Here is a 72,089-nt window from a genome sequence, read left to right as displayed (position 1 = left end):
GGGGGCAGAAAGAGTAATAGAAGACATATTCACTGAAAATTTCCCAACTCTTATAAAAGACAGAAAATTAGAGATTCAAGAAGTACAACATACCCCAAATAGAATAGATCCCAATAGACCTACTCCAAGACACTTACTGGTCAGATTGTCCAATGTCAAAGACAAAGAGAGGATTCTGAAAGCAGCAAGAGAAAAGCAATCCATCACATACAAGGGAAAGTCAATAAGACTATGTACAGATTTCTCTGCAGAAACCATGGAGGCAAGAAGACAGTGGCATGATATATTTAAGATACTGAAAGAGAAAAAACTGCCAACCAAGAATTCTATATCCAGCAAAACTTTCCTTCAAAAATGAGGGAGAGATTAAAACATTTTCAGACAAACAGACACTGAGAGAGTTTGTGAATAAGAGACCGGCACTACAAGAAATACTAAAGGGAGTGCTACAGGCTGATAGGAAAAGACAGGAGAGAGAGAGTTGGAGAAGAGTGCAGAAATGAAGATTATGAGGAAAGGTAAAAGGAGAGGAAAAAATAAGATATGACATATAAATTCCAAAAAACAAAATGGTAGTAGAAAGTACTGCCCTTACAGTAATAACACTAAATGTAAATGGATTAAACTCCCCAATAAAAAGACACAGACTGACAGACTGGCAGAATGGATTAAAAAACAGGACCCATCTATATGCTGTCTACAAGAAACTCACTTGAGACACAAGGACAAACATAGACTGAAAGTGAAAGGTTGGAAAAAGATATTTCATGCAAACAACAACCAGAAAAAAGCAGGAGTGGCTATATTAATGTCAGACAAGTTAGACTTCAAAAGCGAAACAATTAAAACAGACAAAGAAGGACACTATATATTAATAAAAGGGTCAATTCATCAAGAAAACATAACAGTCATAAATATTTATGCACCAAACCAGAATGCCTCAAAATTCATGAGGCAAACACTGCGATCACTGAAAGGAGAAATAGATACCTCTACAATAATAGTTGGAGACTTCAATACACCACTCTCATCAATGGATAGAACATCTAGACAGAGGATCACTAAAGAAACAGAGATGTTGAATTGTATGATAAATGAACTAGACTTGACAGACATTTATAGAACACTACATCCAACAACAGCAGGATACACTTTTTTCTCAAGTGCTCATGGAACATTCTCTAGGATAGACCACATGTTGGGTCACAAAGCAAGTCTCAACAAATTTAAAAATACTGATATTATACAAAACACTTTCTCAGACCACAATGGAATGAAGTTGGAAATAAATAAAAGGCAGAAGGTCATAAAATTCACAAACCTATGCAGGCTAAACAACACCCTCTTAGAAAACCAGTGGGTAAAGGATGAAATTGCAAGAGAAATTAGTAAATACCTCGAGGCAAATGACAATGAAAACACAACTTATCAAAACTTATGGGATGCAGCAAAGGCGGTGCTGAGAGGGAAATTTATTGCCCTAAATGCCTATATTAAAAGAGAAGAGAGAGCAAAAATTGAAGAGTTAACTGCTCACCTGGAGGAATTAGAGAAAGAACAGCAAACTAACCCCAAAGCAAGCAGAAGGGAAGAAATTACAAAGATTAGAGCAGAAATAAATGCAATTGAGAACAGGAAAACAATAGAGAGAATCAACAAAACCAGAAGTTGGTTCTTTGAGAAAATCAATAAAATCGATGGACCACTGGCTAGGCTAACAAAAAAAAAGACAGAGCAGATGCAAATAAATGCAATCAGAAATGGGAAAGGAAATATAACTACCGACCCTGCAGAAATTAAGGAGATAATGAGAAGATACTATGAGCAACTATATGCTAATAAACTAGACAACTTAGATGAAATGGACAACTTCCTAGAAAAGCATAAACAACCAACATTAACTCAAGAAGAAATAGATGACCTCAACAGACCAATCACAAGTAAAGAGATTGAGTCAGTCATCAAAAAGCTCCCAAAAAGGAAAAGCCCAGGACCAGATGGTTTCACATGTGAATTCTACCAAGCATTCAAGAATGAATTAGTACCAATCCTGCTCAATCTCTTCAAAAAAATTGAAGAAGAGGGAAAGCTACCTAACTCTTTCTATGAAGCCATCATCACCCTAATACCAAAACCAGGCAAAGATACTACAAAAAAAGAAAATTATAGACCAATTTCTTTAATGAATATACACGCAAAAATCCTCAACAAAATACTCGCAAATCAAATCCAGGAGCACATTAAAAGAATTATACACCACGACCAGGTGGGATTTATTCCTGGTATGCAAGGCTGGTTCAACACAAGAAAATCAATTAATGTAATATACCACATCAATAAATCAAAGCAGAAGAACCACATGATCATCTCAATTGATGCAGAAAAGGCATTTGACAAAATTCAACATCCTTTCCTGATGAAAACACTTCAAAGGATAGGAATAGAAGGGAACTTTTTCAATATGATAAAGGCAATATATGAAAAACCCACAGCTAACATCACACTCAATGGGGAGAGACTGAAAGCTTTTCCTCTAAGATCAGGAACAAGACAGGGATGCCCACTATCACCATTGCTATTCAACATTGTGCTGGAAGTTCTAGCTAGAGCAATTAGGCAAGAAAAAGAAATAAAAGGCATCCAAATTGGAGAGGAAGAAGTAAAACTTTCACTATTTGCAGATGACATGATTCTATATGTAGGAAATCCAGAAAAATCTACAGCAAAGCTACTAGAACTAGTCAATGAATACAGCAAAGTAGCAGGCTACAAGATCAACATGCAAAAATCTATAGTGTTCCTATACACAAGTAATGTGCAACAAGAGGAGGAAATCAAGAAAAAAATCCCATTTACAATAGCAACCAAAAGAATCAAGTATTTAGGAATAAACTTAACCAAGGACACAAAAGACCTTTACATAGAAAACTATAAGAAACTGCTAAAAGAAATTGAACAAGACCTGAAAAAATGCAAGAACATACCATGTTCATGGATTGGAAGACTAAATATAGTTAAGATGGAAATTTTACCTAAACTGATTTACAGATTCAATGCAATACCAATTCAAATACCAACAACTTACTTTACAGAAATAGAAAAACCAATAACTAAATTTATTTGGAAGGGTAAGGTGCCCCGAATAGCGAAAAATGTCTTGAGAAATGGAAGTGAAGTCGGAGGTCTCACACTACCTGACTTTGAAGCATATTATAAAGCTACGGTGCTCAAAACAGCATGGTACTGGCATAAGGACAGATATACTGATCAATGGAATCGAATTGAGTGTTCAGAAGTAGACCCTCACATCTATGGACAACTGATCTTTGATAAGGCAGTGAAGCCGAAGCAACTGGGAAAGAGCAGCCTGTTCAATAAATGGTGTTTGGAGAACTGGATATCCATTTCCAAAAGAATGAAAGAGGATGTCCATCTCACACCTTATACCAAAATTAAGTCAAAGTGGATCAAAGACCTAAACATTAGCACCAAGACCATAAAACTCTTAGAAGAAAATGTATGGCAATATCTTAAAGATCTTGTGATAGGAGGTGGTTTCTTAGACCTCACACCCAAGGCATGAGCAACCAAAGAACAAATAGACAAATGGGATCTCCTCAAAATTAAACACTTTTGTACATCAAAGGACTTTGTCAGAAAAGTCAAAAGGCAACCTACACAATGGGAGATGATATTTGGAAACCACATATCAGATAAGGGTTTAATATCCCAAATATATAAACGAATCCTGCTGTAAAATGTCATACAGAGAAGATGGCGGACTGGTGAGCTGTATGTTTTAGTTACTCCTCCAGGAAAGTAGGTAGAAAGCCAGGAACTGCATGGACTGGACACCACAGAGCAACCTGACTTTGGGAATACGTCATACAACACTCATGAAAATGTGGAACTGCTGAGATCAGCGAAATCTGTAAGTTTTTGTGGCCAGGGGACCCACACCCCTCCCTGCCAGGCTCAGTCCCATGGGAGGAGGGGCTGTCAGCTCCGGGAAGGAGAAGGGAGAACTGCAGTGGCAGCCCTTATCAGAAACTCATTCTACTGATCCAAACTCCAACCATAGAGACTGAGACCAGACACCAGAGACTGTGAGAGCAGCAAGCCCAGCAGAGAGGAGACGGGCATAGAGAAAAACTGCAAAATAAAAGCGGAGGATTTTTGGAGTTCTGGTGAACATAGAAAGGGGAAGAGCAGAGCTGAGGCCCTGAGGCTCATATGCAAATCCTGAAGAAAAGCTGATCTCTCTGCCCTGTGGACCTTTCCTTAATGGCCCTAATTGCTTTGTCTCTTAGCATTTCAATAGCCCACTAGATCTGTGAGGAGGGCCCTTTTTTTTAATACTTTTTTCTTTTTCTAAAACAATTACTCTAAGAAGCCCAATACAGAAAGCCGCAAAGACTTGCAATTTGGGCAGGGCAAGATAAAAGCTGAACTAAGAGAGCTCTGAGACAAAAGGCAATAATCCAGTGGCTGAGAAAATTCACTAAACACCACAACTTCCCAAGAAAAGGGGGTGTCCACTCACAGCCATCATCCTGCTGGACAGGAAACACTCCTGCCTGTTGCCAGCCCCATAGCCCAGAGCTGCCCCAGACAACCCAGAGGGACAGAAGTGCTTCAAATAACAGGCACACACCACAAAACTGGGCATGGACATTAGCCTTCCCTGCAACCTCAGCCGATTGTCCCAGAGTTGGGAAGGTGGAGCAATGTGAATTAACAAAGCCCCATTCAGTCATCATTTCAGCAGACTGGGAGCCTCCCTACACAGCCCAGCAGCCCAGAACTGCCCTGGGGGGACGGCACTCACCTGTGACATAGCACAGTCATCCTTCAACAGAGGACCCGGGGTGCACAGCCTGGAAGAGGGGCCCACTTGCAAGTCTCAGGAGCCATACGCCAATACCAAGGACTTGTGGGTCGGTGGCAGAGACAAACTGTGGCAGGACTGAACTGAAGGATTAGACTATTGCAGCAGCTTTAAAACTCTAGGATCACCAGGGAGATTTGATTGTTAGAGCCACCCCCTCTCCGTGACTGCCCAGAAACACGCCCCATATACAGGGCAGGCAACACCAACTACACACGCAAGCTTGGTACACCAATTGGACCCCACAAGACTCACTCCCCCACTCACCAAAAAGGCCAAGCAGGGGAGAACTGGCTTGTGGAGAACAGGTGGCTCGTGGATAACACCTGCTGGTTAGTTAGAGAAAGTGTACTCCACGAAGCTGTAGATCTCATAAATTAGAGATAAGGACTTCAATTGGTCTACAAATCCTAAAAGAACCCTATCAAGTTCAGCAAATGCCAAGAGGCCAAAAACAACAGAAAATTATAAAGCATATGAAAAAAACAGATGATATGGATAACCCAAGCCCAAGCACCCAAATCAAAAGTTCAGAAGAGACACAGCACATAGAGCAGCTACTCAAAGAACTAAAGATGAACAATGAGACCATAGTACGGGATACAAAGTCTATCAAGAAGACCCTAGAAGAGCATAAAGAAGACATTGCAAGACTAAATAAAAAAATGGATGATCTTATGGAAATTAAAGAAACTGTTGACCAAATTAAAAAGATTCTGGACACTCATAGTACAAGACTAGAGGAAGTTGAACAACGAATCAGTGACCTGGAAGATGACAGAATGGAAAATGAACGCATAAAAGAAAGAATGGGGAAAAAAATTGAAAAAATCGAAATGGACCTCAGGGATATGATAGATAATATGAAACGTCCGAATATAAGACTCATTGGTGTTCCAGAAGGGGAAGAAAAGGGTAAAGGTCTAGGAAGAGTATTCCAAGAAATTGTTGGGGAAAACTTCCCAAATCTTCTAAACAACATAAATACACAAATCATAAATGCTCAGCGAACTCCAAATAGAATAAATCCAAATAAACCCACTCCAAGACATATTCTGATCACACTGTCAAACACAGAAGAGAAGGAGCAAGTTCTGAAAGCAGCAAGAGAAAAGCAATTCACCACATACAAAGGAAACAGCATAAGACTATGTAGTGACTACTCAGCAGCCACCATGGAGGCAAGAAGGCAGTGGCACGATATATTTAAAATTCTGAGTGAGAAAAATTTCCAGCCAAGAATACTTTATCCAGCAAAGCTCTCCTTCAAATTTGAGGGAGAGCTTAAATTTTTCACAGACAAACAAATGCTGAGAGAATTTGCTAACAAGAGACCTGCCCTACTGCAGATACTAAAGGGAGTCCTACAGACAGAGAAACAAAGAAAGGACAGAGAGACTTGGAGAAAGGTTCAGTACTAAAGAGATTCGGTATGGGTACAATAAAGGATATTAATAGAGAGAGGGGAAAAATATGACAAACATAAACCAAAGGATAAGATGGCTGATTCAACAAATGCCTCCATGGTTATAACGTTGAATGTAAATGGATTAAACTCCCCAATTAAAAGATAAAGATTCGCAGAATGGATCAAAAGAAATGAACCATCAATATGTTGCATACAAGAGACTCATCTTAGACACAGGGACACAAAGAAACTGAAAGTGAAAGGATGGAAGAAAATATTTCATGCAAGCTACAGCCAAAAGAAAGCAGGTGTAGCAATATTAATCTCAGATAAAATAGACTTCAAATGCAGGGATGTTTTGAGAGACAAAGAAGGCCACTACATACTAATAAAAGGGGCAATTCAACAAGAAGAAACAACAATCGTAAATGTCTATGCACCCAATCAACGTGCCACAAGATACATGAGAGAAACACTGCCAAAACTAAAGGAAGCCATTGACGTTTCCACAATAATTGTGGGAGACTTCAACACATCACTCTCTCCTATAGATAGATCAACCAGACAGAAGACCAAACAGGAAATTGAAAACCTAAACAATCTGATAAACGAATTAGATTTAACAGACATATACAGGACATTACATCCCAAATCACCAGGATACACATACTTTTCTAGTGCTCACGGAACTTTCTCCAGAATAGATCATATGCTGGGACATAAAATAGGCCTCAATAAATTTAAAAAGATTGAAATTGTTCAAAGCACATTCTCTTACCACAATGGAATACAATTAGAAGTCAATAACCATCAGAGACTTAGAAAATTCACAAATACCTGGAGGTTAAACAACACACTCCTAAACAATCAGTGGGTTAACGAAGAAATAGCAAGAGAAATTTCTAAATATATAGAGACGAATGAAAATGAGAACACAACATACCAAAACCTATGGGATGAAGCAAAAGCAGTGCTAAGGGGGACATTTATAGCACTAAACGCATATATTAAAAAGGAAGAAAGAGCCAAAATCAAAGAACTAATGGATCACCTGAAGAAGCTAGAAAATGAACAGCAAACCAATCCTAAACCAAGTAGAAGAAAAGAAATAACAAGGATTAAAGCAGAAATAAATGACACAGAGAACAAAAAAACAATAGAGAGGATAAATATCACCAAAAGTTGGTTCTTTGAGAAGATCAACAAGATTGACAAGCCCCTAGCTAGACTGACAAAATCAAAAAGAGAGAAGACCCATATAAACAAAATAATGAATGAAAAAGGTGACATAACTGCAGATCCTGAAGAAATTAAAAAAATTATAAGAGGATACTATGAACAACTCTATGCCAACAAACTGGATAATGTAGAGGAAATGGACAATTTCCTGGAGACATATGAACAACCTAGACTGACCAGAGAAGAAATAGAGGACCTCAACCAACCCATCACAAGCAAAGAGATCCAATCAGTCATCAAAAATCTTCCCACAAATAAATGCCCAGGGCCAGATGGCTTCACAGGGGAATTCTACCAAACTTTCCAGAAAGAACTGACACCAATCTTACTCAAACTCTTTCAAAACATTGAAGAAAATGGAACACTACCTAACTTATTTTATGAAGCTAACATCAATCTAATACCAAAACCAGGCAAAGATGCTACAAAAAAGGAAAACTACCGGCCAATCTCCCTAATGAATATAGATGCAAAAATCCTCAACAAAATACTTGCAAATCAACTCCAAAGACACATTAAAAAAATCATAGACCATGACCAAGTGGGGTTCATTCCAGGCATACAAGGATGGTTCAACATAAGAAAATCAATCAATGTATTACAACACATTAACAAGTCAAAAGGGAAAAATCAATTGATCATCTCAATGGATGCTGAAAAAGCATTTGACAAAATCCAACATCCGTTTTTGATAAAAACACTTCAAAATGTAGGAATTGAAGGCAACTTCCTCAATATGATAAAGAGCATATATGAAAAACCCACAGCCAGCATAGTACTCAATGGTGAGAGACTGAAAGCCTTCCCTCTAAGATCAGGAACAAGACAAGGATGCCCGCTGTCACCACTGTTATTCAACATTGTGCTGGAAGTGCTAGCCAGGGCAATCCGGCAAGACAAAGAAATAAAAGGCATCCAAATTGGAAAAGAAGAAGTAAAACTGTCATTGTTTGCAGATGATATGATCTTATATCTAGAAAACCCTGAGAAATCGACGATACAGCTACTAGAGCTAATAAACAAATTTAGCAAAGTAGCGGGGATACAAGATTAATGCACATAAGTCAGTAATGTTTCTATATGCTAGAAATGAACAAACTGAAGAGACACTCAAGAAAAAGATACCATTTTCAATAGCAACTAAAAAAAATCAAGTACCTAGGAATAAACTTAACCAAAGATTGTAAAGACCTATACAAAGAAAACTACATAACTGTATTAAAAGAAATAGAAGGGGACCTTAAAAGATGGAAAAATATTCCATGTTCATGGATAGGAAGGCTAAATGTCATTAAGATGTCAATTCTACCCAAACTCATCTACAGATTCAATGCAATCCCAATCAAAATTCCAACAACCTACTTTCCAGACTTGGAAAATCTAGTTATCAAATTTATTTGAAAAGGGAAGATGCCTGAATTGCTAAAGACACTCTAAAAAAGAAAAACCAGCGGGAGGACTTACACTCCCTGACTTTGAAGCTTATTATAAAGCCACAGTTGTCAAAACAGCATGGTACTGGCACAAAGATAGACATATAGATCAATGGAATCGAATTGAGAATTCAGAGATAGACCCTCAGATCTATGGCCGACTGATCTTTGATAAGGCCCCAAAGTCACTGAACTGAGTCATAATGGTGTTTTAAACAAATGGGGATGGGAGAGTTGGATATCCAAATCCAAAACAATGAAAGAGGACCCCTACCTCACCCCCTACACAAAAATTAACTCAAAATGGATGAAAGATCTCAATATAAAAGAAAGTACCATAAAACTCCTAGAAGATAATGTAGGAAAACATCTTCAAGACCTTGTATTAGGCGGCCATTTCCTAGACTTTACACCCAAAGCACAAGCAACAAAAGAGAAAATAGATAAATGGGAACTCCTCAAGCTTAGAAGTTTCTGCACCTCAAAGGAATTTCTCAAAAAGGTAAAGAGGCAGCCAACTCAATGGGAAAAAATTTTTGGAAACCATGTATCTGACAAAAGACTGATATCTTGCATATATAAAGAAATCCTACAACTCAATGACAATAGTACAGACAGCCCAATTATAAAATGGTCAAAAGATATGAAAAGACAGTTCTCTGAAGAGGAAATACAAATGGCCAAGAAACACATGAAAAAATGTTCAGCTTCACTAGCTATTAGAGAGATGCAAATTAAGACCACAATGAGATACCATCTAATACCGGTTAGAATGGCTGCAATTAAACAAACAGGAAACTACAAATGCTGGAGGGGATGTAGAGAAATTGGAACTCTTATTCATTGTTGGTGGGACTGTATAATGGTTTAGCCACTCTCAAGTCAGTCTGGCAGTTCCTTAGAAAACTAGATATAGAGTTACCATTCGATCCAGCGATTGCACTTCTCGGTATATACCCGGAAGATCGGAAAGCAGTGACACAAACAGCTATCTGCACACCAATGTTCATTGCGGCATTATTCACAATTGCCAAGAGATGGAAACAACCCAAATGTCCTTCAGCAGATGAGTGGATAAATAAAATGTGGTATATACACACGATGGAATACTACGCGGCAGTAAGAAGGAACGATCTTGTGAAACATAATGACAACATGGATGAAACTTGAAGACATAATGCTGAGCGAAATAAGCCAGGCACAAAAAGAGAAATATTATATGCTACCACTAATGTGAACTTTGAAAAATGTAAAACAAATCGTTTATAATGCAGAATGTAGGGGAACTAGCAATAGAGAGCAATTAAAGAAGGGGAACAATAATCCAAGAAGAACAGATAAGCTATTTAACGTTCTGGGGATGCCCAGGAATGACTATGGTCTGTTAATTTCTGATGGATATAGTAGGAACAAGTTCACAGAAATGTTGCTATATTAGGTAACTTTCTTGGGGGTAAAGTAGGAACATGTTGGAAGTTAAGCAGTTATCTTAGGTTAGTTGTCTTTTTCTTACTCCCTTGTTATGGTCTCTTTGAAATGTTCTTTTATTGTATGTTTGTTTTCTTTTTAACTTTTTTTTCATACAGTTGATTTAAAAAAGAAGGGAAAGTTAAAAAAAAAAAAAAAAGAAAAACAAGGAAAAAAAAGATGTAGTGCCCCCTTGAGGAGCCTGTGGAGAATGCAGGGGTATTCGCCCACCCCACCTCAGTGGTTGCTAACATGACCACAGACATAGGGGAAAGGAGGTTTGATGGGTTGAGCCCTCTACCACAGGTTTTACCCTTGGGAAGACGGTTGCTGCAAAGGAGAGGCTAGGCCTCCCTATGGTTGTGCCTAAGAGCCTCCTCCCGAATGCCTCTTTGTTGCTCAGATGTGGCCCTCTCTCTCTGGCTAAGCCAACTTGAAAGGTGAAATCACTGCCCTCCCCCCTACGTGGGATCAGACACCCAGGGGAGTGAATCTCCCTGGCAACGTGGAATATGACTCCCGGGGAGGAATGTAGACCCGGCATCGTGGGACGGAGAACATCTTCTTGACCAAAAGGGGGATGTGAAAGGAAATGAAATAAGCTTCAGTAGCAGAGAGATTCCAAAAGGAGCCTAGAGGTCACTCTGGTGGGCACTCTTACACACACTTTAGACAACCCTTTTTAGGTTCTAAAGAATTGGGGTAGCTGGTGGTGGATACCTGCAAGTATCAAACTACAACCCAGAACCCATGAATCTCGAAGACAGTTGTATAAAAATGTAGCTTATGAGGGGTGACAATGGGATTGGGAAAGCCGTAAGGACCACACTCCCCTTTGTCTAGTTTCTGGATGGATGAGTAGAAAAATAGGGGAAGGAAACAAACAGACAAAGGTACCCAGTGTTCTTTTTTACTTCAATTGCTCTTTTTCACTCTAATTATTATTCTTGTTATTTTTGTGTGTGTGCTAATGAAGGTGTCAGGGATTGATTTAGGTGATGAATGTACAACTATGTAATGGTACTGTGAACAATCGAAAGTACGATTTGTTTTGTATGACTGCGTGGTATGTGAATATATCTCAATAAAATGAAGATTAAAAAAAAAAAAAAAGGAATCCTGCATCTCAATAACAGAAAGACAAACAATCCAATTAAAAAATGGGCAAAAGACATGAACAGACATTTTTCTGAAGAGGAAATACAAATGGCTCAAAAGCATATGAAAAAATACTCAACTTCACTGGCTATTAAGGAAATGCAAATCAAAACCACAATGAGATATCATCTCACACCTACCAGAATGGCCATTATCCAAAAAACAGAAAATGACAAGTGCTGGAGAGGATGTGGAGAAAGAAGCACACTTATTCACTGTTGGTGGGAATGTAGAATGGTGCAACCACTCTGGGAGACAGTATGGAGGTTCCTCAGGAAGCTAAATATAGATTTGCCATATGACCCAGCTATTCCATTGCTGGGTATATACTCAGAGGAACTGAAACTTAAGACACAAACAGACATTTGCAAACCAATGTTTATTGCAGCATTATTCACAATTGCCAAGAGATGGAAACAGCCCAAATGTCCATCAAAGGACGAGTGGATAAACAAACTGTGGTACATACACATGATGGAATATTATGCAACTGTAAGACAGAACAAAGACATGGATCATGTAATAATGTGGATGAACCTTGAGGACATTATGTTGAGTGAAGTTAGCCAGAAACAAAAGGACAGATTCTGTATGGTCTCACTAATATGAACAGACATTAATGAACAAACTTTGGGAGTTAAAAGCTGACAACACAGGCGACCAGGAGATAGAAAGAGGGCAGAGATCAGCCATTTGATGCTGAAGGACTACAGAATGTTTAGGATTGATTGCATAGATCCAGAAATAGATAGCATAATACTGTGTGATGGTAGCACGGTATTGTAAGTATACTGAACAAAGATGTCTGTGAGTAAAGCTGAAAGAGATGGGATAGGAGAATGTATGACACCAGAGGTAAAGATAGATGATAAAGACTGGGACTGTATAACGTGGCAAAAACTGGAGTGGCCAATGACTGTTACTAAATATACAAATATAAAAATGTTTTTGCATGTGGGAAAGCAAATGAATGTCAACCATGTAGAAATTTGAAAAAGGGATGGTATTCAGGAAAAAACATAATCAAAGCAAACTGGAGTCTATGGTCAACAGTAATATTGTAATATACCTCCATTAAATGTAACAAAGGCAATACGCCAATGCTAAATGTATATGAGAAGGGGATTTAGGGGAGTAATATGGGATTCTTGGTAGTGGTGTTATTTGCTGTCCTTAGTAGTATATTGTATTGTATGACATGTTATTTTTCTTTTTATCATTTTTTCTTATTGCTAAAAAAAAAAGAAACAATTTTTCTTGTAGTAATCAGTATGATCAAATGCTGATTGTGGTGATAAATGTACAACTTTATGATGATACCATGAACAACTGATTGTACACTGTGGATAAATGTATGGTATGTGAATATAACTCTATAAAATTGTAGGAAAATATATATATAGGGGTAAAAGTGTTGGAGAAAACATGGTGAGAGGAATGATGCCTCACCAATATGGACTAACTACAATATGTAAACTCAGAATTGAATCTTAGAACATAGCCTAACGTGGACACAATAATTGTAATAGTCCCTAGATTGTAAGCTCTTATAGCAGTTAACTCTATCCCTGAATTGTAAGGCCTATCTCTAAACTTTGAGATGCTGATCCCCTAGCGTATGTTGTCACAAACATTGGGACTGGCGGTTTGATGTGCTGAGCCCTCGAGCATGGGACATGCCCTTATGAAGCTCATTACCACAAAGGAGAGTCTAAACTTGTATGTAATGGTGCCTAAGAGTCTCCCCCTGAGTACCTCTTTGTTGCTTAGATGTGGCCCTCTCTCTCTCTAACTGAGCCATCTCGACAGGTGAACTCGCTGCCCTCCCCCCTACATGGGACCCGACTCCCAGGGGTGTAAATCTCCCTGGCAATGCAGAGTATGACTCCGGGGGATGAATGTGGACCCGGCATCGTGGGACTCAGAGTATCTTCTTGACCAAAAGGGGGATGCAAAGTGAGACGAAATAGTTTCAGTGGCTGAGAGATTCCAAATGGAGTCGAGAGGTCACTCTGGTGGACATTCTTATGCACTATATAGATAACACCTCTTAGGCTTTAATGTATTGGAATAGCTAGAAGTAAATACCTGAAGTTACCAAACTCCAACCCAGCAGTCTGGACTCCTGAAGACAATTATATAATAATGTAGATTACAAGGGATGACAGTGTGATTGTGAAGACCTTGTGGATCACACCCCCTTTATCTAGTGTATGGATGAGTTGAGGAATGGGGATAAAAACTAAAGGACAAATGGGGTGGGATGGGGGGATGATTTGGGTGTTCTTTTTTCACTTTTATTTTTTGTTCTTGTTCTGGTTCTTTCTGATGTAAGGAAAATGTTCAGAGATAGTTTGTGGTGATGAACGCATAACTATGTTATCATACTGTGGACAGTGGATTGTATATCATGGATGATTGTATGGTGTGTGAATGTATTTCAATAAAACTGAATTTAATAAAAAAAAAAAGGTGATTATTCCGTTATCCCATGTACAAATTTTTGAGTCATATCTTTTCATGAATTTCAGTTTAAGAGTTAAAATATGTCCATCTTTGGTGTATTTTTTTTGGCTTAATTCCAAACTCTAGTTAATCTGTTATCAGGACACTATCCCTGCTGTCTACATTTATATCTCTGTCATAACTTTATCCATCCCTTTTTATTTATCCCATTCTGAATCACTAAAAAGGTTTCTCTCAGGAAGAGCATGTGCTTAGGCCTTGTATATTGTGTCACATTGGATATCTTTGTTTTGAATAATATGAGTTAAAGTTATTCACATTTATTGATGACTGGCATGTTTAGTTTCAAACTGTCTTATGTTTTATAATAATGCATATTTCTTATATTTGCTAGGTTTCTCCCTCTAGAAGATTTGTACTGTTTAATTTTTTAAAAATTACTGTTTAGGTGGTTTTGCATTTCTGTACTATAGATTACCTTTTTTCTTATACCTTTTAATTTTTCCTAGACTCATGTTCTCTTATTTAGCCATTTGCACCCTGGTTTATAATTTACTAGTAACCTTTATTCAATTTACATAGTGGTCAAAGAGTTAATTCGTGTTTTTTTTTCTCTTATTTTCTCTTCCTTCTCTTCCCTTCAATAGTTTTATTATTTCTACTTTGTAAACCTTATTATGTTTTTACATTAGTCCTCCACTTTCATCTCCACTATTGTTTTAATTGGGGAAGTAACTTTATCTATCTTATGTGCTTTTTGGTCCAAAGGAGAACACTGGTTCTTTTTTTTAGCCCCTGACTCCCCCACTGAGCTCACCAGTGGGTCAGGTTAGAGATTTAACAGACTGGTTTGAATAAAGCTGGGAGAACAGTTTCCTAGCCCTGTTTAAGATTTCTCTGACATCGAGACTGGAGATCTTTCAGCAACACAAGGGCTTATGAAATGAATTAAGTTGTATGAACATTTTGGGATTCGTAGAGGATTCACTGAGACAATGGCATGAACAAAAATATCTCTGAAAGTCTGTTAGTCATAAAACCACAAAATCTTCCTTTAACTCTTTCAGGATATAAATACAAATGCCTAGAAGAAGGGTAAACATTGAGTCTAAGTTAGTATCAGTGTCTGTCATTATATAAAAATGCCTTTATTGTGATTCATATTCTATACATTGGAGGCTCATTAATGTCATTGCTAGCCTCTGAATATCTGCATTTATAACAAGTTCCAGAACCAAAGCCAGCCATAATGATATCACTTCTTTACAGTCATGTAAGTTTGCTTCCTTAATTTGAACAGAATCGGAGACTCTTCCACCTTTTCTGACATTCTCTATTTTAGTCAGATAGTTTCTAGGCCTGAGAAGAGCAGGGCTAGGTCTACACATTGTACTTAGCCTGTAAATATACCTCTACCACTACTAAGATATGGAATAATTGTTCCCCAGAAGATATCTTGCATGAATGATAAATGGGAAGACATATGAATAAGAGAATGTGAATTGTTCACAGGTCCTTGGCTATCTTTGGGGTGGACTGTGGAGTTTATTAATCCCTTATTTTATATAGTGCCTCATAATTTACAAAACACTTTGTATTATATATTATCTCATTTTATGATTTCCCTGTGAAGCAGTTCAGGTAAAAATTAGAGCTCTGTTTCACAGATGAGATAATCAAATTTCATTAAGTTTAAAGTGTTTTAACCACAGATAATAAATACCAGGAGTTGGTCTGTGTCTCCTAAATGCCAATTCAGAGCTCTTTTCACTTCTTCATTATGAACAATTCCTGGCATGAAATTCCAAGAGTTTTTAAGTTGACTTCTGAATTAAAGAATGGCTGGACCACAGGGAATGTTCTTCTGATTTTGGTGAGGTCTTCCTTATCATAAAAGTTACAGCTCTAAGCAACTTGGAAAATAAGTTACTTGAATCCTATTATTTTATAAACAAGAAAACTGAGTCTCAGAGTGTCTCAATGATTTCCTCAAAGACATTATTTTGATCAAATGAACATTATATATGCCTAGACCAATGTCTATTACTAACTATAAAGTACAAAGAATAGTTTTCATAGTTAAGACTATTTTTATTATTGGGATAAATTTGGAGTTAAAACATACTGAGTAAATCCAGTTATGAATCAACTGTACTAATACAGTACTGATGTGTAAACTTCAGAATACTTTCTTGAATGCTCTACAACTTAGCTTCAATAAAGAAGAGACTTCCCTGGAGAAGCCTTGGCATTTCTGGCAGTCCAGCACAAGAAAGCTGAGATGGTCCTAAAGTGCTACCATCACCTTTCACAGTGGCTGTCAATCAGGAGAACATATTCCTCAATAGTCCTAGAATGGGAAGTACCTTGTTTCCTTTTCCAGGTGTAATGTGAAAAAATGGACTAAGGCTGCTTAAGACATTGAATGACAAAATGCAGGCACAGAAGCAGAAGGCAGACTAATTACTGAATTCTGGAAATTAAAAATTGGTTCATGTGGAAAGAGTTCATGGAAAATTTTTCTCAGGATCCCAGGAGATTTCTGAACCTTAAAAGTTTCTGAGCCCTTGGATAGGAAGAGTAAGCAGGATTTCCTGGGACACTAAAATCTCAATGATGGACCACCATCGCATTGCCAGACTTTTAGTTTTTCAAGTAATGGCATCCGGACACAATAGGTAAACAATTAAGAAGCAACCAAGAAATCTAACTATCATCTACTATCTGTACCATATCATAAAATGAAAGGGTATTTTGAAGACCAACAACATAGAAAAAGAAGTAGAAATAACCACTAAAAAAGGAGAATCTTTAAATTGGATAAAATTAGCTTTAGGAAAAAGTTACACTGTCTTTACTTTCCCTTCCTCCCCCCATTTTTTCTGTTGACTGATGAAATCTTAGTCAAGAACCAGCAATTGCCTGCAGACTGGCTTTTGGAAATCACCAATCTAATTGCTCTGTGTTCCTGAATCCTTATTGGTAATATGAACATACAAAATAACAGACTTCTTTTAGGACCTTCACTACCCTTGCAACAGACATCAATGAGCCCAGAGAATAATTTGGTTATCTTTTCAGAGGCTTATTAAATGTTTGAGCCTCCAGTAAATCTCTGGGCTCAACAGATCTTGGGGGACTTGGGTATGCCCGAGTTTATATGTATTTCTAATGAGGTCCCTAAGGTTGGAAAACCTCAATTAAGGTCCCACATTACATCATACTCTTGCTTTTAAGATTGGGGAAGAAAATAGCATGATCTGCTTCAAGGCCCAGAGAGTTTGTAGCATTAGATGCCTCTTATATTTTCCTTTTAGCCAACCAAATAATTCAACCATTGAAATATAAAAGTGTTCATCAGGCAGTAGGAGAGACTATGAAAAGCAGCCATCACATTAACAAAACAAGCAATTCCTAAGAACTTCAGTCTCTGTGCAGGATCAGGGTAAGTGCCCAGCTTCCTTGATGGCAATGTACTCTGTCCAATAGAAGGACAGAATGGAGATTAGCAACAATTCACCACAAGCAGCTTTTTTACTTTCCCCAGAAGTATTGATCTGCACTATTCCCTTCACTTGGTTCTGTTCTCTCTTCTCATCTTCTATAAACCTCATCTTGTTTTTTCCTCACAAAGTGGGTTACACTTTTTCTCCTGTTTGAGTGACTCCCAGGCTAAGTTCATCCATCTCTGGTTCAGAGAACCTCACTGGGATTTCTGGAAGACTCTCAAACTGCTGCTTCCTTGAAACACATCTGGTGTATGGATTGATTGTGGTTCCTTGTGTTCTTGTAGAGCAGCCCTCATACATGGGTCTCTAAGCAAAACAGATACAAGGGTAAATACCATCCCAGTGTAGAGTATTTATTTTTGGACAAAATATTACACATAAATTCCTCTCTTCTCTTCTATCTTGCTCAGCTGGGCTCAAGGAGAGAATGCTCTCAGGCCCCCAGGAGATTCCTCCTTCATAGTCCTGCTCTTGGCCTTAGAAGCACTTGTCAGAGATAAACCCAGCCTGAATGAGATAAAGAATCTCCAAGAAAAGGCTTAACACTACCAAACCCTCTCAAGCTTTCCAAATCTAGAGGCTCATACATTTAAAAACCTAACTTTCCATCATCTCTCCTAAGCTTAAAATCTTTTCAACATGCCTAGCAAAGGGAGAGAGTTAGGATGAAGAAAAAACATGTATTTCTGTCTTTTCTTCACATCAAGGTAGTATATTTCTCTCTCTCCATATGATGTTCTTTTCTATATTTAATCATATTAAATATATAATTATATTGTATTTAATATACCATAAAATTATAATTTAAGATAAATTATTATATTTTTGTATATTCACATATTTAAACACATTAAATTTGTTAGTATTTTTAGAGAATGAACTTTCACATGTATTATTTTAGTTGATCACAATAATCCTTTGAAGCATGTATTATCATTCCCACTTTACATGAGATATTGAGGCTTACATTAAATTCCAAAGTTGCTCAAACCTGCAAATTGGTCTGAGTTAATGTCAGCCCTTAAAGTAATGCTGCTTTGACACCAAAGTCTTTCCACTGATTGGTTGAGTAGTTAAGTTTTTTCTCTACTGTTAAGCTCATTTAACCTTTTTATTATCAAAGTAAGCATGGGTAGTACTGAGTTAAACAATGTTGAATAGATTTATTTCTAGCAGAAAAAGAAGCCTTAATTCAGATTCAGAGCCTTTAATGCACAAATGTTAACTATGAGCTTTCTAGAGAGTCATGTACAGGGAAATAGAAGCCCTCCTCTCTCTCTCTGCCTGTCTCTCACTCACTCACTCTTTTTCTATATTAAACATCTTGGTCACTGTTCGGAAATGATGCTCTGGACTATGAACACAGTTTCCTAGGATACCTTTTAATGGTGCTATGGGAAAATACTTTTTAAGTAGTTTTTATTGCGTGTTTAGTATTTTATTAGATGACTGACTTCTCAATAACCAATAACAGACCTCTTTTCCTTCCTCCATATTTTCTCCAAGACATAGTCAATATTAGGTAAAATTAGACATGAAAAATTCGGCCCGTTTTGAACAACCTGTGGATACTCAGTGTCCTTAGGGTGCTCAAATGAGTGAGCCCTTTGCCCCTTTTGTTGCACATCTAGATCTGCCCTTCCTTAAAATGTTTTGAAATCTGGGTCATTGTATAACATCTCATAATTCCCTCCTGCTCTTGTAGTTTCTCATTATCTTAGGTTTTCTCAATGAGTTAAGGAGCAATCAATATTAATAATATGTATTAATTCATTACTTAAGTAAAAGGAGAAGAGCACAGTGGAAAAAAAAAAAAAGTGTTCTGGCACTAAAGCTCCTGGATTCAACTCCTTGCTCCAATCTTAAATCCCCTTTAATTCAGTTTCTTCATCTGTAAAAGACAGATAAAAATAGTACCTCCTTATGGGGTTGTTGAAGAATTAAATTATATAATTTAAGTAAGGTCCTCAAAAATAATATGCAATTGATGATGATAACAGTGAAGAATCATTATCATCACCTCTTGTCATGTTTTCTAGTAGGCAGACTACCTCATCTAGGTATTACAAATGCCACAAAGGTCCATGGAAGGTTTTACTATGATGTCTATTTATTTCTTTGAAGAAGTCATGGCAAAGCTTTTCAACAGGCTCTCTTTTCTGTCTTCCCTTCAAGTCAAGCACAGCCCTTCCTTGCTGTTTAGGAATGACTACTGAATACTGGCCTGAGTCTAGCAAGTTCCTCTGAAATTCTCCACCAATAACCCTCTGACCCCTAGGCTACATGCTTTCCACACTTTGACATGTAATTTGTCTTCCTTTTCCTAGTAATATCCTCAGTTCATTGTCTGTCAGAAGAATTGAGCTTTCTCTGTCTTTTCTCAAGGTTCTACTCTTTTCTTGACTCGCAGAGAGGTGTAGATGGTCTTCATGTGGGGAAGAGAATTCAGTATCTGTAGAAATTCAATAGGGTAAATATTTTAAACTAAATTCTTATGAAGGACAATAGCATTTAAGTGCCTACTATGTTCCAAGGACAATATTAGGCATCATAATAACACTTTCTTTGCTAAGTTTTTAGATTTTATTTTTTACTATATGATGTACTATAGTATACTATACTACAGACTGATCTAGGTATGTGATGCTGGTGGTTTTATCAGGAGAATGAAAAGATATATGATGATGTTTTCATGTCCATCAGGCTGTACCAAACATGCAAAGCAGTCGTGCACATCTCTCCCTCTTGCATATCTCCACATCCTTGAGATACCTTTGGAATTTGTTTTCTATTAAAGGCTTCCCTACATTTTAATGTAGGGAAATCTTCTTAATCAAACTGAAAATCTAGAAAGTATTAATTAAAAAGTCAAATATATTCAACCATTTAAAGATTTAAAACAATCACAAAGATGCCATAAATAAAATTGATACATAAACAGTAGATTTGAAAAAAGATCACAATGCAGAGGACAAACAAAAGGTTAATTTCTATAACAGACAAAGAATATACATAAATTCATAAAAAGGGGGGGATAAACAACCCAATAAAAATTAGCAAAAGCCATGGATAGGAAGTTTATAGAACAAATCGAAATGGCAAAATAACGTGGGAAATTATGCTTAAATTCCTTAGAACACAGATGAAAAAAGGAAAATAAAAATAAAATAACAGTATCATGTGACACCCAGCACACTGGCAAAAAGGGCACTCGTGTATTGCTACCAAACTTAATATTTTTACTGCTTTTTGAAATCAATCTAGCACCATTTATATAAAGGGAAAAAAATTAAAAATACCTTTGACCAATAAATGCCTCCCCTGGAAAATTATTTTGTAGAAACAGAACACCAATGTATGTATGTATGTGTGTGTGCATATTTTAAAGGCACTGTATTTAACAGTAGCAAAAAAAAACTATAAACAAAGTTAATTAATGTCCATCAATAAGAAGATGGTAATATCTACTTCACTGTATATTATGCCACTATTTAAAATAGTAGATTGAAACTATTACTTTTGCCTTGGATGAATTTAATGAAAGCATTTTCAAATGAGAAGAGAAGGTGCAAAAAACAAATTGCATGTAATAGTATTATCGTACCTTCTAAGTCAACAATGACAAAACTCCATGTGTGTTTGTGTAAAATTATATTGGCATGTAGGAACTTAAAGAGGGAGGAGTTCTTTAAAGGCTAGGGGGATGGAAGGTTAGGGTCAAGAAATAAAGGGAAAGAAACTCTATTTTTTTACTAAAATAAAAAAGAACACATTTATTCATTTGTATGTAGTTACATATTTGCATTTGATGTGTAATAAATAAAAAATCTGACATCTTAAAAGAAGAGAAAAGGCATTAATTTACTAGATTTTAACTTGATTAAAAGATGGTAGAGAGTGGAGGTATGCAAAAAAAACAAACAACAACAACAAAAAAACAAAAACCAGTGATTTGGTCAATCTTCTTCAGTCTCTCCAACAGCCTAATCATCTTGAGGAATGGTCATAGACATAATATAGCTCAACAACAAATATTTGTGATTTAGCCATTATGGGCACAAAGATGAGTGGATACAGTCTGTGCCCCCGAGGACCTTAAAGCCTAGTGCAAGGAGTTCATCGAGAAGTAACCAGATAGCTGTCATATAGCCACTGGGTATTAAAACTATGTGACAAAGAGGGTGCCAAGGATTTCAAAAGGGGGTTGTGTTTAAGCTGATTTAAGAAGGATGAATGAAAATGATGGGGATGATATATGTAGAGAGAGGCAGAGAAAACAGCATTTGAGAGATATACAGGCATGCAAAATTTCTGGCATATTTGTGATATGTAAATTGACTTTTTTTGCTGGCTGCGGCATGCTTGCGGGGGGATGTAGGGTGTAATGGGGAAAATAAGCTTGAAAATTAAATTTGAACCTCATTATCATGGGTCTTAAATGTTAGTTAAGGAATTTGGATTTTTCATGAGTGCATGGTAGAACCATGGAATGTTTTAAACAGGATTACAGAATAACCCAAACACTAACAACACATACCAATCTAAAATGACTTCAGCTGGGAGCTAGTTCAGGTTGCAATAGGGTGGACTAGTCACATTCCAACATTTCTTCTGGAAAAATAAAGTGTACTCTCCTATTTCTTCAGATCCAGAGGCCAAGCCTCCAAGTGGCACTGAGCTATGGAAAGTTCAAGGTTTCCCCCATCAGCAATGATTTTCCCATACACCCTCAAAAGCAAATTTCCTTCCACTGTAAGGGCTGTTCTTTGGGGTTTGGGATCACACAAGTAAGGGGATGGTAATGTACTCTTAGCTGACATTTCTGGGGATGGTTGAGGTGTGAGAAGACACCCACTGCAAACTTTACAGCTATTGGACACAAGAGTTACAAGAGACTGCCCTTAATCAGCAATCCCAGTGGCCGACAATTCTGCCTCCTCATTCTTGCCTTTACTTGTGTTCCCCTAGCTTAGTGGAGGAGGTGTTACCTCCATAACAGAACCAGCATGTGCCATGTGAGTATTTCTGCTTCTTGAGCACTATAGCTTTGGGCTGGGAGAGTATTGATACAGTGATAATCAGATGCCTCACTCTGAACCCCACTCCTACCAACACTCTAACTGGGAGTAACAGTGCCATCGCCAGTGCCCTGGGGCTTCTTTCTCTCCTGTTTTGCAGATGCTGTGGGAGATGCCTGTAGTCCTCACAGTGTGAGAAAACTGGGAAAATGAAGGAGTGATTTCAGTCTTCCATAAATCTTTACTTTTGTTTAATTGTCAACATATGCCTCTTAGTAATTCTTCCCAGAAAGGGTGTTAAGGTCCTGCTGCCAAATTCATGTAGTGAAAGTTTCTAAGTTAGAGGAGTTCTTTGTCTTGTGCCCAAAACTCTGGGGCCAACTTGGAGAAGTTCCAGGGTACTTGAGGGAGTTAGGATAGAAGTATCAGGACCCATACATGTGTTGAGAAGAACTTGCAGTTCATGTTTTTCTGTTCCTATCAACCTTCTTTATGCATGTGTAATTTCATTTGGGAAGGGAGTTAAGATTCATTTTAATATATTTTTTATTTTCCACTTTTACAGAACTCTGCAAAGAAGAATGGCCCTAGGAAATGATTCCACAGCAACCAAGTTTGTCTTAATGGGTCTAACACAGCAGCCTGAGCTCCAGCTGCCCCTCTTCCTCCTGTTCCTGGGAATCTATGCAGTGACTGTGGTTGGGAACCTGGGCTTGATCCTCCTGATTGCAGTCAGCCCTCTGCTTCACACCCCCATGTACTATTTCCTCAGTAGCTTGTCCTTCATTGATCTCTGCTATTCTACTGTTACTACTCCCAAAATGCTGGTGAACTTCCTAGGGAAGAAGAATACCATTATTTATTCTGAGTGCATGGCACAGCTCTTTTTCTTTGTGGTCTTTGTGGTGGCTGAGGGTTACCTCCTAACAGCAATGGCATATGATCGCTATGTTGCCATCTGTAGCCCATTGCTTTATCATGTGATTATGTCCTCTTGGGTCTGTTCAATATTAGTAATCATTGCCTTCATCCTGGGCTTTCTCTCTGCCTTGGCTCATACAAGTGCCATGATGCAACTCTCCTTCTGCAAATCCCACATCATTAGTCATTACTTCTGTGATGTCCTCCCCCTCCTCAATCTCTCCTGCTCCAGCACGCATCTCAATGAGCTTCTACTTTTTATCATTGCAGGGTTTAACACCTTAGCCCCCACCCTTGCTGTCTTCATCTCTTATGCCTTCATCTTTCACAGTATCCTTGGCATCCAATCCTCAGAGGGTCGGTCCAAAACTTTTGGAACTTGCAGCTCCCATCTCTTGGCTGTGGGGATCTTCTTTGGGTCTATCACATTCATGTATTTCAAGCCTCCTTCAAGTAACTCCCTGGAACAGGAAAAGGTGTCTTCAGTGTTTTACACCACAGTAATTCCCATGCTGAACCCTTTAATATATAGTCTGAGAAATAAGGATGTGAAGAAAGCATTGAAGAAGGTTTTGTGGGGAGGTGGGCATTGATTTTGGAGATTTACACATGGGAGAAGTTAATGGTTCCAATGAAAGGATGTTCATTTTGTTAATCTCTCCTTGTTATTCTGCATTAATAGATATTATTTCTAGATTTTAAAATACTTTTCTATCCATAAGTGAAATTCTGTTAAATAGTAAATGATGTCTTTCTCCTTTTCTTAACATTTGCCAAATTATTAGTGTTTAAAAAAGACTACTCTAGTTTTATCTTGCAGGATCTTCCCAGTTGTGAAATATGAAATCAGTAGGTTCTGCAGCTACCAAAATCTCACTGTTAACAAAGCTTAGGTATACATTTAGCTCTCTTCTTTTGATAATGCCACCCAGAATACATCCTTCCTCTTCTCAATCTCTCCTGTTCCAGCACACATGTCTGTTAGGTCCAGAGCCATTTAAGAATCCACACAATGCAGTGAGTCATGGTTTAAGTAGATTTAAGTAGAGTTTAAGGCTTATTAGAGGAAGAAAGCAGAAGAAAGCAGGTGGGAGGCAGCACAAAAGAAAGAAAGGAAAAATGGCTCCAGCTCTCTGAGAGCAGCATTTTTTAAAGGAGAAACCCACATGGGGAGGGAAGGGTGTTGGGGGAGAAGGGTGCCTGCTGAGTGTGTCCTGTGCCTCGATTGGGCGAGTGCCTATCAATTTCTAGGCTGACAGGTTGCTAGGATTTTGGCCCATTATTCTCAGAAAAGCTTATCTATTTTGGGAGAGCAGGCCTTTTTGGTTGTTCATCTTATAGACATATCTGACCTTGCTTTTACCCACCTTTTGGGGTTGGGGTGCCACTGTGGCTGGAACAGCCTTGAACAGCCTTCATTTGTTAGCTTATGGGGCACCTATTTTCTGTGAGATAAGCAGCAGGGTCCCTGGATCAGACATTCCTTCTAAATGTTAGACTCTTTTTTCTGGGCTCTGATATTCCTGCCTTTTATTTTTTAATAAAAAATTGGTACGGGTTTGGGTTGAGTTTTGGGCTAATGCTTTAACTTAGCTCGAAGCAACTTTTTTAGGGAATCAGGACATCACACTCGTCTCTTAGCTACTTCCGGCTGGGCATGGACGGAGTTGGGGAAGAATTGCTTTGAACTAAGTTTTAGCATTATTAGATTGAAGTTTGGATATCTTTTGCTGGAACTGGCTGGTAGTGAAGCTTTTGCTGTGGCAGGAGCAGATTTTCAATTTTTCGTTGTAGCAGTAGTATATTTTTGGAGTTTTGCTGGTTGGTCACAGCTGCTATTGACCTATTGATAGATTTAATTAGACATTGTAAGAGGCAAGGAGCAAAAAGGAAAATTAAGATAAGGATAATTACTGGCTCCATAAGGGGGAGTAGAATGGCTTGCAGAGGCATGGAGAAGAACGAAAGAAAATTTTGAGAGAAAGTTTTATTGAACATTGCATGGAAAAGAATGAAAGAAACTTTGAGAGAAAGTTTTATTGAATATTTCTTACTTACTTAGACTTACTCAGCAATTAAATTTCTCCTTTTTTATGAGACATTTTCTTATTTTTAAGAAACAGTATTTCGTGAGCATCTTCTATAAAGGGGGAAGTGGGTGGAGGTTTTTTCTTACAACTGCTTTTTGCTGAGCAAGGGTTAAAAGGTTCTTATATTAATCTGGAAGATGCTCTGGACATAAACTTACACATATAATATAGGCAACAATTAACACAAGTAACAGCAGAATAAAAACTATGTTAATAAGGGCTATTTTCTATTTTATGGTAAATTCATTACCCACTTAGAAAATGCATTTAGTTTACTATAATTTTAACATTATTATTATTTTGCATGTGATTTAATATTGAAGAGACATTTTTATATTTATTTGGTATATATGTGTAGCAGTGAATGCTAATGAATGTTCAAGTCTTTCCTGAGCTGCATTGGGTGTTAAGTTTACAATACCATACATGCTGTCCCCTCATAAGAACAGGCCTTAGTGTTAATTATGTTTTTAAGTTTCAACCACATCACACTGGCAATTACAGCTTCGGGAGGTATCTTCTTTGTACAGTTGTAGCACAGCATCATTGATCCTCTGGGAAACAGGATGGTGAGCTCCAGGGTTCCATTGGGCTGTTTCATAGCACCTTCTGGCACTATGCAGCAGAGCTAGTTTGGAGGCAGTGTCCACTGAAAAGCCAAAGTGATTCAGTCTTTTCTGGTAGGCAGAGGCAAAGGTGTCTGTAGTGAAAGGTGTTTGCAGTAACAGCATGTGAACATTTCTTCTGGAGCACGTCCATGTGATGTCGTTGACACCCTTATAGATTTAAGGACCACAGAAATGGGTCTTACCAATAACTCTGATGGGGAGAGAGCATGCAGGCACAGTACTAGGAGCTTGGTTTAAACATGCAAGCACTTTAATTAAAATAGAGGTTTAATTTTTGTTTACATTTTTACTAGGGTTATGTTAGATAATGGGTAGAACATAATTTATATACTTGCCTTGCTTCCTTTTTAAAAGTGTTTCTTTGCTGTTGTTGAAGATGAAGCTTTGACTTGTAGCTAACTGCAAGCACTTTTAGAAAAGTATTAGAGTAAAACAATGTAACTTACAAGGAAATTTGGCTGTTTTTGTGACAGATAACACTTTAAAAATAACTGAAATTATAACCAGTAGTACTACATTGTTGTCTGATGTTATGAACATTAGCAACCAAAAGAAGGTTAGAAGTTTTTAATTTTTATAACATAGTCTAAACATTTCTTTTGCAACTTATAATATATTACATGAATTTAATTATGTTTGGTAGTTTATGTATTTTTTTCAAGGTGAAAGAACAAATTCTTTGTAACTGTTGGAATTAAAAAGATATTCTTTAGGGTTTGACCTTGAGAAAGTGAAATGTTAAAAGTTACTAGGAGGTTAGTTGTCTTTTTCTTACTCCCTTGTTACGGTCTCTTTGAAATGTTCTTTTATTGTATGTTTTTCTTTTTTTTTTTTAATTTTTTAAATTTTTTTTCCATACAGTTGATTTAAAAAGGAAAAGAAGGTTAAAAAAAGAGAAGGAAAAAAATATCTAGTGCCCCCTTGAGGAGCCTGTGGAGAATGCAGGGGTGTTGGCCTACCCCACCTCAATGGTTGCTAACATGACCACAGACATAGGGAACTGGTGGTTTGATGGGTTGAGCCCTCTACCGTAGGTTTTACCCTTGGGAAGATGCTTGCTGCAGGGGAGAGGCTACGCCTCCCTATAATTGTGCCTGAGAGCCTCCTCCCGAATGCCTCTTTGTTGCTCAGATGTGGCCCTCTCTCTCTAGCTAAGCCAACTTGAAAGGTGAAATCACTGCCCTCCCCGCTACGTGGGATCAGACACCCAGGGGAGTGAATCTCCCTGGCAACGTGGAATATGACTCCCGGGGAGGAATGTAGACCTAGCATCGTGGGACAGAGAACATCTTCTTGACCAAAAGGGGGATGTGAAAGGAAATGAAATAAGCTTCAGTAGCAGAGAGATTCCAAAAGGAGCCTAGAGGTCACTCTGGTGGGCACTCTTACGCACAATTTAGACAACCCTTTTTAGGTTCTAAAGAATTGGGGTAGCTGGTGGATACCTGAAACTATCAAACTACAACCCAGAACCCACGAATCTCGAAGACAATTGTATAAAAATGTAGCTTATGAGGGGTGACAGTGGGATTGGGAAAACCATAAGGACCACACTCCACTTTGTCTAGTTTATGGATGGATGAGTAGAAAAATAGGGGAAGGAAACAAACAAACAAACATACAAATGTACCCAGTGTTCTTTTTTACTTCAATTGCTCTTTTTCACTTTAATCATTATTCTTATTATTTTTGTGTGTGTGCTAATGAAGGTGTCAGGGATTGATTTTGGTGATGAATGTACAACTATGTAATGGTACTGTGAACAATCAAATGTACGATTTGTTTTGTATGATTGCGTGGTATGTGAATATATCTCAATAAAGTGAAGTTAAAAAAAAAAAGTTACTAGGAGAGGGGCGGGGAAGATGGCAGCATAGAGAGGCGTGGAAGCTAAGTAGTCCCCCTGGAACAACTAAAAAAAACAGAAACAACTAGTAAATAATCCAGAATAACTGCGGGGGGCCAAACGAGACTGTCCACTGATCATACACCAACCCGAATTGGGAGGAATGCCCAACAACACAGCATAAAATCTGTAAGCAAAACCTGCAGATCCAAGTCGGGAGACCTCTCCCCCATAGCCCGAGGTGCAAAGCCTCATGGTGCCAGAGAGAAGCTCTTTCCCAGCAAGCAAATATAGCTCAGCTGAGCTCCAACTGGGGTTTTTTGTTTGTTTGTTTGTTTGCTTGCTTGCTTGTTTTAATATTCATTTTATTGAGATACATTCACATACTACTCAGTCATACAAAACAAATCATACATTCGATTGTTCACAGTATCATTACATAGTTGTACATTCATCACCTAAATCAATCCCTGACACCTTCATTACCACACACACAAAAATAACAAGAATAATAATTAAAGTGAAAAAGAGCAATTAAAGTAAAAAAGAACACTGGGTACCTTTGTCTGTTTGTTTGTTTTCTTCCCCTGTTTTTCTACTCATCCATTCATAAACTAGACAAAGGGGAGTGTGGTCCTTATGGCTTTCTCAATCCCATTGTCACCCCTCATAAGCTATATTTTTATACAATTGTCTTCAAGATTCATGTGTTCTGGGTTGTAGTTTGATAGTTTCAGGTATCCTCCACCAGTTACCCCAATTCATTAGAACCAAAAAAGGGTTGTCTATATTGTGCATAAGAGTGCCCACCAGAGTGACCTCTCAGCTCCTTTCGGAATCTCTCTGCCACTGAAATTTATTTCATTTCGATTCACATCCCCCTTTTGGTCAAGAAGATGTTCTCTATCCCATGATGCTGGGTCTACATTCCTCCCTGGGAGTCATATTCCATGTTGCCAGGGAGATTCACTCCCCTGGGTGTCTGATCCCATGTAGGGGGGAGGGCAGTGATTTCACCTGCCAAGTTCGCGTAGCTAGAGAGAGAGGGCCACATCTGAGCAACAAAGAGGCATTCGGGAGGAGGCTCTCAGGCACAATTATAGGGAGGCCTAGCCTCTCCTTTGCAGCAACAGTCTTCCCAAGGGCAAATCCTGTGGTAGAGGACTCAACTCATCAAACCACCAGTTCCCTATGTCTGTGGGCATGTTAGCAACCATTGCGGTGGGGCAGACCAATACCCCTGCATTCTCCACCAGCTCCTAAAGGGGGCTCTGCGTATTTTTTTCCTTGTTATTTTTTTTTAACTTTTTTTTTAATAAACTGTATGAAAAATAAAAAAAAAAAATTTTTTTAAAAAACAGACAATAAAAGAACATTTCAAAGAGACCATAACAAGGGAGTGAGAAAAAGACAACTAACCTAAACTAACTACTTTACTTCCAAGATGTTCCTACTCTACCCCAAGAAAGTAACCTAACACAGCAACATTTCTGTGAACTTGTTCCTACTATACCCATCAGAAATTAACAGACCATAGTCATTCCTGGGCATTCGCAGAACATTAAATTTACCCACGATAGCATATCTGTTCTTATTGGATTATCGTTCCCCCTTCCTTAATTACTCTCTATCACTAGTTACCCTACATTCTACATTATAAACCATTTGTTTTACATTTTTCAAAGTTCACATTAGTGGTAGCATATAATATTTCTCTTTTTGTGCCTGGCTTATTTCACTCAGCATTATGTCTTCAAAGGTTCATCCATGTTGTCATATGCTTCACGACATCATTCCTTCTTACTGCCGTGCAGTATTCCATCCTGTGTATATACCACATTTTATTTATCCACTCATCTGTTGAAGGACATTTGGGTTGTTTCCATTTCTTGGCAATTGTGAATAATGCTGCTATGAATATTGGCATGCAGATATCTGTTCGTGTCACTGTGTTCCGATCTTCCAGGTATATACTGAGAAGCGCAATCGCTGGATCGAATGGTAACTCTACATCTAGTTCTCTAAGGAAATGCCAGACTGACTTCCAGAGTGGCTGTACCCTTATACAGTCCCACCAACAATGAGTAAGAGTTCCAATTTCTCAACATCCCCTCCAGCATTTGTAGTTTCCTGTTTGTTTAATGGCAGCCATTCTAACTGGTGTGAGACGGTATCTCATTGTGGTCTTAATTTGCATCTCTCTAATAGCTAGTGAAGCTGAACATTTTTTCATGTGTTTCTTGGCTATTTGTATTTCCTCTTCAGAGAAGTGTCTTTTCATATCTTTTGCCCATTTTATAATTGGGCTGTCTGAACTATTGTCTTTGAGTTGTAGGATTTCTTTATATATGCAAGATATCAGTCGTTTGTCAGATACATGGTTTCCAAAAATATTTTCCCATTGAGTAGGCTGCCTCTTTACCTTTCTGAGAAATTCCTTTGAGGTACAGAAACTTCTAAGCTTGAAGAGTTCCCATTTATCTACTTTTTCTTTTGTTGCTTGCACTTTGGGTGTAAAGTCTAGGAAGTGGCTGCCTAATACAAGGACTTGAAGATGTTTTCCTACATTATCTTCTAGGAGTTTTATGGTGCTTTCTTTTATATTGAGATCTTTGGTCCATTCCGAGTTAATTTTTGTGTAGGGTGTGAGGTAGGGGTCCTCTTTCATTATTTTCGATATGGATATCCAACTCTCCCAGCCCCATTTGTTGAAAAGACCATTATGACCCAGTTCAGTGACTTTGGGGGCCTTATCAAAGATCAGTCGGCCATAGATCTGGGGGTCTATCTCCAAATTCTCAATTCGGTTCCATTGATCTATATGTCTATCTTTGTCCTAGTACCATGCTGTTTTGACAACTGTGGTTTTATAATAAGATTCAAAGTCAGGGAGTGTAACTCCTCCCACTTTGTTTTTCTTTCTTAGAGTGTCTTTAGCAATTCGAGGCATCTTATCTTTCCAAATAAATTTGATAACTAGCTTTTCCAAGTCTGCAAAGTAGGTTGTTGGAATGTTGATTGGGATTGCATTGAATCTGTAGAGGAGTTTGGGTAGAATTGACATCTTAATGACATTTAGCCTTCCTATCCATAAACATGGAATATTTTTCCATCTTTTAAGGTCCCCTTCTATTTCTTTCAGTAGAGTTATGTAGTTTTCTTTGTATAGGTCTTTTACATCTTTGGTTAAGTTTATTCCTAGGTACTTCATTTTTTTAGTTGCCATTGAAAATGGTATTTTTTTCTTGAGTGTCTCTTCAGATTGTTCATTTCTAGCATATAGAAACATTACTGACTTATGTGCATTAATCTTGCATCCCACTACTTTGCTAAATTTGTTTATTAGCTCTAGTAGCTGTATTGTCAATTTCTCGGGGTTTTCCAGATATAAGATCATATCATCTGCAAACAATGACAGTTTTACTTCTTCCTTTCCAATTTGGATGCCTTATATTTCTTTGTCTTGCCAGATTGCACGGCTAGCACTTCCAGCACAATGTTGAATAACAGTGGTGACAGAGGGCATCCTTGTCTTGTTCCTGATCTTAGAGGGAAGGCTTTCAGTCTCTCACCATTGAGTACTATGCTGGCTGTGGGTTTTTCATATATGCTCTTTATCATATTGAGGAAGTTTCCTTCAATTCCTACCTTTTGAAGTCTTTTTATCAAAAACGGATGTTGGATTTTGACAAATGCTTTTTCAGCATCTATTCAGATGATCATTTGATTTTTCCCTTTTGACTTGTTAATGTGTTGTAATACATTGATTGATTTTCTTATGTTGAACCATCCTTGCATGCCTGGAATGAACCCCACTTGGTCATGATCTATGATTTTTTTAATGTGTCTTTGGATTCGATTTGCAAGTATTTTGTTGAGGATTTTTGCATCTATATTCATTAGGGAGATTGGCCGGTAGTTTTCCTTTTTTGCAGCATCTTTGCCTGGTTTTGGTATTAGAGTGATGTTAGCTTCATAAAATGAGTTAGGTAGTGTTCCATTTTCTTCAATGTTTTGAAAGAGTTTGAGTAAGATTGGTGTCAGTTCTTTCTGGAAAGTTTGGTAGAATTCCCCTGTGAAGATATCTGGCCATGGGCATTTATTTGTGGGAAGATTTTTGATGACTGATTGGATCTCTTTGCTTGTGATGGGTTGGTTGAGGTCTTCTGTTTCTTCTCTGGTCAGTCTAGGTTGTTCATATGTTTCCAGGAAATTGTCCATTTCCTCTACATTATCCAGTTTGTTGCTGTACAGTTGTTCATAGTATCCTCTTATAATTTTTTTAATTTCTTCAGGATCTGCAGTTATGTCACCTTTTTCATTCATTATTTTGTTTATATGGGTCTTCTCTCTTTTTGATTTTGTCAGTCTAGCTAGGGGCTTGTCAATCTTGTTGATCTTCTCAAAGAACCAACTTTTGGTGACAGTTATCCTCTCTATTGTTTTTTTGTTCTCTATGTCATTTATTTCTGCTTTAATCCTTGTTATTTCTTTTCTTCTACTTGGTTTAGGATTGGTTTGCTGTTCATTTCCTAGCTTCTTCAGTTGATCCATTAGTTCTTTGATTTTGGCTCTTTCTTCCTTTTCAATATAGGCATTTAGTGCTATAAATTTCCCCCTCAGCACTGCTTTTGCTGCATCCCATATGTTTTGGTATGTTGTGTTCTCATTTTCATTTGTCTCTACATATTTAGCAATTTGTCTTGCTATTTCTTCTTTAACCCACTGATTGTTTAGGAGTGTGTTCTTTAACCTCCAGGTATTTCTGAATTTTCTAAGTCTCTGATGGTTATTGACTTCTATTTCTGTTCCATTGTGGTCAGAGAATGTGCTTTGAATAATTTCAATCTTTTTAAATTTATTGCGGCTTGTTTTATGTCCCAGCATATGATCTATTCTGGAGAAAGTTCCGTGAGCACTAGAAAAGTATGTGTATCCTGGTGATTTGGGATGTAATGTCCTGTATATATCTGTTAAATCTAATTCATTTATCAGATTGTTTAGCTTTTCAATTTCCTTATTGGTCCTGTGTCTGCTTGATCTATCTATAGGAGAGAGTGATGTGTTGAAGTCTCACACAATTATTGTGGAAACATCAATTGCTTCCTTTAGTTTTGCCAGTGTTTCTCTCATGTATTTTGTGGCACCTTGATTGGGTGCATAGACATTTATGATTGTTATTTCTTCTTGTTGAATTGCCCCTTTTATTAGTATGTAGTGGCCTTCTTTGTCTCTCAAAACATCCCTGCATTTAAAGTCTATTTTATCTGAGATTAATATTGCTACACCTGCTTTCTTTTGGCTGTAGCTTGCATGAAATATTTTTTTCCATCCTTTCACTTTCAATTTCTTTGTGTCCCTGTGTCTAAGATGAGTCTCTCGTATGCAACATATTGATGGTTCATTTTTTTTGATCCATTCTGCGAATCTATATCTTTTAATTGGGGAGTTTAATCCATTTACATTCAACGTTATAACCGTGAAAGCATTTCTTGAATCAGCCATCTTATCCTTTGGTTTATGTTTGTCATATCTATTTTTCCCCTCTCTCTATTAATATCCTTTATTGTACCCATACCGAATCTCTTTAGTACTGAACCTTTCTCCAAGTCTCTCTGTCCTTTCTTTGTTTGTCTGTAGGGCTCCCTTTAGTATCTCCAGTAGGGCAGGTCTCTTGTTAGCAAATTCTCTCAGAATTTGTTTGTCTGTGAAAAATTTAAGCTCTCCCTCAAATTTGAAGGAGAGCTTTGCTGGATAAAGTATTCTTGTTTGGAAATTTTTCTCACTCAGAATTTTAAATATATCGTGTCACTGCCTTCTTGCCTCCATGGTGGCTGCTGAGTAGTCACTACTTAATCTTATGCTGTTTCCTTTGTATGTGGTGAATTGCTTTTCTCTTGCTGCTTTCAGAACTTGCTCCTTCTCTTCCGTGTTTGACAGTGTGATCAGAATATGTCTCAGAGTGTGTTTATTTGGATTTATTCCATTTGGAGTTCGCTGGGCATTTATGATTTGTGTATTTATGTTGTTTAGAAGATTTGGGAAGTTTTCCCCAACAATTTCTTTGAATACTCTTCGTAGACCTTTACCCTTTTCTTCCCCTTCTGGGACACCAATGAGTCTTATATTAGGATGTTTTATATTATCTATCATATCCCTGAGGTCCGTTTCGATTTTTTCAATTTTTTTCCCCATTCTTTCTTTTATGCTTTCATTTTCCATTCTGTCATCTCCCAGGTCACTGATTCATTGTTGAACTTCCTCTAGTCTTGTACTATGAGTGTCCAGAATCTTTTTAGTTTTGTCAACAGTTTCTTTAATTTCCATAAGATCGTCTATTTTTTTATTTAGTCTTGCAATGTCTTCTTTATGCTCTTCTAGGGTCTTCTTGTTATCCTTTGTATTCTGTACTATGGTCTCATTGTTCATCTTTAGTTCTTTGAGTAGCTGCTCTAGGTGCTGTGTCTCTTCTGAACTTTTGATTTGGGTGCTTGGGCTTGGGTTATCCATATCGTCTGGTTTTTTCATATGCTTTATAATTTTCTGTTGTTTTTGTCCTCTTGGCATTTGCTGAACTTGATAGGGTTCTTTCAGGATGTGTAGACCAATTGAAGTCCTTATCTCTAATTTATCAGATCTACAGCTTCGTGGAGTACACTTTCTCTAACTAACCAGCAGGTGGCGTCCAGGAGCCACCTGTTCTCCACAAGCCAGTTCTCCCCTGCTGTGCCTTTGTGGTGAGTGGGGGAGTGAGTCTTGTGGGGTCCAATTGGTGTACCAAGCTTGCGTGTGTAACTGGTGTTGCCTGCCCTGTATATGGGGCGTGTTTCTGGGCGGTCAGGGAGGGGGGGTGGCTCTAACAATCAAATCTCCCTGGTGATCCTGGAGTTTTAAAGCTGGTGCAATAGTCTAATCCTTCAGTTCAGTCCTGCCACAGTTTGTCTCTGCCACTGACCCACAAGTCCTTGGTATTGGCGTATGGCTCCTGAGACTTGCAAGTGGGTCCCTCTTCCAGGCCGTGCACCCCCTGGTCCTCTGTTGAGGGATGTCTGTGCTATGTCACAGGTGAGTGCCGTCCCCCCAGGGCGGTTCTAGGCTGCTGGGCTGTGTAGGGAGGCTCCCAGTCTGCTGAAATGATGGCTGAATGGGGCTTTGTTAATTCACACTGCTCCACCTTCCCAGCTCTGGGACAATCAGCTGAGGTTGCAGGGAAGGCTAATGTCCACGCCCAGTTTTGTGGAGTGTGCCTGTTATTTGAAGCACTTCTGTCACACTGGGTTGTGTGGGGCAGCTCTGGTCTATGGGGCTGGCGATGGGCAGGAGTGTTTCCTGTCCACCAGGATGATGGCTGTGAGTGGACACCCCCCTTTTCTTGGCAAGTTGTGGTGTTTAGTGAATTTTCTCAGCCACTGGATTATTGCCTTTTGTCTCAGAGCTCTTTTAGTTCTGCTCTTGTCTTGACCTGCCCAAATTGCAAGTCTTTGAAGCTTTCTGTATTGGGCTTCTTGGAGTAATTGTTTTAGAAAAAGAAAAAAGCATTAAAAAAAAAAACAAAAAAACAACAAAAAAGGGCCCTCCTCACAGATCTAATGGGTTATTGAAATGCTAAGAGACAAAGGAATTAGGGCCATTAAGGAAAGGTCCATAGGGCAGAGAGATCAGCTTTTCTTCGGGATTTGCATATGAGCCTGAGGGCCTGAGCTCTGCCCTTCCCCTTTCTATGTTCACCAGAACTCCAAAAATCCTCCGCTTTTATTTTGGAGTTTTTCATGCTGTTTTTTTCTATGTCTGTCTCCTCTCTGCTGGGCTGGCTGCTCTCAGATTTTCTGGTGTCTGGTCTCAGTCTATCTATGGTTGAAGTTTGGATCAGTAGAATGAGTTTCCGGTAAGGGCTGCCACTGCAGTTCTCCCTTCTCCTTCCCGGAGCTGACAGCCCCTCCTCCCACGGGACTGAGCCTGGCAGGGAGGGGCGCGGGTCCCCTGGCCGCAAAAACTTATAGATTTCGCTGATCTCAGCAGTTCCACATTTTCATGAATGTTGTATGAAGTATGCCCAAAGTCAGATTGCTCTGTGGTGTCCAGTCCACGCAGTTCCTGACTTTCTACCTAGTTTCCTGGAGAAGTAACTAAAACATACAGCTCACCAGTCTGCCATCTTGCCCCGCCTCCCTATGTTTGACTTTTTATGGACCTGCCACAATGACTTCCTAAGTGTCTCCACCATTTTACTTTCCCATCAGCAATGTGTAATTGCTGCTTGTGTAATTGCATTGGCTAAGAATTCTAGCACAATGAATAGTAATTGGGTTAGTGGCATCTAATGTTTCCTCATTAAGTGAGACACTGGCTTAAGGATGACTGTGTGTTTTTTCATATTAATAAATTATCCGTCAATTCCATCAATTTTTATCTTCTTGAGTGCTTTTTAAAATCAAGAATAGGTTTGAATTTTGCTAAAAGTCTTTTCAAAATCTGTAAAGATAATCAGAATTGTTTTCCTATATCTAATAATATGAGTGATGATACTAATAGATTTTCTATATGGAAACAATCTTGAATCTTTAGAAAGAATCATATATTTTCATGTTGTATCATTTTCTAACTACAGTGTGAGAATTTGCTAATATAATATTCAATATTTTTTCATTGACATCCATAAGTGACAGTGATACAGTTTTGTTTTTTTGTACTATTTTTATCAACTTTATGTATCAATGTACCCTTGCTTTTAAAAGGAATCAGGAAGTTTTACTTCATTTTCAAACTGGGGAAATTTATAGTGTGGGACTAACTGCAATATGAAGACTGTGAGGAATTTCCATGGAAATTGGTCTGTTTAAGCTTTCCATTTCCAGTGATAGTTTGTATCTCCCTAAGAAATTTTTGATTCTTATTTTCCTAAGAAATTTTTCACCTCTGCCTTTAAATATAATTGTACAGATTCTGCAAGAAGACTGTTAACTTTTATATAGTTTAATATTTATTTCCTTCTTATTTATTATTGAATATTTGAACTGTCTCCAACTTTTCTTCATCAAGTTAACTGGTGGTTTAACATTTTGTTTATTAAATTTTTAAATTATTAAATGGATATATGATTGTTCTTTCTCTGCATCATTATGTCTGCTTTTACCTTAATTCTTTATTTATGCTTTCTCTTGGTTTATTTTTTGTTCTTTTTCAGTTTTTTTTTTTTTTTTTTGTCCAGGACTTTTAATTAATATCTCTCATTTTTGTTAAGTATTTATTGATCAGATTTTTCCACTGAAAACATTAAAGGTGCTGAATAAATTTTGATGTGTAGTATGTTATTAGTGTTCTCATAATTTTTAGATTTGTAATTTCACTTGCATTTCTCCTTTTACCCAAAGTAGTTTATTAGAAGATTTTCTGAACTTCAGATGGAAGGTTTTTTTTTTTTTTTTTTATTTATTTCAGTCAGATACAGGAATCAGAAAGAGTTTTCATACAAGTGGAATGGATAACAATAGTATTTAAAATAAATTTACAGTTTTGCCTAAGGCAATTAAAACTCCTCTGTTCTCTGCCAGGAAACAGACAGAAGATACCCAAACCATCTGGGTATCCCAGGTGTGGCCCAACTGTATCAGAATGGGTCTTAATTTTATTACTGAGGGCCTTATAGGGAAGGTCACAGAGAAAGAAAGCTGCAGAATGGCCAGAAGCTGAATATCAGTAGAACACATAAGAAGAGGGAGAAGCCAGGAGAGACACTATGTACATGCCATGTGACAGAAAATACAAGGATGGAGAATTGCCAACAGCCAGCCCCAGGATACCAAAATCTTGTGGGAAAAAGCATTGCCTTGATGAAAGCTTGATTTTGAACTTTTCTTAGCCTCAAAACCATTAGACAATAAATTCCCATTGTTTAAACTAACCTATTTTGATTTTTTTTTAGCAGCCAAAAACTTAAACAGTGTTTGGTCTCAGAAAATGGGGTGATGCTATTATAACCATCTAAAATATAGAGCAACTTTTGAATTGGTTAATGTGCAGAGGCTGGAAAAATTGTGAGGTACTTCACAAAAAACAACTTAGATTGTTTTGTAAAGACTGTTTCTAGAAATATTGACACCAAAGGCACTTCCAATGAGGCCTTAGAAGGAAATGATTAGTGTGTTATTGGAAACTGCAGGAAAGGCTATCCTTATTTTAAAGTAGCAGAAACTTGGAAAACTTGAGTTCTGATTGTTGGATGGAAAGTAGAACTTGATATCAATGAACTTGAATATTTAGCTGAGGAGATTTCTAAGCAAAGTGTGGAAGGTGCAGCCTAGTATCTCCTTGCAGCTTATAGTACAACGTGAGAGGAAAGGGGTAAGCTGAGACATGAACTCTTAAACACAAAGAAACCATAAATTGATGATTTGGAAAATTCTGAGCCTATCCATAGTGAGACTGGGGCCAGAAGTAGTTCTATCAGGGACCCCAGAGAATAAGGCTCCATGTGATAATTGAACTAAACATGGATCCAGTCAGCCATTTCAGTGGAATCAAGATTGGATCTGTTGAAAACCATTCTTTCTGATGGTTGGGAGCCCTGTGAACTGCATGCAAACCAATAGTTATTGGAATATTTCTATGAGCAGAATCACTGCCAGCCTTGACTGAAAGAGAAGGGACAGATTGAGGGAAGAATGACTTCATGGACAGAACCATGGAAACCAAGGTAAGTACTGCAGAGATCTCCTCAGGCCAAGACTCTGGGAGTACCCATGTGAATGGCAAGGTCAGGTTCATCCCTGCATTTAAAGGGGACAGGCCCTCTGCCCTGGCACTTGGACGGGTGGGCCTTGTGCCTCATTTTTCCTGGAGAATGCTGCTCCCCCATACTCTGAGATGGTGGGGCCTGTGTCCCAGCATTCACAAAGAGTCTGGTAGTCACCCCAATGCTCAGAGAGGTTGGGATCTGCATCCTGGCAGTCACAGAAATCCTGGCCACCATTCTGATGCTTAGAGAGGTTGGGGTCCTTGTTCTAGTGTTTGAGGAGAGCATGACCACTGCACAAGTGCTTGTAAGGGGTGGGGTTACCACTCCACCAGGCCTGGGGACAAAACATCAATCCATACATGACTCTCTGATTCTGAAATATAATGGAGATTTCCCTGCTGGGTTTTAGAATTGTTTGGGAAACATGACCCCTGTTTTCCTTATAATTTCTCCCTTCTGGAATGGAAATGCTTATCCTATGCCTGTCTCTCCATTGTATATTGGAAACAGATAACTTGGTTTCTAGCTTTAACATGTTCACAGACAGAGGGAATTTTGTTTTGGGATAGACCGCACCCATTCCAATTTTGATGAGACTTCATACTGAAAATTGTTACTGAAATGACTTAAGGCTTTGGGGATGTTGTGATGGCATGCATTTTGCATATGCAAAGAACATGGTGATTGTGGGGTCCAGAATATGGATTCTTCTGGCTTGGAGCTATGTACCCAGGAAAACATCCTCTGAATCCTTTCCTATGGGTGTGAAACTTCTGTATATAGGGACTTTTGATGAAATTACTTCAGTGAAAGTGTGGCCCAGTTGAATCAGGTTGGATATTAACTCTATTAATAAAATCCTTATAAAGAAGGTCTCACAGAGGGTGAAAGCTGGAGGGAACAGCCAGAAGGAGAACATGAAATGGAACCCAAAAAAACAGGGAGAAGCCAGGAGAGGCTGCCATGTGCATTGCCATCTGACAGAAAAGCCAACAACCAAGGAAAGCTGGCAGTCAGCCCCACATGCCATACACTTCTGGGAGAAAGCATTGTCTTGATGACACATTAATTTTGGACTTTAACCTCAAAACTATGAGCTAATAAATTCCCATTGTTTAACCCATTTCATTCGATGGTATTTGATTCAGCAGCTAGAAACCTCTAACATGGTAAAGGGGAAAATATATTCAAAGATATCCTAGAAAAGCAGTAGAGAAGGAGAACTCTTCCTAATAGATGGTACAGTTGATGTGATACCTGGTTATTCACTTTGTGTTGTAGAAAATGTGGACGGATAGGAGAATTTACAAATTCATGGTACTAGGCAACTGAATGTCAGCTGATCAGGGTATGGAAACACAAGGATTAAAATAGCAAATACAGGTGGTATCTGATACATACATGTGGATGGACAGATATAGGGTGCACAAATTCTAAAGATTTAGTTTCACCTGTTAATACCCACCAGAATGTAATTAACATAGAAGAGGCACTAAAAACCAAGTGGATAAAATGGCTTAGCCAGATGTCAATTATCAGTCTTCATCATCAGCCATGCAGAACTGGTACAATGTGCACATGAATGACATTTTCATGTGGCAGAGATGGCAGCTACCCATGGTTCCAGCAGCATGGACTGTCACTTTCCTAGTGTGATATAGTTACAGCTGCCTCTGAATGTCCAAAATGCCAGAAAATGAATCCAACACTGAGGACCTGATGTGGCATTGATCCTCCAGGGCCCATCTAACTACTTGGAATGAATTCTAACACAACATAAGCATGGGTCTAGGATACTACTTGAAAGTGATGGGATAATAAGAGTGAGCCAGTGATGAGGGATCAACCGGTTGTATTAAATACTACATGATCCAGAAGCATCTTAGGCCAGCCAAAGGCCCCCATTCATCCAAGCACCTGTCCTACTGAGACAATCCTCTGAGAATCTGGTTATGCTGCCTCTTTCACCCATCCTAAGGGTGGCACCTATTTTATGTAGTGGTTAGTCTTTATATATTATCACCATTAAGTTTTTTTATTTCCACCTTGAAATATTTTTATAATTTTGGATTTAAAATCTTCAGTATGAAATTCACACTATGCTATCTGTTTTTTCTGACTGGACTTTGATCACAGGACCACAACTTAAGTCATTTACATGGTAGGAATAACTTGCCCATCTCACAAAACATAGTCCTATCTTATGAGTACATGCCAACACCCAGTGATACTGATTAATTCAGACATAGTCTCTTGAGTATAGTATTTTCCTGGTCTTTTCTGCCAAAAGAATAAAAATAAAAAAAAGACTTAGCTTTCTCCTTGGAGTAGCTGAGTTTATATGATTAAATGTAGGCATTCACATGGTTCTCTTATCACTACATAAAGGAGAGACTATCTGAGAATAAAGCCTGAAGAAACGAAACAGAGAAAAAAGCAGGAAATGAGACAGAAACCCCATGCCATGACTTGGCCCTGTCCAGCCACATGTGAAACCATGCACATCCTTGAATTACCAGATTTACATCTTTTTGGTGTAGGCTGGTTTGGCTAGGTTGGATTTCTCTCACTTAAAATCAAAGTTTCAGAATTACCTTGTACAAAAATGCATAAGAGCATATATCATATAACTCCATGTAGTGTCAGAGTTAAAGAAATCGATTTTGTATTCAGAGACCTAACTATGAGTCTTTCTCTGTAAGAATTAATGGTTAAACAATGCATAATGTTGCCAGATTCACTGCGGGATGTGCATGAAAACCAGTCTATGACACCTGGGTTTCGAAGACAGAAAGAGCACTTTACAGAGTGCTGTGTTGGGAAACAGGAGACAAAAAGCCTCAGATCTGTCTCCCTGAGTCAAGAGGGTTTAGGGATTCTATGGGATTTAGACAAAGGGAGGTGGAGATAGTGACAGGGCTAGATATTGACTGGTTATGGTTAATTGGACTATCTAAAGGAGGGCCTGAAGACTGAGTTGGGATTAAGCATTAGGTTAAGGCTAACACCAGGATTGTAAATCCTTCAATTATCACGTAAGTAAGGAGATCTTAGAAGTTCATTGAAGAGTATCTGGAAGCTTTAGGTTACAGTTCCCAGCAGTGTCATAAATAGTTTAATTAACATAAGATAACAAGTAAGGAGACTAAGCTACACAAAGGGACTGCAGAAAATCGAGCTGGGGCAAATAAATTGTTATCCAATATAGCAGTGTTGTGAGATAGATGATAACACACAAGGGAGTGGAAGTAAACCAAATTACATTTACAGCAAAAATCTTGCAATCAGTAGTTAAGATCTACAGGGAAACAGAAGCTTTCCCAAGGACCTAATGGAGGGGTTCCAAAGGGAAATGGGCTAATTGGGACAACAGCAGCTACATGGTTACAATGTCATGATAAAACAAATCAATTTTGTATCAAAGTGACTGAAGTTTGAGTCTTTCTCTGCCACTAGTTGTTTTGACTTTGAAACAGTCATTGCTTCCTCCCAGCTTCAGGTTTCTTATAGGTGAGACAGGCATGCCTCGTTCAGAGGGCAGTTGTGAGACTGAGATGAGGTAGGTGTATAGAGAATTTAGCACTGTAATTGGCAAATAAGAGTTAATAGTGGTACCAGAACTCAGTTTCTTTGATTATCCATATAATTAGACTGAGAAATCCTAAGAGCACAGCCTGTATCACATTCATGTTTACTTTTACCATGCCTCATAGCCAAATGCTCAAAAATAGTCATGGAATAAAATGAATCAGTAAATACTCTAACATAAATAGAGAACAATTTTCAGGGTTTTAGGCATCATATACAATCCACTCTGAATAGAATGGTTCTGCTCCAGACATGGAAGCATTAATCTCTGGTCATTAGGACAGTGTAGTCTTAGCATGCTTCAATGTCACCTTAGAAGTGCAGCCAGAGGATTCTAGTTAAAGATGAGACACTTCTCATAGACATGTTGTCTCTATTCCTTCCTAAACTCACTAACACTATAGAAAAAAAAGAAAATAAAAATGGCATTAACTAACAAGGACAAAGAAAACAGCAGATTCTGAACAAAGAATTTTGTAAGCAGGAAAGTAAATAAATGAGCAGCACCTGACTTGGCATACTCACAAAAACTGCCATTAAGAAAGAACTGGAGGAAATCAAGGTAACACCTGATTTATGCCATACTATCTCTCCTTTGCTCAGAATTTAGTGGTACAAAAGAACCTTTGGAAGCATTGGTGAAGGTAGGACAAATCTAGAGGAATGCTTGCAAGTCTTTTTAAGAAGTAATTAGACCTTCGGATCTCTGCCACTTCAGACAGCCAGATGACTACCTCCATTTTAAAACCAAGAAAACACTAGAGGTTTATTCTTTAAGAAAGTAAAACCCAAAGACTCTAATTTAGGGGACTATGTGCATACTTGAGAGAAGGATTAGCACATTGAAGCAGGGCAATTCAGTGCAAATTTTACCTAATGAATGTTGATACTCTCAGCCTACTTCCTTTATTCTGTTCAGCTCAGAGTATGCTGAAAGCAGGCTGTATTAGTTAGGGTTCTCTAGAGAAATAGAATCAACAAGAGATATCTATAAATATAAGATATCTAAAAACATCTCACACAACTGTGGGTATGCACAAGTCCAAATTCTGTAGGGCAGGTGGCAGACTGGCAACTCCAATGAAAATGTTCGATGAACTCCTCAGGCAATGAACTGGCAACTTTGATGAACTCCTCAGGAAACGCTTCGCTGGTCAGCCAAAGAAAAAGTGAAGGTCCTCTATCTGTCTCACTGAAAAGTCTTCAACTGATTGGATTAAATGCAGCTCATTGCATTCTATCATTGTGGAAGACATGCCCTTTTGTTGATGTGATCAGTCACAGCTGCAGCCAATTGACTGATGATTTAATAAACCAGTCTTCTGGTTTATTAACCAGCCACAAATGTCCTTGCAGTAATGGTTAGGCCAGTGCTTGCTTGACCAGACACCTGGGTACCATCACATGGCCAAGTTGGCACATGAACCTAACCATCACACAGGCTTATATCCTTATGGAAGACCATTCTCAGGGCAATCAAATTATTCCACTATAGACCCCAATGGCAGTACCACTAAGAGTCCCCTCTCTTAATGAGGCTCAGAGTTCACAAGCACAAACCACCCACACTGAGTTGCTAATCAGCTTTCGAAACTGTACCCTAAATATTAAGTCTGGGCAAGTCTGCTGAGACATTTAAAGAGAATCTCAAATATAAAACAAACAAAACTGAGCATACAAAAATAATTTGAGGAAAACAAACAATGCAAAGTGATTAAAACATTAAGAAGGTATTATAAAAGACAAAATGTTTTCTTGAACATTAAAAATGGTAGCAAAAAAGAATAATAATCAATAAAAGCAGTTAATGCTTGCAAAATAAAAGGGAAAATAAAGTGCAAAAATAAGAAAAGTCTGTATAGTGAAAGTCAGGTCCAAAGTCTGAATAATAAAAGCTCCAGATAGAAAACAGAAAGTTCAATGAGCAGGATATCATAATTTATATATTTTTTAGAAACAACTTTCAGAAGTGAAAGACCTGAGATTCCAAAATGTACCTAATTAATGCTTCTTTCAATGTATGAAAAGAGAATATACCAAAACATATTATCACAAACATTCAGAACAATGGAAACAAATATAAGATTTTAAAAGCTTCTCCAATGGGACATAAGGTTACCTAAAAGGTATCCAGAATAAGAAAAGCATTGAGTTTCTCAAGATTGGTTCAATGCTTTCAAAGTTTTGAGGAATAGTAACACCCAAATCAGTGGTCTATTCTAATGACTAATACATAGGAAGGTACAATAAAGGCAATTTCAGACATGCATGGTCTATAAAACTTGAATCAGTAAGCCAAAGTAGTACATGTTATATGAAATTTCATAACAAAAGAAGAAATAGGAAGAAATATGTTCCAGGGAATAATGGACACCAAAAAAGAAAAGATAAAGGAAATCTCTACTATGATGAAGAAAGATATCAAGATATCAGATTGCTTCATAGCTATAGATAATCAATCAAGGCCAGAGTGAGTCAGAAAACTCAGGGAAAGAATTGTTTAAGAAGATAAAATGATTAAATTCCAGTGGCTGAAAGTACTGAGAGGAGATCTATAAAAAATGGGGAAGAAGTTGGGTGAGATCAGGAAAAATCTGTGGAATTATAAGCTAATCAGGGTACAAAAATTAATTCTTGAGAAAAACTAATTTTGAAACAAAAGTAATCAAACATATAATGAAATAGCTGTGGAAAGCATTTAAATAGCCTTAAAAAGCAATGCAGGAATATTGATCTAAATTAATTTGTGATGACTATAGTCATATTGATAGGAATTGTGAGAGGGGGCAAGAAGAGAAGCTTTGTGTTGTGCCACATTCTCATCTTCATAGAACCCCGTTAGGAAACCATTAAAGTCATCCAAATCTGAGATGACTAGAAACTACCAAAACTATACAGTGAGAGGAAAGTCCAGGCCAGGATTTAAAGGAGATAGATACACCAAGACTCAGAGACTGGATGAAGATGGAAGGCAAGGAGGAGGAGCACAGGATGACAACACAGTTTGTGGACTAGTTGCCTGGATGGTGGTGAAAGGAATTTAGACACTGACGGCATTAGGAGGAGCCATGGTGGGAACCATAAGAAAATGCTCAACTCATTTTGGAGTAATTTGAGATTGAGGCATCTGTAAGACATAAAATGCAGCTCTTCAGGAGGCAGGGAAGAGTTCAGGATATACATACAGACCAGAGTTTCTCAAACTTAGTCAATTTTGACTCCCAGGTGACATAAAAAATGTCTGGGCCTTAAGGTCCAGAAATTTTGATTTTCAGAACTGGTGGGGGTGGGTAGGGCAGTAGTACTGGTATCTGATTAGTAGATTCCAGAGATGCTGTGCATCCATTAATATATAATATATAGACAGCTCAGTACTACATGTCACACCATGGTTTAGAATCTCTGATATATGTGAATATGGAAGAAGAGAAAGGGAGGGGGCTAACACTTACCATGCTCTTTTTATGTGCTGGGCATGACCTAAAATTTTATGAGAATTAACTCATTAAATCTCCACAACAACTCTATGGGATAGCTCCTTTTTAAGCCTTTTTATACAGATGAGGATAAAAGGTTCAGAGGAATTTTATAACTTGTCTAAAATCTCAGAATTAATAAGGAGAAGGGTATCTTAAATTTGGTCTGGCATAATGGCCCACTCAATCACTCTGTCACATAATTTTATTGAGGTGGAATGCAGAAGCATATATAATATTACAGCAATATTCTAATATTTTGTTCATACAATCCCTGTGGCTTCTAGTAGAAAAGTACTAGAAATGGCAAGATTCTGTCCCTAGATTTTCCTTTTTTAAGAGCTGTGCTTAGGATCCAGAAGACACTGAGGAGAGAGACCAAGGAGGCCTTAGGTCCTTTGCACTGGGGATTTGGGATTACTCTAGTGATACAGAAAATGAATAGAAAATTCAGTCCCAGAGTATCTAATCATTCTCCTATGTTAATGGATATAAGCACAGGCTCAGTAATTTCCACTCTTAAGGTGTTTACTGAACTTGGGAGGAAATCATATGGGTAGGATAACTTTCTGCACTTCTAATCAACTTCTCCAGAAGTAGCCTTTAGCAACTGAGCTCCCACATACTAACTGTTGGCCTTTTCTATGGCTTGGGGTGGCTCACTTATGCCAAGCCATCATCTGCTGGGTCTTTGGGAATAGGGTAATGTTTCTTAGTGTTTCATACCAAAATGGTGCCCATGCTGAACTTCCCTTATCTATAACCTAAGTAACAAGAACGTCAAACTTTCTCTGAAGAAAATAGCAAATGGAGCAGAACCAGTGGTACTGCCTCAGTCCCTGCCTCCACTGCTGTCTTTTTCTCCTTTCCTGCTGCTCTTCATCTTCTTCCTAATTTTTTGTATCTCTTCATCTTTCTTTGTAAAGTCAGTTTGGAAGAATTTTCACTGTAATGTCTTTTCTCACTTTTCATTGAAACCATGAAACTTTTCCTGAACTTCCTGAACTTCAAGGTCATCCTCAGTCACAAAGGGTCCCCAACCTGAGCTTTATTCCTTTTATCAGATGGAGATTCTGTCTGATTTTCTTCCCTGTGTAAAGGCAATGCTCTTGTGTGTGTGTGTGTGTTTCCAATCCAAGTGGAGTTATAGAGTGGTGTGCTTTCTGACCAGTTCATTTCTTCTTTGCTTTCTCTGAAACAGTTACATAGGACTCCTTCCTCTTTCAATTGTGGCATTACTCATAACTTCATTAAATATAGAAGGAATTGACAATTGGGAACATGCTATGGTAGTAATACTTTTTTTTTTTAATTTTTGAGGGTTACTTTAGTGATATTTTTTCTGGATTTTCAGCTTCACATCTGTAATGGAACTGAATCCCTTGTTGTACCAGGGCTCTTTCCCTTATTTTTGAGGGTATGTGAAGACAGGTGTAGATCACTGCTCTTCCCTCTTCCTCAAATCTTATGAATGATGAAGATTTAGGTAGTTCTTGTAAATACCTGCATTTTATTGCATTTTTCAGTTCATGCATTGTCGTAAATAGAATTGAAATTTTCATCCATTTCTCCATATATTTCTGGAGAATGTGTTATTTTCTATGGAAAATTTTCCTTGTTCTCCACAAATATTCTTTCATTTATCAGGATTCTGATGAAAAATGGCACAGTGATAACTTTTGGTCACAGAATAGAGTGCCACAAGTACTGTTAAGGTTGTTTGATTGTCCAGCTATGTAGCAAGGGTCCTCCTTTGCAAAGGAAAAGATCTGTATATTCCTTTTAAAAACCAATGCAAATATTATGACAATAATATTGGGATTTATTAGGATTTTATTCTTTCAATATGCAAACTTGACTTCTCCATCTTGTTTCCTAGAAGAAAATTTAAATTTTGGTCCATAATATGTGCCACGTACTTTACAAATACAACTGAAAGATAAATCTCCTTATTGTGTTCTCCAGATGAGGAAATGGTTATATGACTTGATTGAGGTCATACAGTTAATATTGCAGAACCCACCAAAGGAATGGAAGGAAAGTAAAGGAGACTGTGACAGAAGGGAGAGAATTCTGGAGCATTGTTTCAAAATGACCCTGAACTTGGGAATCATCATGGGAATATGCCCTCAGCCAAAATGATGATAGCAGAGAGGTGACTGACCAGGCTTTGTACCAAACTCTAAATATGCACATAAACCCATGGACTCAGAGTGGGTCAATTAGGATCAGCAACTGAGAAAGATTTAATCAGTATGTATTTTTTATAATAGTGTTCCTTTCCTGAGATGGCGAGGTGAGGAATTTTGGGATAAGCCTCCCTGGTGAAGCAAGTCACAATTTTCATATTAGTATGCGTAATTTTAAAAGCCTATTATATACTATGCTGTAATATATATTTTGTTGAAATAAAAGATTAGAGTTATACATAACAAAGAGAAAGAGTAGAAAATAGGGCTCTGCAAAATATTATTGTTTTGTGTGATATCCAGAAGATAATCTGCCAGGCACTCCTTTCAGTGGGACCAGATTTATCTGTCAGGGGATCTGGTTAAGTATGTCTGTAATTCCTATTTATCAGATGTATCACTGGTTTTGTAAAGTTGGACAACACTGATGTATGAAAATAGCCTTAGAATATAATAATGCCAGTTAAGAACATTATTTAAATCTAATTATAATTATTTCTATGAAAGCATAGCATCAGGTATTTATGTGTACTGTAATATTTATCTTACCATCATAATTGTTTTTAAAATATTAATACCCAATGAGAATCTGAATGCATAATATATACTTCTATCTTCTTTTGGCTATGCCCATTAAATTGCATGGTTAAATAGCTTAAAATTTGTTAGTTTGAATTTTGTTCTAAAGCATGTATTTTAAAATTTCACATTTTAATAAAGCCACAAATAAGGCATGTATCATCAATTTCTATATTTTTCTTGGTACTTACTTGAAAACTTCATGTGAATTGCAACATAGCACACAACTTGTGATCTGAGTATACATCATATTCACTAGAACTCCTAGACAGAGTGTGAGTCAGCAAACAACCTGGCTTAGTCTGTGAAGCCCACAGGTATATTTCATAGTTTGAACTTATATTCCTGTATTGATTTAGTAAATCTACTGACTTTAATTGTTTAACCTCAACTCACATTTTATACTGTTTATAGCTAATATTGTTCAAATTCAAAACTCATTTTTTGAAATTAATAAAATAAGAAAGCTATATGTAAAGTAATTTAGAATTTATAACTATTGAATGTTTAGAAGTTTGCATTCACAATTCCTTTAAGGTGAATTCCTTAAAGACATGGATATTGTCTCATACATCTTTCTTATACTCTTGCTATATCATAGATAATAATTTAATTGCTATATTACAGATAATAATTATTATAGATAATAATTTACATAGGAAAAACTTTGTTTTACTTCTATTCAATCTATATTAATATATGTCAAATGCCTATAAAAATTATTTTACATAAAAGCTTGATTCCATTATAATTTTAAGTAGATTAAATAATAGTAACTTAAAAGGGTGTAATCTTTCCTTAACTTTTAAAGAAAACATGAAATTAGATATCTCAAAAATCTATTTCATTGGTCCTCATGGAGTGGTGCCTGTCCACTCATGTTTGGCAAGGAAGAGTTGGAGGTCTAGTCTGTTCACTCCGGCAGACTATTGCCCAGAAAAGGTCTTTGGGGAGGTCAAGAGAAGAGCAGTTATGATATGACAGCACACCACATGCTTTGGAAGGCAGTAAGAACTATGAGATAAAAAGGCTGTCAGTGCTGCATTCAACAGCCAAACCAATAGCTGGTCTACCACCTGAAGACCAACTATTGTAGGCACATACAGAGGGGGCAGCAGCCATTGTGGACAAGTGTCCATGGGGCTGCTGAAGGGCCCAAGGAGCACAGTGTGCAGCCTTAGGTGCTGCAGTCACTGCTCCAAGTAGAAGCCCAAATCTCAGTCTCACATATCAAACACTTCTGTTTCTACCTGATGTATACTTTTAATGACATTTAAACTATTTTCAATGTGACTGCTCAAATACTACATACAATTTCTGCAAATTAGGGTTTTGTTATTATCAAGCATTTGAAATTAAAAAATAAAATTTGGTTCCAAACTGGTTCAACATTGAATTTGTAAATGATGGATAATGCTTTCACATTATTTAAATATCATCCCAATAATATACATTTTTGGATGATTTTCAAAATGATTTTGAACTATATTATTTACTTTTGCATTCATTTTTTATTGTTGATGAATTTTAAACTATTGTGGTTACATTAAGAACTTATACCAGTTACTGTCTAATTCAAAAACCTTGAAAAATTTGGTTGAGAAGCAAGTACAAATTTTCATTAAGAATTATGACGATTGGATCTTCAAGGGAAGATGGCTCAGTAGGCAGCTCAAGACTCACTCCTCCTACAAAGCAGCTAGTGGGCAGGCAAGAACTAGCTGAAATAACTGTTCTGGAGCTCTGGATGTCAGGGGGTCACTGTACAGCATCCAGGGAAGTGCAGGAGGAAGAGGTTGAGAAACTGAAGTAAAGAATTGTCAGTAGCTCACTCCATGGTGGTAGTTGGCTCCCAGCCCCCACTCTTGAGGCTAGCCACCTCTGGGTCCAGTCTCTGGCTGGCTGCTGCAGCTGAAGAGAAATACAGAAGTACCCTGACCCAAGAACAGGGAGGATATGTCCAAGCACTAATCAGGCTTTTGGTGTGCAAATTTGGTTCACTGGATCTAGGTCTGAGTTGCTGTTTCAGCCTGACCTGGGCAGGGGAAGCCTTGGCCATTGCTCCAATCCAGCCCCAACAGAGGCGAGAAGGTGGTGAAGCTTTAAAGATGCAGGGCCTCCTCAGGGCTGTGGGGAACAGTTTGCTGAAGAGTGCCATCTGCTGGGAAATCCAGGAAAGTACAGCTTTGGGGAGTCACCAAAAGGCTTCTGGCATCTTTCCTGACCCTCTGCCCAGGGTTCTTTGGAGTTGATCTGTACCCTCTTTGTGGGCCCCAAACCCTGTTTTGGCTGGGAAATACTAATTTGGGAAAGTCCTCTTGGGGATGACCAGCCTACCAGAATTTGCTCTCTAATCACAAGCAGGTAGAGGTGATGAAAGGAGAGTAAAAACATTTACAGAGAGAGAAAAAACAAAAACAAACAGAACAGATCAAGATCTCAGAAAAGTAACAGAGGAAAGGGAGCTTATTCCTGTGGATGAAACTGTTGCACAAACAGTACAGTCTTAAAAATTGTACTACATACCCAGAGCAAGAATCAGATGAAGAACAGCTGGAAAAATCTGATCAGTTAAACATGGGCAATTATATAGGACTAGAATAAGTTGACCCAAATGTCCAAGAAGGTCCTTAATACAAAGCCAATCAAGAATAAAACCCTAGGTAAGAGAGAGGAACAGATCTCAGAGTAAAGTCATCAAGATAATCAGATGCCTAGACTTTGGCAAAAAATTACAAGCCATACTAAGAAACAAGAATATATGACCCAGCCAAGAGAAGGAACTAAAACTTAGAAGGAGACACAGAATTTGTAAAACTCATCAAAGATGCTCAAAAAAATCTCCCAAATCAAGGCAAGGAAATCAAGGAAAAAATGGCTAAAGAGATAAAGGATATTGAAAGAAGACACTGGGTTAGCATAAGAAGAATTTGAAAGCATAAACATAAAATTAACAGAAATGACATGAATGAAAGGCATAATGGAGAGACTAAAAGTATACTAAAGGCATACAACAGCAAATTTGAACAGGCAGAATGAAGAATCTGTGCATTACAGGACATGAGTATCAAAATCTTACTGACAGAACAGATAGAGGAAAAAAATGTAAAAAAAACTGAGTTGGGTCTCAGGGATTTGAATGATAGCACAAAGAACAAAAACATACCTTCATGGGTGTCCCAGAAGGAGAAGATAAGGGAAAAGGGCCAGAAAGAATATTTGAGGAAATAATGGTCAAAAATTTCCCAGCTCTTATGAAAGACTTAAAGATACATGTCCAAAAAGTGTACCATACAGAGCAAATTCTCATAGACCTACTCTGACACAACACTAATCAGAATGTCAAATGCCAAAGATAAAGAGAGAAACCTGAAAGCAGCAAAATAATAGTGATTCACCACATACAAGGGGATCATAATAAGATTAACTGCCAAATTCTTATTAAAAAACGTGGAGGCAAGAGGGCAATGGTATGACATATAATGAAACAGAAAAGCTTCCAGCCAAGAATCTTTTATCTGGCAAAACCATCCTTCCAAAAATAAGGGACAGTTTAAAATACTCACAGATAAACAGAAACAGAAAGTTTGTCAATATAAGACCTGCCCTATAAGAAATACTGAAGGGAGTTCTGTAAGCCACAAGGAAAGGATAGGAGAGAGAGGCTTGGAGAAGAGTGTGGAAATGAAGATTATATGTAAGGGTAATTAAAAGGATAAAAATAGAGACAAAAATAAGATATGACATTTAAAAACCAAAGGATAAAAATGTTGAAGTACTACCATCTTAGTAATGACAATGAATTTTAATGGATAAACTCCCCAACAAAAAGACACAGGTTGTTAGAATGGATAAAAATATATGATCTAACTATATGCTATCTGCAAGGGATACACTTTAGACCCAAAGTCACAAATAGGTTGAAAGTAAAAGGTTGGAAATAGAAATTCCACAAGCAGTAACCAGAAAAGACCTGGGGTATTTATACTAATAACAGACAAACTAGGCTTTAAATGCAGAACTGTTAATAAAAGACAAAGAAGGACACAATATTTCACTAAAAGGGACAATCCACCAAGAAGAAATAACAATTAAAATATTTATGCACCTAACCTGGTGCCCCAACATACACAAGGTAAACACTGGCAAAACTGAAAGGAGAAAGAGACACCTCTACAATAATAGTTGGAGACTTCAATGCAGTACTCTCATCAATAGATAGAACATCTAGAGAGAAGATCAATGAAGAAACAGAAAACTTGAATAATATTTTAAATGAACTAGCGCTAACAGATATATACAGAACACTGCACTGCAAAACAGCAGGATATACATTCTGTTCAAGTGCTAGCAGTTCATTCTCCAGGAAAGACCACATCTTGGGTCACAAAGCAAAGCTCAATAAATTTAAATCAACTGAAATTATACAAAGCACTTTCTCTGACACAATAGAGTCATGAAGTTGGAAATCAATAAAATGCAGAGAACTGGGAAATTCATAAATATATGGAAGTTAAACAACCCATTCTTAAAAAATTAGAGGGTCAAAGAAGAAATTACAAGAGAAATCAATAAATATCTTAAGGTGAATGAAAATGAGACCGCAACATATCAAAACTTTTGGGATGCAGGTGATGTCATCAACATGGCAGCATAAACAGCTACTGTAAACTTCTCTCCAGAGATTCAGTGAAAAAAAAAGGACAATTCTGAATTGTTTGAAACTCTGGAGGAGGATATAGACTGGAGAAAAACCCTGCAAATGCTGAATTGAAGAAAGAGAAAAAATATCAAGCAGGAATTTTCTGTCTCCCCTCCCCCTCACTTGGTCTCCATGCAGGAACACACAGAAATGGCAGATGGGACCTCTCCAACCAGAGACACAGATCTTAAAATCTTACAGCAGTGAAAAATACCCTCACTGTTTGAAGACCTGGTAGACAGGGGAGGACATTTCAAGGCCAAAATCAGTGAGGGACAAAGACACTGAGAAAACATGGACAGAGATGTGTTTCCAGCCCTAGGTCTGAAAGCCCTCCTCCCAGCCTTGATGGAAGCAGCAGCAGGTGGCCATGCTCCCAGACAGCAGCCTCTGAGGGAAATTAAGTTACTGAACAGCACCATCTGCTGGACAGTCTGCACATCTTGTATGGGAACCCAGCCTTGCTATGGCTGAGAAATAGGGAAGACCCAACTGTTAAAGCAGGGCCCCAAAACAAACCCAGATCTTGCTAGCTAGTGGAAAACAGAGCACCACTGGAAGCCAGCAGATTGTATTACCACACACAGTGAACTTGCTGGGGGGCCCAGTGCCTACCTACCATCCCTGTGGCAGGCCACAATGGACATCTGATTTTGAGGGGAAGATTGAGGGAAAGAGCCAATCTGACAACTGGCCAGGGGAAAAAAAAAGAAAAGACAGAGACCAAAGTCAACCAACAAGAAAACCTTAGGAAAAAGAGAGAAAATAACCTCCAGAATAAACCAATCAAGGAAATCAGATGCCTAGACACCAAAAAAATCATGGGCTACACTAGGAAATGGGAAGATATGGCCCAGTCAAAGGAAGAAACTAACATTTCAACTGAGATTCAGAAGTTTAAACAATTAATTATAGATGTTCAAACAAACCTTTTAAATCAAATCAGTGAGGAGAGAGAGCATGTGACAAAAGTGATGAAGGACATAAAGAAGACACTGGGTAATCATAAGGAGGAATTCATAAGCTTGAAAAAACAAAAGGCAGAATTTATGGAATGAAAGACACAATAGAAGAGATGTACACACAATGGAGACATACAACAGCAGACTTAGAGAGAGAGGAGAAAGGATTAGTGAGATGGATGACAGGACATCTGAAATCCTGCACACAAAGGAACAGATAGGGAAAGAATGGAAGAGTATGAGCAGGGTCTCAGGGAACTGAAGGACAACATGAAGCACATAAATATACTTGTTATAGGTGTCTCAGAAGGAGAAGAGAAGGGAAAAGTGGCAGAAGGAATAATAAAGGAAATAATAAATGAAAATTTCCCAACTCTTATGAAAGACATAATATTACAGGTCCAATAAGCACAGAGTACCCCAGGCAAAACTGATCCAAATAGACCTACTCCAAGACACTTACTAATCAGATTTTCAAATGTCAAAGACCAAGAGAGAAACCTGAAAGCAGCAAAAGAAAAGCAATCCATCACATAAAAGGGAAGCTCGATAAGACTAAGTGTGGATCTCTCAGCAGAAACCATGGAGGCAAGAAGGCAGTGGTATGACACATTCAAGATAAGGAAAGAGAAAAACTGCCAACCAAGAATCCTATATCCAGCAAAGCTGCCATTCAACAATGAGGGAGAGTTTAAAATATTTACAGATAAACAGACACTGAGAGAGTTTGTGAACAAGAGGCCTCCTCTACAGGAAATACTAAAGGGAGTGCTACAGACAGATAGGAAAAGACACTAGAGAGAGGTTTGGAGAAGAGTGTAGAAATGAAGATATTGGGAGGTGGAAAGAGGGTGGAGATAGGGCATTTGATATTGAGGGAGTACAGAGTATTCTGGAGGATTGATTGTGTAGATCTAGAGATGGATAACATGGTGCTGGGTGATGGTAGCACAATAATGTGGGTACACTGAAGGAGGATGACTGTGAGTATGGTTAGAAGAGGAGTGTTGGGGGTCTGTGCAATGCCAGGGGGAAGGATGAAGAATGAAGAATGGGACCGTGTAGCTTGGTGAAACCTAGAGTGGTCAATGAGTGTGATTGAATGTACAAATATAAGAATGTATTTGCATGAGGGAGCAGTACGAAGGGATGAAGTTGTGAGGTATGCAATGAAGTGAATGCACCATGAGGACAGTAGGTTGAGTGAAATAAATCAGAAATGAAAAGACAAACATCATAATGCCTCACTAATATGGACTAATAATAATGTGTAAACTCTGAGAATTGAATATGGGAGCATGGGTTATGAGGGGAAGGCTTGTGTAAAGGTTCCTAGATTGTAGGCCCTTACAGCAGTCACATTTATTCATGAGCTGGAACAGTGACTGCCAAATTTTGAGATTCTGAGCTGTTTGTGTGTGACATGGTCAGTCCCTGGAGCTTCTGGTGTCTGTGTGGCACCTGGGACTCAGAGCTGGAGTTTGGCAGCTGTGAGTGCTGGCACTGCCCCATGAATCAGCTGTTAAAGAGGCTAAAAAGGAGATCAGACTTCAATTGGAGATATGAATGAAATGGGGGTAGAACAGACTAAAGGGTATAGGATGATGTTGACCATGTTTTAAAACTTTAGCTTCTGTGTGTGACCAAAGGAAAAAATGGCTATATGGTGCAAAATATATATTTTCTGTAGCACACTATATAATTTAACTTGTATGGTCAGTTTACTCAAATGCCATAACTACATTGAACCTTGACTAGGGACTGAGATTTTGTTGATGTTTACAGGTTAGCATGAAGCCCTGGTACAATCCTGAGCAATTTAGGCAGGGAATAAAAAGTATTTGCAAAGCCCCCTTGAGGGACTGTGGAAAAATGTGGAAATATTAAACATCCCCAACTGGGAAAATCCTGATATTCTTGCAAGCATTAGGGAGCACCAGCTTAGTAGGTTGAGCCCTTAATTTTGGGACTTGATCTTATGAAGCTTGTTACTACAAAGGAGAAGCTAAACCTACTCATAATTGTGTCTAAGAGTACACAGGGAGCCTCTTTTGTTGCTCAGATGTGGCCTCTCTCTTTAAGTCAACTGAGTAGGTAAACTCACTGCCCACCCCCCTATGTGGGACATGACTCCCAGGGATATAAATCTCAATGGCAATGTGGAAAGTCACTCCCAGGGATGTATCTGGACCCTGCGTCATGTGATTGAGAAAGCCTTGTGGAGCAAAAAGGGGGAAGAGAATTGAAACAAAATAAATTTTCAGTGCCTGAGAGGTTTCAAATGGAGTCAAGAGGTCATTCTGGAGGTAACTCTTTTGCATTATATAGATATCTCCTTTTTAGTTTTTAGTTTATTAGAATAGTTAGAAGGAAATATCTGAAACTGTTGAACTGTAATCCAGTTTTCTTGATTCTTGAAGGTGATCATATAATCATATAGCTTATATGGTATGGCTGCATGATTGTGAAAACCTTATGGCTCACACCCCCTTTACCCGGTGTATGGACAAATGAGTAGAAAAATGGGGACAAAAAGTAACTGAATAATAAGGAGGTAAGGGGTATGGGTCATTTTGGGTGTTCTTTTTGCTGTTATTTTTATTCTCATTTTTATGTTTTGGAGTAATGAAAATGTTCAAAAATTGATTGTGGTGATGGACGCACAACTATATGATGATACTGTGAATAACTGTTTTATACTTTGGATGATTGTATGGTATGTGAATATATTTCAATTAAAAAATTAAATAAAAGGAAATGAGGAGGGAGGGCTATGGCAGGTTTTGAGTGTTCTCTTTTACTTTTATTTTTATTCTTATTTTAATTTTTATTTTTTGGAGTAATGAAAATATTCACAAATTGATTGTGGTGTTGAATGCACAACTATATGATGAAACTGTGAACAACTGTTGTACACTTTGAATGACTGCATGGTAAGTGAATATATCTCAATAAAATTACAAATAAAAAAAGCTTATGGGTTGCAGCAACATATCCAAACTTATGGGATGCAGCTGAGAGGGAAATTTATAGCCCTAATCACCTAAATTAAAAAAAGAAGAAAGAACTAAATCAATGACTTAACTCCACACCTGGACAAACTAAAAAAAGCACAACAAACTAATCCAAAACAAGCAGAAGAAAGAAATAACAAAGATCAGAATAGAAAAAAAATGAAATTGAGAATAAAAAAGCAATAGAGAGATTAACAAAACCCAAAAGTTGGTACTTTGAGAAGATCAATAAAATTGAAAAACACTTAGCTAAATCACAAAGGAAAAAAAGAGAAAATGCAAATAAATAAAATCAGAAACGTGAAGGGAGGCATTACTACTGACCCAGCAGAAATAAAAGGGATCATAAGAGGATATTATTAACAACTGCCTAACAAATAATGAAGCAAATTCCTAAAATCAGTAGACAACCAAAATTTCTCTAGAAGAAACTGTAGACCACAACAGACCAATTATAAGTAAAGAGACTGAATCAGTTATCAAAGCCTCCCAACAAAGAGAAGCCCAGTACCAGATGGCTTCACAGGTGACTCTACCAATCATTCCAAGAAGAATTAATAACAATCTTGCTCAAACTCTTCCAAAACACTGAAGAGGAGAGGAGACTATTACCTCATTCTGTGAATACCTACCCTAATACCTAAGCCAGATAAAGATATTACAAGAAAATTACAGACCAGTTTCCTAATGAATATAGATGCAAAAATCCTCAACAAAATACTTGCGAATTGAATCCAACAGCACATTAAAATAATTATAAACCATGATTAAGTGAATTTATTCCAGGTATGTCAGAATGGATCAACTTAAGAAAATCAATTAATGTAATTCACCATATTAACAAATTGAAGGGGTAAACGCCATGATCATCTCGATTTATGTAGGAAAGGCATTTGACAAAATCCAGCATCATGTCTTGATAAAAACACTTCAAAAGATAGGAATAGCAGGAAATTTCCTCAATATGATTAAGGCCATATAGGAAAAACCCACAGCTAACATCATACTCAGTGATGAAAAACTGAAAGTTTTCCTGCTAAGATCTGGAAAAAGACAACGATGCTGTTCTGGTTTGCTAATGCTGCCATTATGCAAAACAACAGAAATGTATTGGCTTTTATAAAGGGGTTTTATTTGGTTACAAATTTACAGTCCTAAGGCCATAAAAGTGTCCAAACTAAGGCATCAACAAGAGGATACCCTCACTGAAGAAAGGCCGATAGTGTCTATAACACCTTGTTCAGCTGGGAAGGCACATGGCTGGCATTTGCTGGTCCCTTGCTCCCAGGTTCTGGTTTCAAAATGGCTTTCTCCATAATGTCTCTGGGCTGTCTTAGCTCTTCTTCTTCTCTCGCAACTCCTGTTAGTACTTGAATATTTCTCCCAGAGTGTTTCCCTCTAAGCGTCTGGGGGTCCTCTCTCAGCTTCTCTGGGGCAAACTCTGGGCTTCATCCCTTAGCTTAGCATCTCCAAATGTCCATCTGTCTGCATCTCCAAGCATCTCTAAGCATCTCTGTCAGCTCCCAAGCATCTCTTAAAGGACTCCAGTGATCTAATTAAGATTCACCCTGAGTGGGTGGGGCCATACCTCCATGGAAATATCTAATCAAAATGTCTCACCTACAGGTGGGTGAGTCACATTTCTATGGAAACAACCTAATGAAAAAGTCACACCCTAATAAAAAAGATTAATAAGTGTGCCCCCACAAGACTGCATTAAAGAACATGACTTTTGTGGGGGACATCATAGATCCAAACTGACACAGATACCCATTGTCACCACTGTTATTCAATGCTGAGCGAATAGTACTAGCTTGAGCAGTTAGGCAAGAAAAAGAAATATAAGGCATCCAAATTGGAAAGGAAGAAGTAAAACTTTCCCTATTTGCAGATGACGTGATGCTATATATAGAAATTCCTGAAAAATCTACAGCAAAGCTATTTGAGCTAATAAACCAGTTCAGGAAAATGGTGGGATACAAGAGCAACACACAAAAATTAGCAACCCCAGGATAAAATCAAGAACAGATCTCTATTTACAATAGCAACTAAAAGAATCAAATATCTATGAATAAAATTAACCAAGGATGTAAAAGACTTGTACAGAGATGACTATAAAACATTGCCAAAAGAAATCAGAGATCTAAATAAAAAGACCAATCCATGTTCATGGATTGGAAGACTAAATATTGTTGAGAAGTCAATTGTACCCAAATTAATTTACAGATTCAATGCAGTCCCAATCAAAGTTCCAACAGCCTATACCTGAAACTATCAAACTACAATCCAGAACCCATGAATCTTGAAGACAATTGTATAAAAATGTAGCTTTTAAGGGGTGACAATGGGATTGGGAAAGCCATAAGGACCATGCTCCCCTTTGTCTAGTTTATGGATGGATGAGTAGAAAAATGGAGGAAGGAAACAAACAAACTAACAGACAAAGGCATCCAGTGTTCTTTTTTACTTTAATTGCTCTTTTTCACTTTAATTATTATTCTCGTTATTTTTGTGTGTATGGTAATGAAGGTGTCAGGGATTGATTTTGGTGATGAATGTACAACTATGTAATGGTACTGTGAACAATCGAATGTACAATTTGTTTTGTATGACTGCATGGTATGTGAATATATCTCAATAAAATGAATATTTAAAAAATAAAAAAAAATTCCAACAGCCTACATTGCTGTTGGAAAATAGAAAAACCAATTATCAAATTTATTTGGAAGGATAAGGGGCCCCGAATAGCCAAAAACATCTTGAAAATGAAGAATGAAAAGTTGGAGGACTCACACCTCCTGACTACAAGGTATATTACAAAGCAACAGTGTTCAAAATATCATGGTGCTAGTATAAACATAGATATATTGATCAAGGGAATTGAATTGAGAGTTTAGAAATAGACCCTAACATCTGTGGCCAATTGATATTTGACAAGGCTGCCAAGTCCACACAACTGGTACAGAAGAATCTTCTTCAGCAAATGGTGCTGGGAGAACTGGATATCCATATGTGAAATAAAGAAAAAGGAACCCTATCTCACACGTTATGCAAAAATTAACTCGAAATGGATCAAAAACCTAAATATAAGATCCTGGACTATAAAATTCTTAGAAGAAAGTGTGGGGAAGCATCTTGATGATCTTGAGGTAGGCAATGGTTTCTCAGACTTTACACCCAAAACACAAGCAACAAAATAAAAAAAAATAGATAAGTGTGACCTCCTCAAATTTAAAAACTTGCACTTCAAAGGACTTTGTCAAGATAGTGAAAAGGCAGCCTACTCAATGGGAGAAAATATCTGGAAACCACATATCCGATATGGGTCTACTATCCATAATATATAAAGAAATCCTACAACTCAACAATACAAAGACCAACAAACCAATTTAAAAGTGGGCAAAGATTTGAACAGACATTTTTCCAAAGAGGAAATGTAAATGGATAAAAAGCATATGCAAAGGTGCTCAAAATCACCAGCTATTAGGGGAATGCAAATCAAAACCACAATGAAATATCATTTTATACGAACTAGAAAGGTTACTATTTAAAAAATACAAGTTTTAGAGAGGATATGGAGAAATAGAAACACTCATTTTGCTGGTGGGAATGTAAAATTATGCAGCCACTGTGGAAGACAGTTTTGCAGTTCCTTAGGGAAGCTAAGTATAGAGTTGCCATATATAGATCCAGCAATCCTACTTCTAGGTACACCCAGAAGAACTGAAAGCAGGGATGTGAACAGATATTTGCACACCAATGTTAATATTGGTATCATTCACAATTGCTAAAGATGGAAGCAACACAAGTGTCCATCAACCAACGAATGGATAAACAAAAATGTGCTATTACATACGATGAAATATTATTCAGCTGTAGGAAGGAATGATTTCCCTATGTATGCAAAAAAATAAACCTTGAGGACTTGATGTTAAATAAAATAAACCAGGCACAAAAGGACAAATTCTGTATGTTCTCACTGATATGAAGTAATTGTAATATGAAAACTCATAGAATTAGAATCTAGAATCTAGATTACCAGGGATAGAATGGGAGTAGAGAATGGGGTGCTGATTATTAATTTGTGCAGGTTTTCTATTTAGATTGATTGTAAATGTTTGGAAATGGATAGTGGTGATGGTAGCTCATCACTGTGAGTGTAATTAGCAGCACTGAATTGTTTATGAATGTGGCTGAAACGGGAAACTTTAGGTTGTGCATGTCACTAGAAGGAAAGTTAGAAGTCAAAACAATATCCTGTTGTGGATATGGACAGTGATTAATAGAACAAATATGAGAATGTTCTTCTGTGAATGAAAATAAATGCATGACATTATTACAAGGTGTTAATAATAGTGTGGTATATGGATAAAACACACCTAATGTAAACTAAGGACTATAGTTAACAGTATTTTAATATTGTGGCTTCAAGGTAACAAAGGTATCAGACTAATGCAAAGTGTGATAACGGAACATTGTGTTTTTTCCATGATTTTTCTGTAAACCTGCAACTTCATTATTTAAAAAAAACTTGCAATCATTAAAAAAATACTTTGCTAAGTTAAAGAAACCAGATGCAAAGTACTACATATTGTATGATTACATTGCTATAAATGTAAATATAAATAAATCTATAGATACAGAATTAGATTAGTGGTTATGTAAGACTAGGGAAGGACAGAGTGATTAAGAAGTGTCTGCTAAGGGTGTGCGGTTTTTCTTTTTGAAGTAATGAAACTGTTGTACAATTGATTGCAGTGATGAATACACATCTCTGTGACTGAGTGCACATTTTTCAGGGGTTGTATGGTATGTGAATATATCTCAAGAAAACTGCTGTTAAAAAAAGAATTTTGATGATGCTTCACTTGGAAATACTATCTAAGAAGAAATAAAATAATTACAATTCTGTTTCAAATGCAAAATGGATAATATTGAATTTTGAATAATTCACAATATGGTAAATAATAAAAATACTGAATTTTTTTTATTGTACTGTGTAACATAACTTACATATTGAAAAGTTCGCAAAACATACTAGTAGTTTAATGAATATGCGATAAATCTGTGTAATCTCCACTTACGTTGTAAAATAAAATGTCAGAATATTTCATTCAGTTATTTTAGCTGTTTTATTAAGTAGGTATTTAAGTCCTTTTCACAGTTGCCTGACAGAAGCCGGCAGCCAGTGGTCCTGTCAGTGGTCGTCTTGTGACCACAAGTGGAAAACCTGGTTAGAATGAACCCTACATTGAAAGAAGTAGGTACAGAAAAGGATTGAGAGAAACTAGGCCTTGGCTTGACCTGAATCCTGGAAAACACTTGAGCTTTCTATTTCGTAGTTTTTAGGGTGATGAGTGCCTGCAAGTCATAATTTATTCTGGAGGTTGTTGCCAATAAGGTTATAGAGTTGGCTTGACTTGTGGTGAGGGCTCCCCTCAAAAATAACTTTAAGGCATCGGGTGGAGAGGTTTGTTTGGTCCTTGGCCAGTGTTGTCCAGCCCTGTAGGGTGGCGTCCGTGTAGACCCTTTGGAGCAGGTCTGGAGGCCGAGGCCGCTCCCGCCCTTCCTCAGTGGTGCACTAGCCACAGGCGGCTCTGAAGTGAGTAAGCTCCTGTAGGGACACGCCAAGTTCCAGGCCATAAACAGCCACTGTAACAAGGTGCAGGAGCGGGTTATAGCTGCTCTCCGTGAACCTAGGGCCCCACCTGGCTGTGTTTTGGGATAATCCTGATAGGATATTTAAGTAATGAAACAGTCTTACCCTCTCTGGGGACAGCTGCCAGCTGTTGCATCTTTTGGCCCGTGTGTAGCAGAGGCGCGTCCTCAGGGTCACGTGGTACAGCGGGCGGGGCGCTTTTTATTTGGCTCCTGCATTAGGTCTGAGCAGGCCTGGAATGATTGTCCGCCTCGGGGCGGACTTTAATTTGCGTTTCCGTGGCATCTGGGGCGTCCTTCTCCTCCCCTGAGGGGGCCGCGGTGGTGGCGGCTGCTTCTCTCCCTCACACCCGCGGCGCCTGTGGTGTAGCCGATGGCGACCCGGGGCCCTCAGGTCATCCTTCCACCGCCCCCAGGAGTCAGCGCCGCCACCTGGAGGTGAGCCCGTGGGACTCGGGCGTGTTGTTCGGGCCGAGCAGGAAGCACCTGGCAAGCGCCATGGGGTGTAAGACACACCCTTCAGGGAACCCTCAGGTTTATGCGGTTGCGCGGAGCGAAGGGGTTGGCGACAATGGCCCTTTGGTGATTCTGTGGACTTTGCTGAGGCGTTAATTCAGGCGTCTATTGGCGGAGGAGGCTTCTTTTAACTCCCTCGTAGGCGGTCAGCAGATCTGCTTTTTAGTGAACGTTTTTACCTTGGCTTTGGGGTTGTCTCCAAAAGACAGGGGTGACCTTGGCGTCTGTGTGGTCCTCTACCCAAGAGCCTGTTCATCCTTACTAGGGGGGCGGGGTAGACTTAAGAATAATTTTGGCATTTCCTGGTGGCAACGTTCACAGCACAGACACACACATATCTCAGACGACAGCAGCACACCAGAAAGTAAAACGGGCCCGCCAGACCCACTGAGCGGGTTAAGGAGCGTCAGTCCCCAGTCACCGTCCCTGATTGTCTCCTAGGCGTGGGCCCATTTCTCACTTGGTATGTGGATCCCATCCTTGGGGCCTATTGTCATTAGGGGCTCTGGGTGACAGTGTCCCTAGGGACATTTACCCCTTGGCTTGATGTACATCCAAGATAAGACTTAGACACCCTCTAGTATTTTAACACCTTCGTTTAAACAGCGTTCTTTCAAAATTGCCAGTGGGAACGTAGTGTTTTAGACACTTTATATTCAAAGAGTTGTGCAGTCGACTGATTGAAAGGGTCTGTGTGTAGAGATGGGTCTCAAAAATTGGAGGAGTCTATCCCATCTCTTATACCCATATTTAGTCTAGGTCAATTATTAGTTGCTTCTTTCATTTATAAAACTATAAGCTCTTAGAAAAATAAGCAATTTTAGAATTTTTAAAATTACATCTGTGTTAATGTAAGCCTAACATAAAATCTGGCAAAGGGTTACAGTAGACCCTTAGGTGACACAATGTCAAACCTGTAAGACACGTTATTGGCCTTTTAGCTTCTGTTAATTTCATAACTGTAATGTGTCCTTAAAATATACCACACAGCTATTAAATACAGCATAGCGTTTGATGCTTGGCCATTACTATTAGTCATAGAAAATAAGTTCACTTGAATAATTGGTGACTCTCATGGGTGAAAAGCTTAAATGGGAAAAAATGAATAACTGCAGTTTCTTTTCTGAACTCCAACTCGGTGTTTATCCCAGATTCACTCACTGGCTTTCTCCGGGTTGTAGCAGTGAATTTAATAAAAGTCAGAATTTCTTTTATGGAAACATCAGAATCCCATTCTACATAAAACCGCTAATCCAAATATCCTAGTATTGGGCCCCTAATGGTGGCATGAAAGGGTGTGGATTTCCACTCATGTCAATTTTAGAGTTTAGAAATGTGTTAAAAAAACAAAACACATCTGTTTTCCATCATATTTCTCAATGGATGTTTTGAACAGTAGTTCAACATATTGGGCTTACATATTTTCTTTTTTTTTTTTTACTTATATTTAGCAAAATTTACAAATTGTGTGTACAGCTTGATAGCTCCTTAAGAATACACCCATTCAGTTGCCACCAAAAACACGATAAAAATTCCTTCCATCATACCAGAAAGTTTCCTCTTCCCTTTATGGAAAGAAACATCATCACAACTTACTTTCAGACAACAGTGATATAATTTTTATCACTACAGGTTCATTTTTGCCTATTCTAGAATATCTTACAAATGGAATCATACAATAAATCCTGTTTTGTGCTTGACTGTGTTCAATTACCATGATATTTTTGAGATTCCATTTTGTAGTGTGTCTCAGTAATTCATTTTTCTTATTGCCAAGTAGTATTCTTTTGTATGGCTACAACAAAATTGACTCATCCATTCCCCAGTGTGGGGTTGATTTTAGATTTTGGATATAATTAATTTCCTGGTATTAGTTTATTTGTGCAAGTCATTTTGAAATTATATGTTTTCATTTCCTTGAGAAATATACAGGTGATGAATTACTCATCATATGGAAAATTTTTGCTTAACTTTATAAGGCATTTCCAAACCATTTCCCAGGTGTTTTACTATTGTGCATTCCCACCATTAATATAGGTAAGTTGACATTGTTTCACATCTTCACTAACATTTGGTATTTGTTTTTCTAATTTTTGCTAATTCTCATAGATGTGAAGTGGAAATTCATTGTATGTGTGTTTAAATTTTCTTTTATTAAGGTTTAATTTAAGTAGAGTAAAACTCACAATTTTTAGAGTTGTGTGTTTTCAAAAACATGCATTAGAGTAGCTATCACCAAAACAAGATATTCCTCTTTGCCCCTTTATAGTTAAACCCTTCTCCCACCCCCAGACATTCAAAGCCACTGATCTGATTTCTATTGTTTTCCTTTTCCAGAATGTCATATATATTGAAGCATAAAGTACATAATTTTTATGTTTAACTTCTCTTAGCCTAATGAATTTTATATTCACCCATGTTGTTTCATGTATCCACAATTCATCTGCTATATTGCTGTGTAGTATTTATTGTGTAGATTTATTTGACTATTTATTAACCAGCTGATAAATGATAAAGCTACTATAAACATATTGTACAGTTTTTATGTGAACATAAGCTTTGGTTTACTGTGGTTAATACCTTGGAGTGGAACAACTGTATAAGAAACTTCCAAATTGTTTTCCAAACTGGCTGTATCCTTTTGCATTCAACCTGGTTATAATGCATGAGAATTCAATTTGCTTCACATCCTTACCAGCAAGTAGGTATACTAAATTTTATTTTGTTTTATTTTTAAAATTTTAGCCATTCTAATAGGTTTGTAATGGCATCTCGTTATGATTTTAGTTTGTGTTTCCCTAATGAAAAGTGATGTTGAACACCTTTTCATGTGTTTTTTGTGATCTTATATCTTTTTTTGTTAAATGGTTGGTTCACATATGTTGCTCATTTATTTAGTGGATTGTTTGTCTTCTTATTGTTAAGTTTTAAGTGTTCTTTATATATTCTGGATGTAAGTTACTCATTGGCTATATGATTTTGATATTTTCTTCCAATGTGTGGCTTGTATTTTTTCATTTACTAATATTTTTCTAAGAGAAATAGGCTTTAATTTTGATAACTTCCAATTTAACATTTTTTATTATTGTTTTATGTATTGTTCTTTGGTATCTTACCTTCAGAATCTTTGCCAAACCCTATGTGACAAAGGTTTTCACTTTTGTTCTCTTCTAAACATTTTACAGATATGTTTAACGTTTACATCTGTGATTCATTTATATATTATTAGAGTGTTGTATGTTTTCAGAAAAATTATGCAGTACCTCTAGACTTTGCATATAACTGTCCCACCACACACACAAACACACACACACACATACACACATAAACACAGTTTTCCCTATTAACACTTTGCATTAGTGTGGTAACTTTGTTACAATCAATGAAACATTATTATTATACTGTTAATTTTAGTCCATCATTTACTTTAGTGTTCACTGTTTGTGATGTAATGTTCTATGTTTTTTTAAAATGTATTATTCTATTAATATATACTAAAATTTCCCATTTTTACTACTTTCATATATACAGTTCAGTGTTGTTATTGCATTCACAGTGTTATGCTACGATCCCCACCATCCATTCCCAAAATTTTTCCATCACTATAAATGGAAATTCTGCACCAATTAAGCATTATCTGCCCTATATCTACCCCGCACCCTAATCCCTGGTAGCCTGTATTCTAATTTTTGATCCTATGGATTTGTTTATTGTAATTGTTTCATGTAAGTGGGACCATACAATATTTTCCTTTTGTTGTTGCCTTATTTCGCTCAACATGAAATCTTCAGTGCTCCTACATTTGTCTCATATGTCATAGCTTCATTCCTTTTTCTATCTGAATATCATTCCATGTATATCTATATCTATATCTATATCTATACCACATTTTGTTTATCCATTCATCTGTTCACCTTTTGGTTATTGCAGATAGTGCTGTTATGAACACTTGTATATAAACACCTGTTCAAGTCCCTATTGTCAATTGTTTTGGGTGTATAACTAGAAATAGTATTGCTGGGTCATACAGTAACTCTATAGTTAACTTTCTATAGTTAATAGTAGTCATTCTACTGGTATGAAATAGCATCTCATATAGATTGGATCCACTTTTCCCTAATGGCTAATGATGTTGAGCGTATCTTTTGTGTGTGCTTTTTGGACATTTGTATATTTTCTTTGGAGAAATTTCTGTGTAAGACTTGGTCCATTTTTAATTGGGCTGTTTGTGTGTTTTTTGTTGTTGTTGAGTTGAAGGATTTCTTTTTATATTCCTGATATTAATAGTAATAGGATATGTGGTTGCCAAATTCTTACATTCTGTAGTTTGACTTTTTATTTTTTATTTTCATATATTAATTCATGAAGAAGTCCTTTGATGTGCAAAATGTTTAAATTTTTATTAGGTACTTTAATCTATCTTTTTGTTCTTGTTCCTCATGCTGTTAGTGTAAAGTCTAAGAAATTATTACTTAAAATAAGGTTCTAATGATACTTCCTTCTTTTTTCTTCTAGGATTATTATAGTTTGGTTCTTATATTTAAGCCTTTGAACCATTTACTTTTCTTCTTTATATGGTGTGAAGTAGGAGTTCATCTTCATTCTTTTGCATAAGTATATCCAGTTTTCTTAGCTCCATTTGTTGAAGAAACAATTCTTTCCATATTGACTGGACTTGGCACTCTTGTCCAAAATCAATTGACCGCAGATATGAGGGTTTATTTCTGAACACTCAATTCGATTCCGTTGGTGCATGATTCATTTTTTTTAAATGGTGCAAGATAAGGATGAAAGTGGTTATTTTCATTCTCTTTTTTGTCTTCTTCCTTCCCTTCTTTCCCCTCCTCCTCTTCCTTCTCCTTTTTCTTCTTGTTTTATGGAATATCTGGTTGTTCCAATCACATTGTTTTAGGAGCATGTCGTTTCTCCACTGAACTTCTTTTGTACTCCTATCAAAATTAATTTACTATCTCTGTGTGTTACTTTGAGAACTCTGTATTCTATCTTATCAATCTATCTTTTTGCCAATAGCACACTCCCTTGATTATAGTATAAGTCTTGAACTGATGTAGTGTGAGTTCTCCAACTTTGTTCTTTTGTTGAATTGTTTTTAGAATTGATGTTCCTTTGGCTTTTGATATCCATTTTAGAATCAGCTTTCTACAAAAGATTTTTCTGTGAATTTAATGGAATTGCATGGAATGTGTGCATCAGTTTAGATTAGAGACGATAGTGAATCTGTCAATCCATATACATAGTTTACCTTCCTATTTATATGGATTTCTTTAAGTTTTTCATAAGGATTTTGCAGACTGTAGTGTACTGGCTAAGCATGTATTTTATTAGATTTATACCTAAATTTTTCATATTTTTGGAGGTATTGTAATGGTACTGCTTTTTAAATATTTAAATTTCTGTTTTTCATTGCTAATATATAGCAGTATATTGACACTGTATTTTGTACCATTGCTATATTCCTCCTATTATAGTAGGATTTTTTTAAGATTTGTTATTATTTTCCTTATAGGCATTTTATTTGCTAATAGACATGATCTTATTTCTTCTTTTGCAATCTATATGCCATTTATTTCTTTTTCTTATGAATTTATTGCACTGTGCATTACCTCTGGAAAAACAAATATGTGGAAATTCTTATTTTGACTTTACATTTAGTGTAAAGGATTCAGTCTTTTATCTTTAGGTGTGAAATTACTTGTAGATGTTTGTAGATGCACTTATTAGGTGAATGACACTGATTATATTCAGAAATTAAACCATTTTTTTTTCCTGAGATACCCTTTACTTCTTAGTATGTCTGTAATTCATTTTATATATTGGTAGATTCAATTTTCTTAAATTTTGTTAATAATTTTTAAAGTTAACATTCATAAAGGGTATTGGTCTCGGTTTTCCTTTCTTGTGACTACGCTGTCTGCTTTTGATATCAGGATAATGCTCACCTTATAGACTTATGATGTTTTCCCTCATCTTTCATTTTTTGAATTTCATATAAAATTGATATTTTTATTCTGTAAATGTTTGATGGATTTCCACAGTAATGTTCTCTGGGCCTGACGTTTTCTCTGTGAGAGACTTTTTAACTGAAAGTTCAATCTATTTAATAGTTATATGTCTATTCTAGTTACCTGTTTCTTTTTAAATGAGCTTTGGCAGTTTGCATATTTCAAAGTTTATCCCTTTCATTAGTTGACAGGATTATTAGCGTACCTTTGTTCACAATATTGCCTTAATTGCCTTTTAATGTCATAGGATCAGTAGCAATGTTCTCTTACATTTCTCAATTTAATAATTTTGGACCTTGCTCATATTTTATCTGATCAGGCTGGCTAGAGGATTATCACTTCTATTGATCTTAAAAACATACATTTTAGTAGCACCACAAACCTTAGTAAGTGTTAGCATGATATACTTAAAAGTTACAATCCTGGTGCAGCAAGTTAAGAGAGTGGTATATGGAAAAACTACCCATTGCATATTGAAGACTATATTTAATAGGAATATCTTAACAACACTACACTAATAAGTTGAGAGTGAGGATGATTATACAACTAAGTGAAAATAATGTAAGAAACTGACTTTTTATCTTGGGATAGAATATATATTGAGTGAAATTAGTAACCCACTACTTAATAAATCAGGCCCTTGACTTGAAGCTTGCTCTTGTGAAACTCAGGGCTGTAAATGGGAGGCTGAACCTTCTTATAATTATGCCTAAGAGGCACCTCCAGGGAACCTCTTGTGTTGCTCAGATGTTGCCTTTTCTCTCTCAGCCCAACTTGGCAAATAAATTCATTAACCACCCCAGAGGGACATGACTCCCAGGGGAATGAATCTCTCTGGCAAAGTGGGACATGACTCCCAGGAATGAGCATGACCCTGGCAGTGAGAGATTGAAAATGCCTACTTGACCAAAATGGGGAAAAAAGAAAGGTAACAAGCTGAGGTTACAGTGGCTGAGAGATCTCAAATAGAGTCAAGAGGTTTTCTTGGAGGTTTGTCTTATGTAAGCTCCAGCTAGACATCCCAAATGGCCGCAGTAGGCCATGCCCTTGCCAAGGGTAGCTCTCAAAATACCTGGGTGCCTATGGCAGATTTGCTCACTAAGTTCACTGGAGTGTTCCTATGCCAGACAGGTCCTAAAACCAGGAGGCAACAGCCTCTTTAAGAACAACAGTCAGATGCAGCCCCCTTCCCCATACTGTCAACAGTACTTTTCAATATGAACAAGTTAGGGTGATCATTGCCTAGACACCCCTGAAGATGGAGAAAGCAATTGAGAGGAAGGGGTAGCAACAAACAAGATAAGATTTAACAAAGGTCTATGAATACTGAAACTTTATATATATATATATATATATATATATATATATATATATATATATATATATATTTTAGATGCTGGGGGTTGGAATAGCTGGAAGGAGGTAAATGACATGGTGGAACTGTAACCTTAATGTTCTTTGAACTTTGCTCTAAAGCTACTCATTGAATTGTGCTTTGCAAGTTTTCACCTTTCTGTATATACCATATATTGCATTATAAGGAAATAATTGAAACTGTGAAACTGTAATAGGTATTTTGAAAATACCTGTATAACTGCTTGTTGAGCTGTACATCAAAAGTTCAACCTTTCTGTATGTATGTTATATATTACAATAATGAAAATAGCTGAAGTTGTGGAACTGTGACCCAAGACATTCTTTGAAATTTGCTCTCTACTTGTTGAATCGTTCTTTGAAAGTTGTCACTGTTATGTATATATGTTAGAGTTCACAGTATAAAAATGCATTAACAAATAAAAACATAGGTTTTATATTAATTGACTTTATACAATGTGTTTCTGTTTCATATTTTATTGCTTTCTGCTGTCATCTTTATTTTGGGTTTAACCTGCAGTTCTTCTTGCAGTTTCATATGATGAAAGCTTAAGTATGTGATTTGAAACCTCTTTTCTTTTCCTATAGAGGCACTAGGTGCCATAAATATCACTGGAAGCACTGAATTTTCATATGTTGAATTTCACTGTCTTCAAAATACTTTCTTTTATCCCTTTTTATTTCATATTCTTATAAAATTTTTGTATTTTTTAAGGTAACAACTTCATTGAGATATAATTCAAATTCCATATTATCTACCCATTTAATGTGTATTATCCAATGGTTTTTGTATATACATGGAGTTGTTCACTCATCCCCAAATCAAGAAGATGGAAAGAAACAATGCACTAGATAGATTTCCCTTCAGAGACAAAATGGTATGCATATGGAGTTAAAGAGAAACTCTGTCATTGGGAGGTAAAATCCCTAGGGGGAAGTGAAAACTTGAGGAAAATATTGAGTCCCTAAAGAACTAGACATAATATGGTCCTGGGTATAAATATAATCCCCTTATTTCCCTATTACATGTGGAATCTGTACCCTGGAGAAGAGACTGAGCAAGATTTTGCTTCTTTATAAAAAAACACATTATATCATTGGACCCCATTAAATCTTTTGGGCTTATCAAGTGGCAAATGTGACATTATTAAAGAAAACCCTTTTTTCTGTGCTGTTTGAGATAACTCAAAGTTAAAATGAC

The 72,089-nt window shown here is 37.4% G+C and overlaps 1 protein-coding gene across 1 annotated transcript; it reads left to right on the top strand.

Annotated features, from left to right (window-relative positions):
* Positions 1-23,167: 23,167 nt before the first annotated feature.
* LOC119537384 (olfactory receptor 8D1) lies at positions 23,168-63,587 on the top strand. Its single transcript, XM_037839858.1, has 3 exons — positions 23,168-24,081; positions 28,336-28,345; positions 63,288-63,587. Exons 1-3 carry the CDS (start codon positions 23,168-23,170, stop codon positions 63,585-63,587), a joined length of 1,224 nt encoding a protein of 407 aa, XP_037695786.1.
* The last annotated feature ends 8,502 nt before the right edge of the window (positions 63,588-72,089 follow it).

The sequence above is a fragment of the Choloepus didactylus genome, chromosome 6 (assembly GCF_015220235.1).
Source record: "Choloepus didactylus isolate mChoDid1 chromosome 6, mChoDid1.pri, whole genome shotgun sequence".
NCBI classification, from domain to species: domain Eukaryota; kingdom Metazoa; phylum Chordata; class Mammalia; order Pilosa; family Megalonychidae; genus Choloepus; species Choloepus didactylus.
Note: the sequence above shows the minus strand (reverse complement) of the source record. Positions and strands in the feature narration are given on the sequence as shown.

What these genes read in the sequence shown, in the direction of transcription:
- LOC119537384 (XM_037839858.1), top strand. Translation starts at nt 23,168, where the DNA reads ATGGCCCTAGGAAATGATTCCACAGCAACCAAGTTTGTCTTAATGGGT.